At 44.8% G+C, this 70,082-nt stretch overlaps 5 protein-coding genes across 9 annotated transcripts; 2 read left to right on the top strand and 3 right to left on the bottom strand.

The window, feature by feature from the left end:
- Positions 1-4,165: 4,165 nt before the first annotated feature.
- On the bottom strand, positions 4,166-9,248 carry LOC121309934 (glycosylated lysosomal membrane protein). Its single transcript, XM_041243125.1, has 6 exons — positions 9,118-9,248; positions 8,004-8,264; positions 6,886-7,074; positions 6,244-6,462; positions 5,670-5,947; positions 4,166-5,338 (listed from the first exon to the last, which is right to left on the bottom strand). The coding sequence occupies exons 1-6, from the start codon at positions 9,226-9,228 to the stop codon at positions 5,167-5,169; spliced, it is 1,230 nt and encodes a 409-aa protein (XP_041099059.1). The 5' UTR covers positions 9,229-9,248; the 3' UTR covers positions 4,166-5,166.
- A 1,462-nt stretch (positions 9,249-10,710) lies between these two features.
- cct3 (chaperonin containing TCP1, subunit 3 (gamma)) lies at positions 10,711-20,302 on the bottom strand. Its single transcript, XM_041243115.1, has 14 exons — positions 20,201-20,302; positions 19,532-19,593; positions 19,365-19,415; positions 18,769-18,831; positions 18,096-18,192; positions 16,883-17,000; positions 16,138-16,324; positions 15,251-15,400; positions 14,522-14,654; positions 13,814-13,895; positions 13,277-13,457; positions 12,264-12,509; positions 11,742-11,873; positions 10,711-11,017 (listed from the first exon to the last, which is right to left on the bottom strand). The coding sequence occupies exons 1-14, from the start codon at positions 20,226-20,228 to the stop codon at positions 10,928-10,930; spliced, it is 1,620 nt and encodes a 539-aa protein (XP_041099049.1). The 5' UTR covers positions 20,229-20,302; the 3' UTR covers positions 10,711-10,927.
- A 3,058-nt stretch (positions 20,303-23,360) lies between these two features.
- Positions 23,361-32,273, bottom strand: pdia7 (protein disulfide isomerase family A, member 7). Its single transcript, XM_041243116.1, has 13 exons — positions 31,901-32,273; positions 30,732-30,810; positions 29,787-29,904; positions 28,857-28,964; positions 28,335-28,464; positions 28,079-28,192; positions 27,838-27,963; positions 25,927-26,109; positions 25,677-25,785; positions 25,212-25,340; positions 24,645-24,724; positions 23,931-23,988; positions 23,361-23,536 (listed from the first exon to the last, which is right to left on the bottom strand). The coding sequence occupies exons 1-13, from the start codon at positions 32,053-32,055 to the stop codon at positions 23,447-23,449; spliced, it is 1,479 nt and encodes a 492-aa protein (XP_041099050.1). The 5' UTR covers positions 32,056-32,273; the 3' UTR covers positions 23,361-23,446.
- A 3,967-nt stretch (positions 32,274-36,240) lies between these two features.
- Positions 36,241-47,411, top strand: hjv (hemojuvelin BMP co-receptor). 5 transcript variants are annotated; one of them, XM_041243135.1, is made up of 4 exons: positions 36,241-36,413; positions 43,180-43,345; positions 43,840-44,345; positions 45,172-47,411. In XM_041243135.1, the coding sequence occupies exons 2-4, from the start codon at positions 43,249-43,251 to the stop codon at positions 45,778-45,780; spliced, it is 1,212 nt and encodes a 403-aa protein (XP_041099069.1). In that variant the 5' UTR covers positions 36,241-36,413; positions 43,180-43,248; the 3' UTR covers positions 45,781-47,411. The 5 variants fall into 5 exon arrangements, with proteins under 5 accessions (XP_041099069.1, XP_041099068.1, XP_041099067.1 ...); XM_041243134.1 differs by having other exon boundaries at positions 36,330-36,413; positions 43,176-43,345; XM_041243133.1 differs by lacking the exon at positions 36,241-36,413 and adding an exon at positions 41,421-41,756 and having other exon boundaries at positions 43,176-43,345.
- Positions 47,412-52,664: 5,253 nt separating this feature from the next.
- LOC121309931 (thioredoxin-interacting protein-like) lies at positions 52,665-56,610 on the top strand. Its single transcript, XM_041243117.1, has 7 exons — positions 52,665-53,118; positions 53,630-53,705; positions 53,822-53,969; positions 54,348-54,450; positions 54,548-54,804; positions 55,002-55,307; positions 55,422-56,610. Exons 1-7 carry the CDS (start codon positions 52,866-52,868, stop codon positions 55,452-55,454), a joined length of 1,176 nt encoding a protein of 391 aa, XP_041099051.1. The 5' UTR covers positions 52,665-52,865; the 3' UTR covers positions 55,455-56,610.
- Positions 56,611-70,082: the final 13,472 nt, after the last annotated feature.

The raw sequence follows: 70,082 nt of genomic DNA on the forward strand, positions 1-70,082 counted from the left end.
ATACGCAGCGGTAATAATAGCGCACCTTTCATTTTATTTTTTAGTAAACACAGCGCTTATTCCTTGACTTGGTAATTTTAGTTTATTTTTTTTTTGCTGCTCTGCCTTTTTTGTTTACGGTGCACATGACTAAGGCACATAATTCAAAAATGATCAATAGTGAGGAAAATACAGAAGTGACGGTTTTCTTTCTTGAAGCGTTAACTGCGTGTGTTAGCCTGCCTTTCGCAGTTCAGGCGGTGAAGGTCGGAGGCAGTAGCCGCCGGCAGCCGCTAGAGGCTGCGAAACAAACAGCGTTTGGGGAACAAAGTGCATTCAAATCTGCTGTTCCCTGTCAGATGCTTTGTACTGTGCCTGATGGAGGTCTGTGTTTGGGATTCGACGTGTAATCTAGGAAATGCACGATATATACCCTCCAGAACTGTGCCTGGTCTGTGCTTGCAGGTCCTGCTTGCTCCCAATTATGAAGCGCATGTTGTAACAGACTCCCAGTTCAGTTGTGTTTGTGCACTCTGTTGTAGTCGTGTAATGTTATATTTTGAATGCCATTGCAAGACTGGTATTGGAAAAACAAACTGGTGTTTGTAGTAGCTTGATGTAACCGCATATATCAAATTTTTTTTTATTATGTCCCCCCCCTCCTCTCCCCCACCCCGTAGATATCCGGATCCCCCCCACGTCCAGCCCGGGGGGTCAGTGGTCTCCCTTCGAGCCCCCCCGCACTGTCAGCACCCCAGTGAGTGCGGGACCCTCCCCCTGCGTGACCTACAGCGTGCTGCACGGAGCCCAGCTCTCCGATCTGGATCCCGCCTCCTCGCCCGGGCTGGGCAGCGTGTTCCTGCACTCGGGTGAGGGGCTCAAGTGTTTGTCCATTTCCCACTCTGTATTTTTACGCCATTTCTTTTAAACAGTCAAACTGCCAGTTAAGTGTAGAAATGATTATTCGATTGTAATTCCCTTGTAGCGTTTTAACATCACCATTTCAGACCCTTATTAGGAATGAGTGCTTGGTAAATATGGCCTTGAGTTAGTGCGTGCGGGCGCCATCTAGTGCTTGTTCTCTGTAACACTGCCGTTTCAGGGTCTGCGATGGACACGGAGCCCCTCCCCTCTCTCCAGGTGGTGCCTGAGGGAGCCCCCCCCCTGGGTTCTGATCCGGACCCCCCCAGCAGAGATCTAGCAGACGGGGTCAATCAGAACTGGGTCCGGCCCGAGGACAGAGCTCCGAGCCTGCAGCCCGACTGGGACAGAATCCCGGAGCAGCGCGAGAGCAGCATGGGTGAGGCTTGCCTGCGCATCGTCTCAGCCGTTCGTTCTCCTTCAGTACTCAGCCTTTCGTTCTTCCATTCCTTCAGTACTCAGCCATTCGTTCTTCCATTCAGTTGCTGGTTGAATTAATTTAATTCCCCTGCTGCAGTTACACTTGACTTTAATCCAGAGAACAACGTCAAACGACTCCTCTAATTGTGGTGAAAGTTGCTACTGACTTTCTTCAGTGCATGCTGAGGGCATCTCAGTCTGGGAGTGCGCAGAGGCGCATGTGCGCAGGCAGGCCTGTGTGCAGGTATACAGCGGTCACAGAAAGAGTTAGCAGAAGACTCCTGGTTCGATCCCGGCTCAGCCGCTGACTCGCTGCGTGTGTGTGAGACCCTGAGCAAGTCACTGAACCTCCTTGCGCTCCGTCCTTCGGGCGAGACGCAAAACAAACGAGGTCCAAGGCCTCCGAGTGGCGCATCCGGTAAAGGCGCTCCGCGTGGAGCCCCCTATAGCCTGGAGGTCGCCGGTAAGCTGCCCAGAGCTGCGTTATCCTCCAACGCTGTAGCAGAGCTGCAGAGTGTAAAGAAGCGGCCGGCTGACGGCGCACGCTTCGGAGGACAGCGCTGTGCCCGTCTTCGTCTGTCCCGAGTCAGCGCCCGGGGGGGGGGGGGGGGGGTGGCAGCGGTGGGCCAGGTTGAATTGAAATAAATTAATACACAAATGGGGGGATGCGTTTTGTAGTTATGGATGACGTTTCTTGTGTTTTTGTTTAGAGACGGAGATGGACGTTGACCCAGAGACAGGGGAGAGGGCGCTGGGCTGAGCGCAGGAGGGGGGAGTCAGTGCTGTCGCTGTGAAACCAGGAGCCCCCAGGACCACACAGGAGGAGCCCTTGGGGGGGGGGGAGGGGGGGAGGGGGAAGGGGGAAGGGGGGGGGGGGGCAGGCTTCAAAATCTATTCACGGTGTTCCTCAATCTACGTTCATATAAAGGATATTGGTGCGTATTCGTTTGTGGACCGTCCGGGGTGGAATAATAATTGGACACAGTTGTGGAGAGCTTATCCGAATGATGTGCTTGTGCAGGTCATTGGGGTGTTTTAAAAGGTAGTTTATTTTACTGCAGGCAACAAAACCACAGTGCTTTAATTTTGTGTCTAGTGGGGTTATATATATTTCTGTTTTTTTTGATAAGTGAATTGATGCTTGGGGGGGTGCTAAGATTTAAAAGCAGTTAATAACGTGCAATTATTTTTTTTTTGTAGCAGGACAAAAGCCGTTGAAGTGAAGTTGTGGCAAAAAAAAAACTGAGACAGATAATTGCAATGACGTGCTGGTGAAAGTCGGGTGACTGTGTTAGGGCTGGGGTTTGATTTTGTGGCGCTGTTGGAAGCTTATTCATGTGTGGTGTGTTTCTACATGGTTTGAAGCGCCTTTTACCAAAACCTATGTTTATTATCTGTTTTCTACTTTTTCTGTATCCGTTTTCTGTTCTGCTTGCTACTGGAATAAACCGAGGGGTTACAGCAGGGACCAGGAACCGTGTTCGGATCCAATTCTGTTAGTAATACAAGGATAGAAACCAGACTGCCGTTGCATAGCGGTTTGAAACATTCCTCATTTAAACAAGACACCCCCGAGCTTGCTGCATGAACACCGTGGCTCATCAAACACACCACTACTGGGGCGTTTCATAACTCGGTGACAGCCCATTGCCCTTGTCCAGTGCAGCTTGGTGAAGGGCTGTCCCACCTCCTCGCATTGCATCGTATTGAACCCTGGTCCTCGTTGGATTGGAAAATACGTTCCTTCATCCAGGGGAGAGGTTTTGATGAAGCGTGTATTTTGTTGTCCGAAGGCAACAGCCCGCCGTCAGGACATCATACGTTGTGAATGAAAAGTTAGTTGTCATTTTCAGCCTTTGCTGTTCCGCAGCGTAAATGCTTATTCTTGGTAAAGGTACTGTTTGTACGGGTTCGATCGCTTTGTCGAAAGAAAATGTATTTCAATAAAAAAAAAATTTTTTCAACAGCGAGTCATCATTCTGTGACAACTGGGTGTGATAACGCTGACTGGCTGAATCAGGAGTGTAATCAATAACTCAATCTACTGTATCAGCACGTGTAGGGGTGTAATCAATAACTCAATCTACTGTATCAGCGCGTGCAGGGGTGTAATCAATAACTCAATCTACTGTATCAGCGCGTGCAGGAGTGTAATCAATAACTCAATCTACTGTATCAATGCGTGCAGGAGTGTAATCAATAACTCAATCTACTGTATCAGCGCGTGTAGGGGTGTAATCAATAACTCAATCTACTGCATCAGCGCGTGCAGGGGTGTAATCAATAACTCAATCTACTGCATCAGCGCGTGCAGGGGTGTAATCAATAACTCAATCTACTGTATCAGCGCGTGCAGGGGTGTAATCAATAACTCAATCTACTGTATCAGCGCGTGCAGGAGTGCAATCAATAACTCAGCATGAATTGAACCAGGACATGGGCAAAAACAGATATAGCATAAGATATGTCATTGTCAAAAGCTGACTTATTTTAATTAAAAGCTAACTGCACCTTCGTATTCCAGACATTGGACCCTGTCAAGAGATCTTTAAATGCCCCAGGAAGCACTTCAAAGAAAGTAACAAAACAAGAACACAGCGGCCAAAAATCAACAAACACAACCCTCAACAAACACCATGCTGGTCCGAATCCAGCTTGATTGCAATTAACCCTTCCCTGCCAACTCAAAGCAACAGCACAAATACACGTTATTTCCAGTTCATTAGCTACCCAGTTTAATTCACTGTTCCTGAATTATCAAAAAGAAAATCATTGTCAAGAGATATGAAAAATAAAGACATACGAATATCGTTTTTATTTTAATTTTTTTTTAATTGAAAATATTTCTGTGTTAAAACAATCATTTACATCTTGAAGTTAAACACGGGAGGGGAGAGGTGTGTTTCATTGAAGAGCTGGAGAATCAAAAATCCGTCGGTGCCAAGAAACCAGAGACTGGACTACAGTGAGTGCGAGTGTGTGTGTGGAACGCGGACGCAAATCTGTGTGCGTGCGTGGTTGTGTGTGTGTGCAGCGTGGGAGGCATGCACAGTATCCTTGCAGTGAGACACAGAGAAATCAACTGCACCAACGAAAATATATAAAGAACAAGTAGTTTGCTATGAAACGGGTTTTAACACCAATCGCAGCGCTGCCTCTGAATTACCATGTTGACAGTACCTTGGAAATGCCCTGCATTTCTCTGAAATAATGGCCCTTCGCAAATTCACTCTCTTCAACATTTCATGTTTTTCTGATCTGCTAAATAAAGAGGGAGAACTGCACATGAAAATAACAATGCCGTTTGCTGTTGAATTAGTTGTGACTTCAGCAGCTTTCCCTGGAAGAGTGAGGTCAGGTACAGAACCTGGGAGTAAACGTCAAACACCCTCAATGTGAAAGGCACTGGCTGAAACGCTCCAATTTCTAAGTTAAACCCCCTGTTTTTACCAACATGTTAACCTGCAGGTGACTCAGTACATCCTTTTTTTGTGAAAGGGTGCTCTGGCATGTAGGGATGAAAGACTCCCATTGTATGGCAGTGTGATCCATTCCAGGTTTTACAGAGTTTAATAGCACGCCCAAGCCTGTTACCTACAGACTAGGGCTAATCAAGCCTGTAGTAAGAGCTGGAATGGGTTGGGCTTTGTCAGCCACCCAGCGTGCTACAGAAAAACATCACAGCTCGGAGATTTCTTAAGAATAATAATTTACAGAAACACGTCTTCCCAGGTTTCTTCTGATTGGGTTAGACACTAGCAGCTCATTAATAATACAGTGGTTTGGGAGGGGAGTGGTCTGAGGAGGTTTGCAGGCATGGCATCAGTATTCCAGAGGGGTGTGGTCTCAGCTGATTGGTGCGTACCCGGGCTGCTGCCTCCTCAGTCTCTGCCCACACACGCAGGCCCCTCCCACCAGCAGCAGCAGCGCGGGCGTGCCGAGCCCCACCGCCATGATGCCGAGGACCAGCGGAGAGAAGGAGTCCTCTGGGGGGGAGCCCAGACCAAGCAGGCACGACCTGGGGAGTGGGAGAAAGAGGATTGCACCGCCATTCGAAGGATGTTACCGTTTGACATTTCTAAAGATCCCTCGCGCATTTCTAAAGCGCTCCACGGGTTTAAAACGCGCAGCTTTGAAAGCGTTTAAACCGCGCTTTTTAAGAAATATTTTAAAACGGCGCGCGTGACTAGCGCCGAATAAACGGACAGCAAAGGGTTAAAACTCCCGCAGCTTCACGTTACTGCAGGGAGCACATCAACGTATCTGACATCTCCTATTCAGGGCAAATGCGACTAGGTGGATAGTTCCCAATAAAATGGCCAGGCAGTATCGTGACGTGTGTCCCTCACCAGCTCAGGTAGCCTGTGGCGTTGTAGTAAGGCTCTCCCGGGACCCCGAAACTGATGTTGACAGCGCTGGCTCTGTACCCCTGATCCAGGGCGCCCCCGAAGAAGGCCAGAGCGAGCCCCAGGCGAGGGGGTTGCAGGAGGGGGGTGCAGGGGGAGTGCCGGCAGGGCGTGGAGTCCTCGAACACGGGTGAGGCGGTGCGGTACGCTACAGGCTTCCACTGAGCATAGCTGAGCACCGGGGCGCTGCTGTTAGCATGCACCGAGACCAGCCGAGACACCTGGGACACAGGAGGGACAGGAGAGAGTTTTCAAAATACACGGACACAGCCAGGCACGGAAATAAGACAGCAAAATAAAGGAGCGACAACTGCATGTGACAATGCGGTTTGCTATTGAAGCAGCTGTAACTAAATTAGGGCAAGACTCCTATTGCACAGCAGTTTCATCCACTCTAAGGTTTGCTACAAGCTTTGCGATCCCAGTGTCTATGTAAAAAGCTTGTGTCTGATCAAACTGCTATGCAAGGCTATTTCCATCCCCTGGTCGCAGCCAGACTCACACAGAGCCTCCTTACCTGGAATATGGAGGGAGTGTATTCATCGTCAATGGAGCGGCGGGTCTCCTCTCTCACCTCGTGATCGCGGCTGTCAATCGAGAGCAGCTCTAGAGCGAACCTGGAGCGGTTTGACCTGGGCGGGACCCCTTCAATCACGAAGCGCAGCTGGGAGGAGTTAGAACTGTGGAGGAGGCGGGGCCAGGCAGGGTCACGCCCCCAGGACTCAAAGGCAGAGATCTGAGAGTGGGGCAAGAAAAAACAAACAATCATAGCAGAATCCTGGAACAAAAGCCATTTGAAATGTACCCAGTGTCAAAAGTGAGCATGTTTGTTCTTATAACAGAAATTATAAAAGGACAGTTTTTGGGGGAGGGGGGGGGGTTTGACAGTATATACTAACATGAAAAACCCACACTTGTCCCAGGACTAGTCACAACCTGATCCTGCAGGGTCACACTTGAAAAACAACCATGCATCAGATTACAGAAGAAAAAAGAACCCAATAGCAGTCTAGAGGCTGGTGGATACAAGCTTGGAGAAGATCGGTGACTGTTGTGTAACTTTGTAAAGTGCAACATGAGGACAGACACACACACACAAGACTCCCTCCCCCTCCCCCCCCTCCCCCTCCTCCTCCTCTCCTCTCCTCTCCTCTCCCACCTGGAAGCAGACTCTCCCGCTGTGTTGTGACTGGTTCCTCCCACAGAGCTGCGCAGTCAGGGCCGAGCGGTTGAGGGTTCGATTCGAGTCCTCCCAGGTGAACTCCTCCAAGCTGTAAGGAGGGAAGTAGCTGTCCACTGCCGCCTGGGACTGATCAGCACTGTTCCTGCCATCGCTGTACTCCCAGATCTGCAGTGAGAACAGAAAACACAAAAGATGCAACAAGGAATCGATTGGTTCTTGCTATCCTCAACGAAACACTGACGGATGGATTAATCCCCCTGGTTCCCCTATTTGGAGCCTGATGTAGAGCTACCCAGAATCACGGCGGCTGCCTGCAAGTCGCTAATAAAGCTGTTCTGTTTGTATGTGTTTCGATATGATAAACTGCAGAACCATAATGAAGAATAAAAACAGGTGCAGGGATGGCAATAAGACCCCCATTTGCACAGAAGTCTGATCCATTCCTGGTTTTACTATGAGCTTAATAAGACACACCTGAACTTACCTAGACACACTGGGGCTTATCAAGCTCTTAGTAAAACCTGGACTGGGTGAAACTGCTATGCAACAGGAGTCTTCTTGCTTTTCAATAATGCAGTTCTCTCAATGCATCTATTATTTTGCTCTGTGTAATAATATAGAACTGTATCTGTGCACAGCATGTAACTGTATATGGAAAGGAGTGGGAAGAGATACTGAAAAAAGACTGGCCTGTATTGTACAGTTATTACAGTGTAAACACTGAAGCTAAACTCTTAATGTTAAAACTGGGCTAACGTTAAAACTCTAAACTAGTACCGCCCCTAGGATAATCTACTGCATTACGAGATCCGCAGGACACAAGAAACGTCTGCAATGCATCTCCAGCCTGACTCCAAAGACATTTCTTGTCGAAACATTGTAATCTCAGGGACTGAAACGCCTCCTACATTCCAGGTTTTACTAAGAGCTTGATCGGCCACAGTGTGTGTGGGTTACAAGCTCAGGTGTGTCTGATTAAACTCACAGTAAAACCAGGAATGGATCAAACTGCTGAGCAACGGGAGTCTTACAGAATCCCTGGACCTGTTTTTTGTGCTCTAGTGTGAGTGTTCGCAGCGTCGCTACGCCTATACCTTACTGAAGAGGAAAGCGGTGGAGTACTGCACAGCGCTCGCTGGCTCCACCGTCAGGCTGCCCGAGGCGTTGCCCGACAAAAGGCGCGCCCAGTCGATCTGCACCCGGGTCTCTGGGCTGTCCGTGTGCACCAGCAGCAGCGTGGGCACCCCCAGGCTGCTCCACAGGAAGTGCAGCGTGTCGTTGCCCCCGACGGCACGCACATGGAGCACGCTGACATTGGAGGAGCCGCTGGGATCCGGGTTCAACTCCAGGGACACCTGCATACAAACACACAAGGAAAGCAGGCTCCTATTGTACAGTTTCCCCCCAGTCCAGGTTTTACTATGAGCTTCATTAGCTACAGTGTATAGAAACAAGCTCAGGCATGTCCTATTAAACCCATAGCAAAACCAGGAATGGATCGAACTGCTAGGCAACGGGGGTCTTACTGCCATCCCTATAAAAGTAGACAAGACTGCAAATCATATTTATAGCTGAAGCATATTTCAGGGGTAATTAGGCTCTGGAGTAGAATATAGCTCCACGGTTGTTTATTTTTTGTAAACTCCGTTTCTTTGTGACATTGACCAGTGTGGGCAGGAGAATGCAGATCTGGAGCAAAGCGTCGTCATGCGCTCCATTCGAGGACTGCATTCTGAGAAACCGCAGCACTGCCCTGAGAGTGAATAGAAACCAGCAGGACCGCACCTGGGTACCACAGGCGAGAGCTTATATATAGATATTTATATGTATTATTTCGTTTCTCTTTATGAAAGTGTACGTTTTACAAAATCGCCAACGAGCAAGGTTAAGACTCCCGATGTCAGTGGATTAATCACACTTTGCAGATTAGCACCGGGCTTGAAAAAAAAGACATTCTTAGACTTTAGACCTTAAGTGAAGAGAAAGGGGAAAGTTTAAAACAAATCGGGGTCCGGTTCGGGATTCACAATCCATGTTATTACTTGGTCTCAACGACGGAGGCACTGTACTGTAGGGACTGACAATAAATCAGATGAGTGCGGTCACCGGAAACGTGCAATGCAATTCAATAACAGCGTACCGGGCTGACAGCTTTACTGACACAACTTCCTAACAGCAAGGTTACATTTCTCAAATCCGGCTGCTTACCTTTCTGCGGTAACTGTCCGTGCCGCCTCCAAAAAAAGGCTGGGCGGCTGTTATTAGATTTATAAAGTATAAAAATGCATCCAGCCGGAGCAACCCTGCCAACAGCTTCATGGTTAACCTGCAATGAGTCACGTGTGACTAGTCAGCTGATCTGCAGACCGCAGGCGCGCTCTTAAAGGAGAGGGAACACTTTTAAGGGACTGCGCGCTCAAGGGAGCTCTAGCAACCGTGCAGCCCCCGGGGCGCCGGCAACATCTTCGGTTTACCAGAAGCAAAACGGACAAATCGAGACTTTTACACATGCAAAGAGCTTTGCATGCCGTGACTGGTTCGGCGAATCTGTAGTGGAGATGTTAACAGCCTCACACGTTGCAAATGCGTTCAGCAGGAAAATGTAAAACTCGCACAGTGAAAGAGCGTTTCTATCACTATTTCAGCATCGACGCTGCTGTGGAGAGTCAGAGGGGTTCATACTGTGTGTTCATTTAAAATAGAAGATAGTTGATAATGAAATGTTACTGACAGCTCCTGTTTTCCTCCATCACGGTATATGAACTCTGCTTGTAGACAATCCATTAAGTATTAACTAAAGTGTGAAGCTTCCCCGAGTTTTGTTCGTTAAAGAAATAAACACAAAACTAAAAAGAAAAAATATGATTATTTACTTTTTTGCAACTTTAATTGCTTTCATTTTTGTAAAACAAAAACATTTTCCAAATCATCCATCTGAGAAAATGACGGTATTTGTAGCCTAATAAACTCGACTCATTTCAATAAAAAATAATACCCAAGAGTAACATTAATTACCTTCTCAGCACCAGGCAAAGAAAGATCTGCTTTTAGCAAAGTTTCATAGGAGATAGATACTTGTAATTTTTCAAATGTCAGCCTCAAAACTCAAATCAGAATAAAATATAACCCACACATTTCTCACTTCAGGTTTTGTGCGAGTCAGGTTGTATTTAACACTGCGTCAATGGAAAGAAGTTGGAGAGAAGGCGTCTCTTGGAGAGAGGTCTGGTGTCACAGAGCGTAATCAAGTGAAGAAATAGTTACAAGACAACGGTATCGCACGATTAATATATATAACCAGTTCATGAAACATAGGAACAGCACTTTACATGTTGCATTTATATTTTTGTTCAGTGTATTTTTGCGATATTGCTGTATGTAAACAACTGACAGCATTTCTCTAGACTAGCTGTGTAACTTCCCAACTGGACTGGGCAGTTCAGCATACACATTTTACTTACGCATCGCAAAGCAATAGCGACTGGGGAGAAATTGCTTGTGACAGGACATCATGCAGGCGGCTCACTGATAAGGTGGCCAGTGAAGAAGATTTCTTAAACCCAGCAATACTACACCAAAAAAAAGTCCATGCGTACAGATTACAGAAGAGCTTATAAAAGGGGCTTGCTAAATTCTCTGAAAACAAAATACTTTTCCAATGTAAGACAATCCAGTATTCTGCACACTTCAATAACCACCTGTGTGCTTCCATAGGAACTGAGGATGGGGACACCATTCAAGCAACTGAAAACATTTACTTAAAACAAAGTATTAAAGAAATGCAGAAACAAAACAAATAGCTTTATTATTTCAACCGACTTTTATTACTATAATTATAATGCAGTTACAACTGATGTAAACCATTCTGTGTCATCATTTCGAGAAGCTTGCGTGTCAGCAGAGGATTCTGGCTCTGAGCCCATCAGACATTGCAATAAATACTGAAATACGGGCGTGTGTGTGTGTGTGTGTGTGTGTACAGAGCAGATGGCTGTTCAGGAGATATCGCTGACCATTCCTACTGCTCAGCCGGCGAAGCTCCAGAGTCACCCCCCTTCTTCTTGTGACCGGAAACAATGTCGTCGATACGCAGGAGCAAGATGGCAGTCTGGAAGAAGAACATAACATAAGAAAGGTCACAAGCGAGAAGACGCCATTCAACCCATCTTGCTTGTTTGGTTGTTAGTAGCTTATTGATCCCAGAATCTCAACAAGCAGCTTCTTGAAGGATCCCAGGGTGTCGGCTTCAACAACATTACAGGGGAGCTGGTTCCAGACTCCCACAAAAAAAGTGCCTCCTATTTTCTGTTCTGAATGCCCCTTTATCCAATCTCTATTTGTGACCTCTGGTCCTTGTTTCTTTTTTCAGAGGGCGAGGGGAGGAGGACAAGATCAGAACCATCAACGCAACAGCTTGTAGCTCTAGCGGGCTTTTACCAGAGCGGATGCTTGTGCTACATCACAGCATAAAGCGAGTCGCATTCAAACTATCACTTAATTCGTTTGTCTTTGTCAGGTCAGTACCTTGCTTCAAAAAGGTAAAACCTTTTCACTGAACTCCACATCTGCTCCAAATCACTCATAACTACCCTGCAAAACCAATGTAATCTACCCATCTCTCGCATATTACCTTTCAAACATGTACAATGCTTTCTCAGACATTAAAAACATTTAAAAGGGGAACTGTAATGCAAATTAATATACTGCACTAACAAATATAAAATGAAAAGAAATGGCTCAGAATAAGCCGGGTGAAGAGAGGCAGCATATCTGTGTCAGCACAACACAGAAACAAATGGACCCAAACATGCAACAGAAGGAGGGCGCCCCACCTCCACTGCGGTTTTGTAGGTCTGAGCTTTGACAGCGAGCGGCTCCCAGATCCCCAGCTCCTTCATGTCCACCAGCGCCCCTGTCTCTCCGTTCACCCCCCACGATACGCTGCCCTCCTGCGTGTGCTTTGCCTGCAAGAGACAGCAAACAAACATATTCATTCAAAATACTCTAGTTCGGATTTTCTGAGTTGCAAGAAAAAAAAAAAAGGAAACATTTTTATATTTAATACTATGGAGTGTGTGTTTGGTCTGGATGAAACACTATGTATCACTGCAGGGCTGGAAATAAAACTGCCATTGCACAGCAGTTAGATCCCTTGCATCATGGATTGTGTTACAGTTGTGGATTAACCATTTCTAAGTGCACCGCTATGAAGTGTGTTAGCTGTGTATGAAGTGTGTTAGTTGTGTATGAAGTGTGTTGCAGTGGATTAATCGTTTCTAAGTGCACCGCTATGAAGTGTGTTCGCTGTGACTGAAGCGTTTCTATGCACCGTGTTACAGCGAGGAGTGCTTTACCCTGAGGGAGGTAAGGACCCGGATGGTACTGGCTCCGCAGTTCTGAATCAGGGTTCTGGGAATGACCTCCAGGGCCTGTGCCACGGCGCGGTAGGGCCACTGCTCCACGCCGGTCATGGTCTTGGAGCGCTCCGTGAGCAGGTGAGACACGGCCATCTCCGCAGCCCCGCCCCCCGGCACCAGGGAGGGGTCAATCAGCACATTGCGGCACACCTGCATGGCATCCTGCAGATTGCGCTCAACCTCCTGCGCAGGGAGCAGCAAACACAATGGAAAAAGCAAGGTGAAGACTGTGCCTTCATCAGCGTACACAAAAACACCTTGACATGTTAAAACCTGGTCTACTCACAAATATCTCCTGCCATTGTGGTGTAACTATATACAGCATGCATCACTATAGATGTGACTGTCCCGAATGGCTACTTGTATGATGCATTATAAAAATACAAAAATTAAAATGATAGGGAAAGAATCCATCTATACCAATGCTAAAACACACTTCATTCAAGAACCAGTTGGTAATCTGCAATGAGCCATGTTATGCTTTTGTTCTTGTATCACGATAAACTATACATACTTCAAAGTGCAATCCAATATATCCAACACACAGTGAATCGTTACACCCCTTATGGTACATGGTTGTGAGCAGAGTAAGCACTGCACGGGGCTGTGTGTGTGTCCCTCGCTCGATGCACTCCAAGCCAGAATCTTCCTGCAGTTAAAATGTGTAACACAGCATGGGATGCCATCTACACATATAAGATGTAAAGGGGACTCTATTTCTCACTCAGGTTATGTCCCTAGAGCTGTGTAAGAGAGCTACACCCAGTAGCTAGTATCTCCTTGCTAGCACAGGTGATGGTGTTACTAGTTTTAAGATAGTCTGCAGTATACATATCTGCCCAGATCTGAGTCTGAACTCACAGCCTGTATCGCCGTGCTAGATCTTGTACGGAGTAGATACTGTACCAAGTCTCAATAAGCTGGTAAACAGTATAGAGAGCTGCACTCACAGCCAGGATCTCCTTGCTGGCCCCTCTCAGGATGATGGTGCAGGCTTTGGGGTCCTTGCACTCTGTGATGAAGGTGAAGTACTCGTCCCCGATCTTCTTGATCTCGAACAGGCCGGCGCCGGTGCCCACGTCCTCCTCGCGCAGCTCGTCAGTACGACTGGCAATGTGCGCCCCACACGCCCTGGAGAGAGGGCAGGGTTAGGAGGGGGCAAGGCCACACAACTGGGAGGACGGCAAGAATGACGAAGCTTGGCTTTTTCTTGAAGGCACTAGCCAAAACATGTTTGTCTACATGGCTTTGTTTATTAGTGTTACCTTTTGTAAATTCTCTCTCTCCTCCCACATTAACATAAAAACTAAGTCGAGAAGACAGATGTGTTTCAGCTACTGCCTTTATCAGTGTACCTTTCTTTCAGCATCTAAACTAGGCATTACAAATGATAACATGCTGCCAGTATTACTAGTAGTAGCAGCAGCTAGAGAAAATAATAATTCTGAAGTCAGTTCAGAGTCACAACATCCCTCATGATCTCTCACCTGGCGATTCTGTTGTTATCTGTTTTCCTGACACGGCGGATAGCTGTGATGTTTGCTTTCATGAGGTAATGCTGAGCCAAGTCTGGAAGAAACAGCAGGCGACTGTTACATTGCAAGCCAAAAGCAGCAAGTCTCAATACTAGAGGGGAGGGTCGCTAGCTAGAGGCTTGGACTGGAGGTTAAACTGAATTACATTTAAACATTCATGGCTGGTTTCACAACCCCAGACTGGCATCAAATTACAGACTAGCTCAAAGTAACATGAGGTAGTCTAGTGCCCTTGAAACACCGGCAACTTTTGAGGAACTTATTGTAGGTGACAGGTTTACCATGCGAGATTAAACCCACTCTCAACAAGCAACACATTTCAAATGCACCCTGATTTGAGCTACTGAATGAAAATAGATCTCCCTGACAAGCTGCTTGAAAAGTCGCCTGGGCTCAAATGCTAAATGGGGGTCTGTTTACTACCTGCATGTTTTCAAGAACAAAATAAAGACTGCCAAGACTTTTTACATAAAAATCCATGCAGCACTGTAGTCAGTGGAAGTCTAAACTAATAAAATAGGTCTGCGACAAGTGTAAAGTCAGGGATGGAAATATCCAGAGTTTTACTAGGAGTTTGATTAGCCACAGTGTACAGGTAACAAGCTCAGGCGTGTCTTAACTCCTAGTATCCCTGGCGAGTTTTGTGGTTGCTTTCCCTACCCGAGATTCCCTTCTCTGTGAAGATGAGGTCTGGTTTCAGACGGATGATGTCTTCACAGATCTGCTGGATGTATTCCTCCTCCATCTGCAGAATTCTGGCAAAGTCTTCCTCCCGTGTGATCTCAATGTCCGTCTAGACAGAGACAGACACAGACGTGTTAGGACAGTCAGCCGAGAAAGTAAGTACTAGGCAAATGGTCTACAGCTATGGCCAAAAGTTTGGCATCACAATTACACACACATTATATATATATATATATATATATATATATATATATATATATATATATATATATATATATATATATATATATATATATATATATATATATTATATATATATATTATATATATTATACACGATGCACAAATTTTGGTCATAGCTGTACATCTAAGACTAACACCAAAGGTAATCCAACAAAGTAAACTACAAAAACCACCTTCAATGTTTATTTTATAGTATTTTCATAAACTGCCAAAATTTCAGGGATGAAATCAAGCAATGTCTGCTTCCCACCCCCAACCCATTACACAAATTACTTGCTTTTATTTATGAATCTGTAATTTCAAAAATCCACACAAAGAACAGTTGCAGGAATGGATATAATACCCCCTTTGAACACCTGTTTGATCCATTCCTTGTTTTACAATGAGGCTCTTTCAAATGAACTGGCACTTGCTTATTCAAGCAATGCTCGCTCCAGCAGTGGACGCTGCGGAGGGCAGTACCTGACTCTCTCCCTTCTTGTACTCCAGCGAGCAGTCGAGCAGCACGATGCGCGGGTTCTTGATCATCCTGCGCATGCGGGGGTGGGTCACGTCCTTGTTCACCATCACGCCGCGCAGGACACACGAGTCCTCGATGATACCGCCTGGGATCTGGAGACACAAACACACTGAGCAGAAAGAAAAAACCCAGCGAAAAACCTCTGGAATCCCATCAGGTTTGAATCTCAAAGATGATTTAATTTTTTTCTTATTGGTTGAACAGTGAAGGGAATTCAGTTTTGATTACAATATATAGTGGATTCTATGAAGCAGCGCTTCTATTAAGGGTTTGTCACTGTATATATTTTGATAGCTGGAGGGAGTCTATGAAGCAGCGCTTCTATTAAGGGTTTGTCACTGTATATATTTTGATAGCTGGAGGGATTCTATGAAACAGCACTTCTATTAAGGGTTTATCACTGTATATATATTTCGATAGCTGGAGGGATTCTAGGAAGCATTTCCAATATAAGCCCATATGCCTGTCTCCCTCGTGGATGAAGAGGAGTGTACATGCAAGCGAGGAAAGGTGTAGAGAAGTTTAGAGACATGCTTTACTACAGACCAGCATGGTAAGCTAGGACAATAACAAATGGCAACACAAAGACATTAAAGCCTTGTGATTAGCATGCTAATATATTTTAAACTTTCTGCTTTCTCTTCACCTCTTATTAAACAGACTCTGCATACTAGCCCACATGCTTATCTTGCCCATATTCTCACTTCCTTAGTGCACGTAATTATACTGGAGCACTGAAATCAGATGAGGTTGCGAGTGGGTCTGATCAGTCTGCCTGCTCCAGATTAAACCTTGTGCCAAGGAGCGTGTCGGGCAGCCTGGGTCGTACCTTCTCCACCTTGGCGTATTTCTTGATGTCGATCTCTTTGCGCCCGTTCTCCTCCAGCTCCACAGTCTTCACTGCATCCAGCGCAATGTTGCAGGCCAGGTCAGCCCAGCGGTTGATGGCCTTGGTGTTGATGGCAGAGTTTATGATCTTCAGCATCATCTCCCGGCTGTTCACGTCCACCGGGGTGCTGAACACAGACATGTTTTTACTTTTTATATACATAACGGAAGGTTGTAAATAAAGGTTTTGTGTTAAAACTGAAATTTAATAAATTCACAACTGACAAAAATGAGGATCTTGCACGGATTTCTTATTTAAACAAAATAAAAAAACATTTATGGTATCTTGATGCGCTGCGAAACACTAACTGAACACTTGAATTGGAAAATCTAGAAAAAGAAAAAACGGAAAAGTGAAATTCTATATGTACACTAACACAGAAGTGTCTACTTTTGAAAACTGACAGTTTTAAAATTGAAATTCACAGCTGACAAATGTTTACTTAACAAATGCAGATGTACAGCTTAGTTAAAAAAAAAAAAAAAAAAAAAAAATGAACTTGAATCCATCAGGGATCAGGTAAAGGAAGTTGCAGAGTCAAAAGATCTGTCACTGAACTTAAAATCCTTTTTAGCATTTCAAACAGTATAAACTTAGCAGGTCTAACACCCCCCACCCCCCAGAACAACGCTGAATCAATGGAAAGATCCCAGCAATGTTTCCGAGGGACAGCCCCGGTGCGTACCTGATGTCTTTCAGGATGCCGATCATGTCGTCCAGCGCCTGTCTGTAAGCGCAGATCACCACCGTCGGGTGCATCTGCTGCTCCAGGAACTGCTCTGCTACGGCCAGCATCTCCCCAGCTAGAGGCACACAGACAAGAGTCACACACTGCCGGCACTGTGGGCACAGCTCTAATGCAAGAGGAAGTGAAACGCTTCCCCTTTACTGGTGACCGCCTGCAGTGGACGACTGAGGGAATCCTAGAATACCCGAGTGCCGTGCTGCATGCTTTCTTTACAATGCCTTCAATGAAAAAGACACCCGCAACACCAAAGATCACAGATTTTTTTTTTACTAAAGATAGTCCTGTCCAAGTATTTTGTTTTATCATTTACCAATGGTGGAAATATAATGTCTTTAAAAAAAAGGTAGACAAACTAAATATTCTACAATTTATTATTTAGTTTTACAAGTAGGCATTTAATATTTAGGAACATTTGTTGTATAACTAGAGAATTTTGAATGTGACCGCTACTTTTTCTGTTTTAATAAATATTACGTTTAAATGGTGTAATAATTTTTAGACCGTGAAATAAGGCACAACTTTCTGCCTTTGGAGCCAGTGGCTCCTTGGCCAAAATAAATTAGTCGCCAAATCCAATTGCTGGTTGCCATCATATTCAACTGCTTAAAAATACAGCAACTTGCCAGTGATACTACAACAGAAACTTTATTTCTGTTCTCACTTGTTTGTTGCCTCACTCTGCTGAATGGTTAATCTACACAGCGGATGACTGCAATGAACTCAGCATGTTTTAATAAATTAGCAAGCGCTGTGTCTGGCATTGGAGAACGCACCTTTAACTGTGTACAGCTGTAATATTGAACTAGCATGTTAGTGAAGTCCTGATCTGACAGCATGCAACACAGATGGCTCTTACGACTATGTTACCGTTTATTTTTCAGTAAAAATAAGTTTAAAAATTGTAGCGAGTCTGTTCTGCTATTATACTACAATATTAAACACACCACAGCAAGCACACTGTCATATTTCACATACTTGCATTACCATACACTGAGCTAAATAGCGAATGGCATTGTTTTTGTTTTACTGCAAGTAAGCTGCAGTGCATTTCATTTTGAATTCCCTCAGCAGTACACTTCCTAATTACAGTCCCAAGTATTTCTATGCATTGTGCCTGTCCTCATTTCTCTCGTGCTGCTGCTGCACGTACCCAGAATGATGACTGACGTGGTCCCGTCTCCCACCTCCTCGTCCTGAGTGCGGCTGATCTCAATCATGGATTTGGCTGCAGGGTGCTGCACTTGGATCTGCAGGCAGAAAGAAACAGCCCTCTCATTACAATACGTTTTGATTGCTTTGTCTTGAGACACCAAAACACATCAACCAATCGCAATTAAGTGTTTCCCAAATTCCAGTACATCTTATCCTGTGTTCAGAGAACACCACACCTGACTCCAATGTTAAAAAAAGAAAAAAAAAGGTATACAAGGTAAAAGACATTTAATCTTTTGATGCTGCTGGTTCAAGTTTGCCCGGCCACACTTTCGTTTTTCATAAATACTCTCACCACGACACGGCACCTGTAGGGTTACACACATTATTTAGGGAATGTGGTGGTTGATTCTGGACTGAACCATTTCACGACCTGGTGACAGGGGGGGGGTGGATTTCTAATAAGTTAACACGTCACGTGTAGATCGACTGTTCATGAATAAGACATCACCCAGTCCGAGTTCAGTTTTACTCCAGTCCTCTGCACGAGAAGACATCTCTCATTCAGTAAGAGACACCCTACACGTGACACACTCACAAACCGAGGCTCCCATATGTGTCTCAACTCATACTGTGTTACTACAATGCGCTACAGCGGCCTGCGTCTTCACCTCTCTGAGGATAGCGTTGCCATCGTTGGTCATTACAATCCCACCCATGGGGTCGAGCAGCATCTACGAACAAGGAAGAGAGAACAGGCGGTGAGAATATGAACAGAACACAGTAACCCTGGTGAGAAGGCTCTCGCATTTACACCATGGAAAAACGAGAGAGTCTGTCTGACCCCACAGCGGCATTAAAATGAAAACCAAGCAAGGCAGACCGTGGTTTTGCTGTCTGTGAATGTCTCGAACTTCTCTTTTGACATACTGTGTATCTTAAGGCGTTACGGGCATAAAACACCCTATAAGCTACAATTATAGAAAAAAAGGGACTGCTTTATACACTAAATTCCATTTAAAAACAGATGTAAACTGAGGATAATATAAATGCTTTCTTGTTTATTAATATATCCACCCAGTTACCCAGATCAGTACCAGCTGCCACACCAAACCACACTGGTTAGAAGTCTACCTGGTCACTAGTAAGTGGTTTGGACAAATACGTTGCACCCTTCCATGAATATACAGGGCTGTGTTTAATCAGGAGAAGCCAAACAAGGCAACGAGAGCCTGCCTGCAGTAAACTAAGGGAGCTGGTCGCTTACCTTCATCATAGCTCTGGGACCCAAGCATGTTCTAATGACATCTGCTATGGTCTAGATTACAAAAGAAAAAAAAAAAAAAGGGGGGGGTCCGGCATCAATTACAGATCACTGCTGCAAAAATGCAGAAAAACCACGTTTTATTCTGATGCGTTTTAGCAGCTACCCACCTTCGCGGCGCTGATATTCCCGGTCTGGACTTTTCTTCCAGACTCCCTCTTGGTATTCTGACCTAAAAACGGCGAGAAAAAATAAATAAATAGCATTAATAATATGCAACTAGTGTACAGCAATCTGAAATATGAATCACTCGTTACCGAAATGAAGTATAATATATATATATATATCCACGCCGCTGGGACGAGCTGCACGCAGGCGAGTCTAATAAATACAAAATATAATATAAATACACAATATAATATAAATACACAGATACCAGCCGCCTCTCAAGTACGATATAAACACGACTGATATTTTTTTCAAACGGCTTTGATTATTTTATTGGTTATTTATTTTTTGTGACAGGACACGAGTTTCCCCACAAAAAAACAAAAACAAAAACCAAAAAAACAAAAACCCAGCGGTATTCCAAACTAACTAGCCGTCTCAGACCCTGCAAGCCGAGGGAGAAGCTCATTTTTCGACGGCTGACGAAAATTAAAATTAAAATCCTGAAGCTGGCAATTCGCTGAGTAATAGTGACACCCGGCGCCGGCCCTTTCACTGCGGCTCGACGGGAGCCAGAACCGGGTCAGCTACTCACAACAAAACCTCGGCTTTATAAAATAATAACAGCCATTAGATATATGTATTTATTAAGAGGGATAAACGCGACTTACTCAACACGATAACCGGGCGGCCCATCATTGCGGCTCTAGCTGCGCGAAACCAAAGCGACCAGAACCTTCTGCAGAGAGAGACTGAGCAGGGGGTGGGGCGGGGCTAGCGGCAAGTAGCCAATCCCGGACAGGACGCGATGCCTGACGCCGCGGAGAGCCAACGGGAACTCGAGTTCGCGTTGATGTGCGGGTCGCGCAGCCAGTCACGGCGAAGGCGGTCCGAGAGGGGCGGTTGCCAGGCAGAGGGCAGCCGCCTCGGTTTCTCCTCGTGGGGAGTGAAATAAAAGCCGAGATGTAAATATATTCCTGTTTTATGAAAACTGATAAAATTCACAGACACTCTCACACAGTCTGGTAAAGACAGCGTCTCTTACACACCGTTCTCAGTTTGTGTGGCTTTTTCCGTCCCAAACTATACCTTTGTTCAGAAAGAGAAGTAAGGGGGGAAAAAACCGTTAAATTAGTGCGCATGCGCTCCCAGAGGACGATGGGATTTGTAGTCTTTCTCTTAAGTTACCATGACTACTGAACTCGCACTCTTTACACTAAGACTGGACTTGCAAGAGGCAGCCTGGGCATTAAATCAAGAAAAAAGCAAAACAGAAAACAGAGACAAAATAGTTCAACACGATAGACATCAGCTGTAACGTAAAATTATCATGCACAGGGGGGAAATAATCTCAATATATAATTATACACAGACTTTATAGGTCTGAACGGCTTTTTTTGTTATTTATTTATTTATTTTTTTTATTATACCTGTTCCATTTCTTTAGTAAACATGAAGAAATTAGGTTTTTGGAGAGTGTATTTATATTTATGCATATGGAATTTGGCCAACGTGATCAAGAGATTCTACAGAAAGATTTCGTTTTGGTCTGTTTTCACATATTTCGTTATTCAGAATAAGATGTAGCCCAAATTTAATTTCATTTTTTTTTTAAATTATTTTATGTATTTAGTTGGTTAGGTCAGTCCGAAAAAAAAAAGAGAGTAACTACAGTCCCAAAATAAACGAGTCCTAGTTTCAGAGTAAATATTGCAGAAGGAGCAGTTAAGGTCAATGCAAGGTTTTGTTTTTGGATGTGCCTGTCTAGTAAGGCAGACCTCCTGAGGACTGGTTGTGGAGGGAGGCGGGTGTAGGGAACTGTGCTTAGCCAGGTAAGCTGAGCTAGCTGGGGAGACACACCTGAGGGGTCAGGACAGCCCGTTCACATTTCCTCCCCGTAGCGTACCTTTAAGTCTTGTGTTTTCAGCTGCTTATAGGGCCCTGGAATGGAAGCAGTCTTCCCCGCAGTGGCTAGGCTGTATTACTCTGTTGTTTGTCTTTGTATATATTAATGTTTCCCAGCGCTGCTCCAGGAGGCACGCCGTGTCTGCTGGGTTTCGGTCCAGCGCAGCGCTCAGTTGATCAATTGAACCATATCGTCAAACGAAGTGCTTTAAAATAATGCCCAGTGAATCACTTTATTAGTTCAAAGAAGGGTTCCTCTCATATATATATGTGTGGGTGTGGTATTCCTGACGTTTATTAGGAGGCTTTAGGACCCTGGGGGGTTAGGAATAATCTACTCTATTTTGGCAGAGGTGGCTGGGAGAGGCAGTCGTCTCTGGAAAGAAACTGAGTAATTATTAAATGAGCCAAGTGTTAATTAGTTAATTGAGATACCTGTCCACAATTAGCCCATGCATAAAGGGAAGGGAAACCCTGTGGAGAGAGAGAGAGAGAGAGAGAGAGAGAGAGAGAGAGATTGATTGATTGATTGTTGTTTGTTTTGTGTAAATAACAAGTGCACAGAAACAGCGTCTCTGGGCGAGTGCTCTTTCTGCCACTGGCCAGCTTCGACTGCCTGTAACGTCACAACAATACATAAGCAAAAAAAAAAGCAGGTTTTGTTGTTCAACCTCCCCACTTAGTCAGGAGCCTCTGCTGCTTTGTATATAATTCTGTAGTTAACCTTTAACCATTAAAACATCAACATGAAGTTTCAAAGCAGGAACTGTTCAATTAAACAGGAACCAGAACTAAACCAGAAATTAGCGCAGTTAACAGTAACAGAAAAATAACGTCACAGTTAAAATAAATAAATCCCAGGATACAATTAGGTTGATTATTTTTCCATTTTTAATAAATCAATCCAATCCACTTTACAAAACAAACATCGCTATCGTGAGCATCAGAGAATTTACTGTTTCCTTGAAACCCACTCGCTACAGGACAGAGACGCTCCACTGTGGGCATTGTATTCAAGCAGTCACACTGTTGCTTTAAACACCACTGCTAAACAAGAAAATAAAACTGTGAGACACTCTGGTAGTTTAAAGCAACCAGTGCTATTGTGCTTATAAAACACATCCCCATTTTAAATCCTTTAATCTTGTAAAATCAGTCCACAGTGGAGCTGAGCGGACGATTACTGGAACTGAGCTTTCCACAGAAAACAGGAGCTGACAGTCACGAGAGGGTCACTGGTGCTGACCTGGAGGACCTACCAATCGAAGTGAATCAAGTTGTGATGCTTACTGCCTTTCCCACTCTGGAGAACAGCGATCCACACAAACCCAAGCAGCTGTTTCTTTCTCCTGGGATGGTAAATTGGCCCCCTCGCCAGCGTGCAGCTCTAGTCCACAGTAAAAACGCGGAATGGCTCAAAAGATTCCAGAAAGAATTTCAAGATTTTATTTAGTCCCCCCCCCAACAGTTTCAATTCTACACTCAATTATAAATATAATAAATAACATTTACAAAGATGACAACCAGCCTTGCGCTCTCAATTTCTAAACAAAAATGCATTCAAGATATTGCACACTGATAATTGCTTGCTTAAAACAGTACTTTGAATACACAACAGCCTATGATATTCTCTAATAGTCTGAAAGAGGTTAGCTCTATATCTATCTATCTATCAAATAAAGAATGAACATGAAAACTCAAGTGTTTGAATTAGCTACCATTTCGGCATCTCCCTTGTTCAGATCTCGTGGTAGAAATAGCCGGGTATATTGATGCCTGTACCTGCCTGGCTCTTTCTGCCACGATATCTGAAGATGGTGGAAGCCGAAGTTGGGAGTTTTCAGTTTATCAGTCGTCTTTCTTCTTTATTAAGTATTTCCAGTGATTGATGAGTAACCTGTTGGATCCCAGTTCTCCTTGGATACAGAGTTCTCCATATCTGGGAAGTTTATTATAAAGGCGCCGCACAGCAGGGTAAGGTTTCACTGGCTGTCCTGTAGCCCGCGTTTCGTTTACAGATCTTCCTTTCCAAGGGTCAGCACAGGGGTGCTCGCTGCCTCCCTCTTCAGGTAGTTGATGAAATCGCTCACCTCACGACCGCCCTGGAACGGCAAGGTACAGAGTCAGCGATGCTGGAGACGAGGAGCGGAGCAGAGCAGGGCTGGACAACAGAGCTGCACAAAGAGGTTATTAAGAAGGAGCTCTCCACACGTTCACATGAGGGGTGTTGCTCGTGCTAATGAAGCGTTCCAAGCGAAGCAAGTGAACAGACACCCGCTTGGATTTCTGAGGATTGCCGAGCCCACTTTGAATGCTGAACTAGCCCTGTCAACACCAGTGACTTTCACCTGACTGTCAGCGCCCGATTTCTGTGGAAAGCACGGTCTGAATAATCAAGTATCTGTGCAGCACTGCTGTGACAGCAAACACAAGCTTTCGATGCCTAGTTTAATCACGGTTTCCCTTTTCACATCATGAAAACGTGACAAGACTTGCCTCGTATCTCTTTGGCGACTCCTTGCTCCCCCTGGGCACAAAGTAAAGCGCAGGGAAACTGCAAATGAACAAACAGAGACGTCATTATTAACATGCTTTTTTTTCTTTTTTTTTAATCATTGGAAAAAAAAAAACCCACAAAAGAATCAAAATGCGTTCAAAAATAAATACAAAAATATCTCTGATGTTGCAATAAGGAGATGGAAGAGGTAGGGTCTGCCCTGTCCTGTTGCTATTGAATGTGGTACTAAAGGTATTACAGCAGCAATCAGACTGCTGCTACTCTGAACTGGCTAATCTTAAGTTCCAGGTCAGCAAGCAACAGCGATGGAAAAAAATAAAATAAAAAATCAGACTCCTGTTGCATAGCGGTTTTACCCATTCCAGGTTTCACTACAAGCTTGATTAGCAGCAAAGGTAACAAGCTCCTGGCTGCCTTATTAAACTCTGAGTAAAACCGGGAATTTATGAAACTGCTGTGCAATGGGAGTCTTATTTCCACCCCTGGCCCTGTAGATGGCGTGATGCTGGTTGGATAACTCCAGTAACGAGTGGAGGCAGTGAAGAGGGTACGCCAGTGTTCACGCAGTGCTTCAGTTCTTGCACGGACGAGGGCTGAGTTACCCAGACGAGCCCCCACAGAAGGGACTGGGTTAAATAAACACAGCGGCGCTCTGGGGCCGTTTCAGAATGCGCCCGCAGGCCCGCCCTTACCCTTGCACGTCATAGTTAGGAGGCACGTCGTTGGCGGTGGCATCCATCTTGGCAATAACGATTTTAGGGTCATTTGCCATCTGAAAATGTAACATTTAAAACAAAAACAAAAAACCTGATTATAACAGGGCAATTGTTAATTTTTTTTTTTTTCAAATTTAGTAGTTGGCAATTATTTTTTGTATCTTTTTTTTCTCCCAATTTTGAAATTATTTTAAAGGCTCAGCTCATCACTAACACCCCCCCCCACCCCGCGCTGACTCGGGGGCGGCGAAGACAAACACAAGCTGTCCTCCGAAGCGTGTGCCGTCAGCCGGGCGCTTCTTTTACACACTGCACGCCCACCAGAGCCTCAGAGCTACAGCGTCAGAGGACAACGCAGCTCTGGGCAGCGTACAGGCAAGCCCGCAGGCGCCCCCGGCCAGACCACAGGGGTCGCTGGTGAGCCGAGGACACCCCCCTCCCCCCCTAATTGTGCTGCGCACCCTGGGAGCTCCCGTCCACAATGGGGAGTGTAACAGCCTGGACTCGAAGCCCACCCCCCCCCACCCCTCAGGACGGTCTGACCTTCTCTCCCAGCTCTTTGTATTTGGGTTCCAGGTTCTTGCAGTGCCCGCACCACGGTGCGTAGAACTCGATCAGAACATCCTTCGACTCGTCGTTCACGATCTCGTCAAAAGTCTCCGCTACCACCACCTGTGAACAGTACAGGAGCCAGGGTTACTACTGTAATTATTACTATGAACATCTCTGCTACTAGTACTACTACAGCAGAGACGGTCTAAATCGAGCACCTCTATAAACCAGCACTAGCTCGATCCGGTCCTGGTTTCACACAGTTTAATAAGACACACCCAAGCTTGCTACCTGTACACTGGGGCTAAGCAAGCTCCTAGTAAAACCTGGAATGGGGAAACTGCTCTGCAACAGGAGAATTATTTCTACAGCTGTATAAACTTGGAAATAATAAAAGTAATAAAACAGTTTAGCCTCGATAGGTCATACTTTTGTGACAATTTTTTCTATCAGCACCTTGACAGGCCCGTCGTTGTTCTCCGGGACAGGTTCCGATTTCACGTAGCGCTTCAGCTTCCTGGCGAAATAATCCTCCAGGAATCTCTCCAGAGCCTTCCCGTCTCGCCTGCGGACACAGGGGCACAGAATGAGGCTGCATGCGGCACACACAGACACACACACTCACACGCGCACAGAGACAAACACACGCACACGTTCACACAGACACAAAGCTGCAGCTAAACTGAAACACAGATCTGCTACTCACGTGAACTCCTCCTGCATGGCGTACTTCTCCCCGGCAGCAGTGCGCAGCGCGACGACGGGGAGCTCCCCCTCCCCAGCCCCCAGACCGAACTCAGACAGCTCGTACGAGAAGTCAGAGCGGTCCGCGATCGCGTAGCTCAGAGGCATCCCCTCCGACACGAACCTGGAGGCAACCTTCATCACCCTGAGAGAGGAGAGAGACGGAGGGAGGGAAAGGTTAGAGAGAAGGAGATGAAGACGGCAGGAAAGGGAGAGAAGCAAAACATGTTTCACCGAAAAGACAGGGATCGATCGATCTATCTGTATCTGCACTGCACGTCTACAAATACGAAATATTTCTGCATGCATTCCTGCATGAACTATGCTTGTATGACTTGCCATGCGGTTAAGGACCATTCGAGTTGGAGCGAGGGAGTGGGTGAGATGCAGGCAGGCACACACATTACAATGAGAGGGGGAGGGAAGAGTAATTCTTTGTTGAAACAGAATTGGATCGTTTTCAGTGCAACACTAGCACTCCTGCTTGTAATACCCTTCTCAGCCTGGAGAGGGTTAGGGTTAGTAACGGGAGTCTGTCTATGGAGAACAGGAAGGGTGCAGCACACCTTGGATTAATTACAATTAGAATTGTGCAATTCACTATTCATTGCAGCTGAACCTTGGCAAACCTGTGTAATTATAACTGATCAATTACAATTAAACGATGCATTTATTTGTCTTACTTGTCCTTATTTGTATACAGTATGTTCTGTATTTTATACCTGCGATAAGGCTTGGTTATTTTGAATAAATGGATTGAACATGTTAATGTGTGAACAGGGTGGTTCAAATCACCAAATGCGACCCTCAATTTTAACAAGGCCAGCAGATTTTACCATAAAGTCGCCACGTTGGCGACTAAGCATTTACAGGATATACAGGACTTCGGTTCTGTAGTAAAGGGTTTCTGCTTAACTGTCAGAATCTGCAGCGCCCTGCTGATCTCGCAGAGCCAACCCTTTCGTGGAACCAGCCCCCTTTTCTTGGTTTCCACGGCACCAGCCAATCAAGTCAGGGTAGAACAGCGGAAGTGAGCATTCCGAATTCGTTCTGCGTTGTCTGCAGTTCGGAAAAGACGGCTATTGCCAACTTAAGGAGAATTAAGAAACTACAAAACTTTAAAAGCAAGTAGATTCCCCTCACCCCAACAAGAAGGGGGGAAAGGAGTATCAGGGTGTCCGTGCTGCCTTACGCCACAGACAGGGGGGTAATAACCACACAGCTGCAGCTCTGCAGCCCACCGAGTTTCCCTGACTCGCTCGGCTGAGCAGATTAGACGGCACAGGAAATAAAAATACAAATTTGCAAAAACGTCAAAGAAACTAAAGCAACAGTCAAATTTATTTGCATTCGGATTTGGAAAATCCGCATCTGGCCAATGAGGAGAAGACGAGGAGGACGAGGAGCTAACGAGAGTATTTTAAGCCAGCTTGTCTGTGACAGTAACTGAAAAATAAAGAAAGGTGTTCACTTCCTCTGATTTTTTTTTTTTTTTTTTTTTCTCATAGACCTACCTTCCCTGGCATTCGATTAACAGAGTTCTATTTCCTGGCATGTTGTGCACCTACTTCACTCGCTGCCATTTTATGTACATAGAAAACAGCTCCCTGGCATTTTATGTAAAATTCTCTGCTCACTGTGTGACCCTGAGCGAGTCACTTCACCTCCTTGTGCTCCGTCCTGTGGGTGAGATGCTAAATCAATGTCCTATTGGAAGTGACTCTGCATATAATGCACAGCCCACAGCCTGCCTCTGTAAAGCGCTTTGTGATGGTGCTCCGCTATGAAAGGCGCTATATATGTATAATAATAATAATAATAATAATAATAATAATAATAATAATAATAATAATAATAATAATAATAATTTCACCTATTTCTCCAGTAATTGGATCCCTTGGGGTTGTGCAGGTAATCCACATCGAAGAACACAGTCAGCAAGTCCCGCCCCATCAGCTGCTCCTTGTTCTCATTGGTCAGGTGTGGGCACATACCAAATCTGCAAAAAACACAGGGGAGGAGCAGAGCAGCTTTATTAGAACGTGGGGCTTTTTCAATGACCTATAAACATATTTTATCTGGGAAGTCACCAGACAATGCGTCTGCAGACTCACATGTTCTCCTTGATGAATCTGCGCAGGCCGCTGGTGGAGACAGCGTCGGTGTATCGCACAGAGCTGTCCTCAAACTTGCTGTTGAGGTGAGGAGGTCTGAACAGCACCACGGCTCTGGGAAGGAGCGAAAGGAAGGGGCGCGTTTCCATAAGTTTTTTTAACCCCCCCCAACCTGCTTCTCTCGCTCTGCCCTCCCCTCCCCTCTAAACCCCCTCTCGCCACCCTCCCTCTCTTTTTCTCCTCGACCGATACTCACTCTCCTTGGATCTGGTTCCTCTCCAGCAGCTCTGGGATGCTGGTGTGGGCGAATCGGTAGCTGTCCCTCAGCACCCCAGCAGCCTTCAGGAACTCTGCCAGCTGGGCACTGCCAGCATCTGAGAAGAACCCTGGGAGAGAGGGAGAGGGGAGAGGAGAACGAGACAGAGAAAGGGAGACAATTGAGAAAACTCTAATTAGTGTGTCTGTAGCTAACAAAACAGAACCATAAAAATCCCCCGGTCCTGCATGTTTATTCGTTTTGTAGTTCTCAAATGCGCGGCTTTGGAAAGAAACCCGCTATAGCAAACGTACAGATTTAAATTCCCGCAAAAAACAACTTACACTTACAAGCATTTTTTTTATATATAGACCGATGTCATAGCGCGTTCACGCGCACGTTTTTAAAGAGCGAGGCAGCGTTTTTGTGTTACAGGTTCCTAACCTCGAGGAAACGGTTCTCGCGTTTGCAGCTGTTTCAGGTCTCAGTCTGCAGCCCTGTACCGTCCTCTCCTGTACTCACCGACCACGCTGGCATCGAAGCTGTGGAGGAGCCGGTCGAGATCATCAGCAGTCTTCAGCTCCACCGAGCTGGGGCTTGCCTGCTTCTTCATGTGGCTCACAATCCCATCTGCAAACAGACAACCGCAGTAATAAGACTCCCATTGCATAGCATTGCGATCCACTCCTGGTTTCACTATGAGTTTAATAAGACAGACCTGAGCTTGCTATTCGATACATACCATGGCTAACCCAGCTCATAGTAAAACCTGGCATGCAATAGGAGTCTTATTTCCCTAACAGATAGCATTGAACGCTAAAGAAAATTCAATAAAAATGTCGAGAAATATTTCTCTAACTCGTTACCTGGCTTGAAACAGGAAACCCTGTGTCGAGACTGACCAGCAGCCTTCCTCATTCCATTCAAATCATTTTGATAGTGCAGGGGTGGCAATAAGACTCCCACTGCACAGCACTTCGATCCACTCCTGGTTTAACTAGGAGTTCAATAAGACACACCCGAGCGTGTTACTGATACACTGTAGAAACCCTAGCTCCTATTAAAACCTGGAATGGGTGAAACTGCTATGGAACAGGAGTCTTATCTCCATCCCTGCAACTCTTCCAGCCCCGTCTAACTTTGTGTGTCTCTATCTATATATCTAGAGAGATCTATATATCTTTATATATATATATACACATATACACACACATATATATATATATATATATATATATAATATAATATATATCTATATATAATCTATATATATATATATATCTATATATATCTATATCTATATATATATATATATATATATATATATATATATATAGATAGATAGATAGAGAGAGAGACAGACACACGGTACACTACTGGAATGTAACCACTAAATCTGCCCCCCCGCGCAATACTGCCCCCTAGTGGATGGATCAGTGCCTACAGACTCACCTGCAGATCGGGGCCCGTCATACGCCGAAGAATCTTCTCCATTCCTGAAGATCTTCAGGGTGGGGTAGCCATTCACCCCAAACCTAGCGCAGGTCTCAGAGTTAGCTGTACAGTCAACCTGCACGCCAAAACACGAAACACAAAAATCATTAGCGACTGTGGAAATACCAGAACTCTGTATACTATTAGAACCGGTTTCACAGACCCCGACGAGCCCTCATCTAGGAAAAACGAATGCCATCCTCAGGTAAGGAAGTTCAAGGGCTAATCAGGGACTGAGAACACGGCCATCAATACTGTAACAAGCACTGAACAGCAGTGTGAATCATAACAAGTTTTACTACTGCAATCTCAGCTCTGTAATAAACCAATTTCGTTTATTCATTCATTTTTAATTTAGTGTGCCCAGTTATTTTGCTCCTGATTTTCTTTCAGGTGTCCAATCATTTTTTTTCCCCCCCTCACAGCTCAGGGGAGCTGAAGGGTCAGCGGGGGTCCTCCGATCCCACAACCGAGCCAGCTTCCTCTTCCACACCCAGGATCTCGAAAGTGGATGTTAGCGACCTCTGGAGGACAAAGGCCAGTCCTGCAGGTGTCTGCTTTTGAGCTAACTGGGCGCGCGGCCAGCAGGGGTTGCTGCAGCCAACAACGAGAAACAGTACCTGCCGGACTTGCCTCTCTAACCCACGGCAGCCCCACAGCCAATGCGACGCTCCCTTCGGAAAACCCAGCGAAGACCGGCCACTTCGCACAGCCAGGACCCGAACCTGTGCTGGGCGACTTACCCTGCGCACCACGCGGCCGCGCTTTTACCACCTGACCCCCCCAGCCAGCCAATTCTAATTCTCTATAAAGTCACAAACATTCTTATCCTGTTTCCACAGACAGAACTACTTTTTGAGACTAGCTTGTCTAAAACTAGACAAAATCAAGCACTGCCCTTACCTTTGCCAGGGTTACCAATCCCTTCAGCCTGGTGGCAGCTGCTTCGTACTCGGGGGCGAGCTTCTGACAGTGACCGCACCTAGACAGAGACAGGCACGGCACGCAAGACAAAACTTCAGGACAGCAGTAGAGCTGCACGATCACATTACTCGGATCATTCCAGGGGTGAGTCTTTCAGGACGGTTACACCAGATCAAGTTTTCAGAAAACCGACGTGCTTGGGGGGGGAACCGATTAGGAAAACTGGTTTCCTGAAAATGACACCTCTGCGTTTACACGACTTGGAATAGATAACCCAATTTCAATAGCGATAAATTAAACCCTATAAATTGACTTCATTTTCCGGAAAGCGTAACGCGAGCAAGAGGGGAACAGAGGGGGCTCTGCTCTGAGACAGGCATGAATTATCAGGTATTTTAGGATTCAGCAAAGCAAGCACATCCTGATGCTGTATTTAACAGATTACTATCCTATACATCTCTCCTGTTCCAGTTCCCCCAGCATGTGCTGTCAACTCCTTACATGGCGTGGAGATCTGTGAGCACCGCCCCTTTATATCCTCGGGGGAGGGGCCACAACTGCCCACTGAGCAGCTTTGGTATAGAATATTCAGGATTCTGGTCTTTAGGTATCCATCCGGTAAGGGTTACATTTAGTACTTGAAAGGCAACAGTGCAGTATCCCGCAAGCGAACACTGCTCTCCAACCGTGTAGTGTACTTAGTGCTCCCCCCACAGTTCCCGTGCTTCCTTCCACAGCAATATATAACATGCATTGTGAACAGAAACCAACTCGGTCCTGAAAAGGACCACAGTGAAACAGCATCCAGGCGAACTCGGTTCAGTGTCTCCCAAAGCGGACCCAGTGTGAATGCGGCCAGTCACCTCTCAGTCAGTTTACTCTCATCTTGCAAGTATCGCCATGCACTCATTTTTTTAAAACGCAAAGTAACATGCATTTTAAAAAATATAATTATTCTATTAAATGCACCGTCTACTCAGCACTTTGCGAGATAGACAGACAACCCACCAAACACATGCACTGTGCCGCAGTCCCTAGTATTCATCACCGACAATGCAAATAAACAAATAAATGCAATCCATGCAACTACTGCTGGCAGTGACTATTACTCCGCACAGAAACACTCAATAATAATTACAATTTATTACCATGGAGCGAAAAACTCCACCAGCATGGTGTCGTGCCGGCCGGCTGTGCTGTCGAAGTCCGAGTCCCCGAGCTCCAGTACATCACTGGCCGCTACCAGAGCCGCGCCGAGGGACAACAGCACGGCTACCGGGGAGAAGGACACACGCCGTGCCATTCCCAACCGAGGACTCAGAGAAACACGGGATAACGACGAGGAGGAGCTGGCTTTCTCAAAACGATCCCTCACGAAGACACCTGAACCCCGACGACAGGCTCCGGGAGGAGGAAAAGGGGGCGGTGCAAACCGGCGTGCCCGGCGCTGATTGGTTCCAATGGAGGGGTTGGGCAGGGCTGTGAGGAGCGTAGACCTCTGGGAAATGTAGTTTGTGTCTTTATATGTGATTTATTTTTGGAAAGTTTAACGCACTGTGTTTGTTTACTTCTCTTTCTCCGCAGCTTTTGTCCTGAAATATTTTATTTTGTAATCATATAAACCTTTTTTTCTTTCAAATGCTGGATAATTTTGCCTTACAAACAGCGAAATTCTCCTTCTCTTGACAGTGGATGTCAAAAGCCTATCTCTAACAGTGATGGTTTACAAGCACTAAGCACTCCGCTGATAAACGGACAGTAAGAAACTGCAACCGATGTGCTTCTGAAGCCTGCAGAACTTGTCCTTTCTCTGAATTGTTTTTTCCTTTAACGGAGATTGTTATAAACAAGTAAGAGGTGTTGTCATGGGAACTAGGAAGGGGCCCGCATGCCTTCTTTTTACAGGAAGGGTTGAATATAACGCTTTTCAATCAATCAATCAATCTTTATTTTATATAGCGCCTTTCATAGTGGATCACTATCGCAAAACGCTTTACAAGATGCAGTGACAAGAAGAAAATCCATAATACTTCAAATACAGAGAAATGCATCATACAGGATACAGTAAAAACAATGCATAATAGATTAAATACAGTGGAAAGAGCAGAATACATGATAGCAGCATAATACATGAAATAGTGCATTAAATACAGTGGAAAGAGCAGAATACATGATAGCAGCATAATACATGAAATAGTGCATTAAATACAGTGGAAAGTGCAGAATGCATGATAGCAGCATAATACATGAAATAGTGCATTAAATACAGTGGGAAGAGCAGAATACATGATAGCAGCATAATACATGAAATAGTGCATTAAATACAGTGGAAAGAGCAGAATACATGATAGCAGCATAATACATGAAATAGTGCATTAAATACAGTGGAAAGAGCAGAATACATGATAGCAGCATAATACATGAAATAGTGCATTAAATACAGTGGAAAGAGCAGAATACATGATAGCAGCATAATACATGACATAGTGCATTAAATACAGCGGAAAGAGCAGAATACATGATAGCAGCAGCAAATAGCAGATATCAGGCTTAAAGAGCACAGAGAGCAAGAGAGAACGGGTGGGTCTTGAGAGTTGATTTCAAGAGTACAGAGGAAATAGAAGATATCTGATATCTTAGATACATTAATGACAGCTTCAGCATCTCGAGTAACACTGATTAACAGTGACATGATTTCATTCATTTTATTGACCAGTTCCATCCAGCTCTGATGGGTACAAGACACATCTATCAAAAGAAGAACATTCCACCTATCAAAAGAAAACAGGGAACTGGTTAAACTGGGAAGAGCAGGGACCCCGTCGGAGCCGATCCAGGGAGTCGCAGAAAGCTGCAGAAATTACAACTGAAGGGGTTTTTTTTTCGGTAGCTAGCGGGCAAGCCTCAACAAAGATGAGTGTCATTTAAAAATAAGCAGGACAAGGAGAGGCATTTATAAACCGCGTAAAAGACTTCAAACACTCTTCAACGAAAGGAAAGCCTGAGTGTTTACGGCAGTGTGTGACTCTGTAAATCTGTATATGGCTGCACCCTAACGGGGCTGTGTTTGTTCATGGAAACATCACCGGGGAAGGGAAGTCCATGTATCACCTGTAGGGTCACGATCCAATTGGTCTGCAACAGCTCCAGGTGAATTTAATGAGATTTATGCTGACCAAGCAGCTACATTTGTCACCACACTTTGAGATCCAGCAGGGTGCCGTGGAGGCACATGGAGGTTATTTGTTCACCTGTCAACACCAGAGTCTTTATGTACTGACTGGCAGCTGAAACTGCATTCCAGACGTGACCCACCACCTCCCTCAGATAGCCTTCGGTGATTTATCCATGATGTGTGAATAAAAATAACAAAAGAGGCAGGAATATGATGAAAATACAAACCGCCTCAGCAAAGGCGACACGTTTCTTGCTGACACTGCAGGAGGTTCTGGAACACTTTGAGCGTACCGCACCGTGCCCGCAGCGACCCCAGTGAAGAGGACGCCCAGCTCAGGCTCAGGAATGCCTCGGAGCAGCTGTGTTTGCGCAGTGCCTTCCAACAGCACAGGCCTGCGCGGCCGCACAGAGTCAGGAGAGGAATTCCGAGCCGGCAAGAACCAAGCTGCAGTGCCTTTTAAATTCCTTATCCTCTCATGGGTGACCTGTTTCCCAGCTCGCGGCTATGGTAACAAGCTCCCTCTGGTGGATCGGAGGAGGCTCTTACAGTAGGGTTGCAGCGTTGTATGTGGTGTTGGTGAAATAATCAGTGATGTAATCAGGCAGACCAAGGCTTGGTGGAGAAGCTGGTTCTGCTGATCCTGGCAAAGCACCTCGCAGCTATGGCGCAAGGCTGCTTCCACTGCCTGTTTCATCTCGGGCAGGGCGGTTGATTGCTGTTTCGTGCTAGTCTTCTGGGACGTAGCTGGGGGAGGGGCGGTGCTCATGGTAACGGCCGCCCAGGAGGGCTGCGGAGTTGGGCGATGGGCTGGTCGCGGCTGTAATGGAGGCAGGCACAGAGGTGCCCTGAGAGATGGGGGGTAAAGCTTCAACAGCAGCTGCAGGGCTGTCTGCGTACAAGCAAGCCGATCCCATGGGTTTGGTCTGCTCCCCTGAGGGTGGCAGTGCCAGGCCGGGTTCGTATTTTGTTTTGTGTATCCTTCCAAAGGTAAAAAAAGGACAGGATTCATTATTCAACAGGTACATTATCAAATTATCCCAAAACTTCTGTATTTGATTTCTTTATCGCTGAGTGAATGATCAATCTTTTCTACATTACACAAAGATTGAATTCCCCCAGTGTGCCGTCTGGGGTATTTTCAATATAGCAAAGTAATATTTTTAACATTGATAATAAAACCAATTTATTTTTACTGTTCACATACATATCACCCAATACAACAGAGAGACTATGAGATTAATACTTTGGATACTGTTACAGCAACATGGTTGCTCTTAAAAGATTTTCCAGAACCGCTTTGAATGAGAGAGCCCTTCTTTTACGATACAAAAATGTGCCCAATTTTATACATCTGTGATTGTTGAGCTATAGGGTTATAGATCTGTAAGCACAAAAAACAAGAAATGATAACTCAAAAGTCATGGATAAAGTCTACCACAGCTGTTTTGCACTGTGTTCTTGCAGTTCCAAGATGAGGTCTATGATTTTCGGTACGTGGTGCATTTATAAATGACCCTGCTATGCCCTGTTTTGTAATAACCCCTCGCTGGTCTTCCAGGGCTTCCACAGCCCCTCCCCCCCCCCCCCCCCCCCACTAATAAAAGGGTCCTAGTGCTGATTATAGCTAATTAACCCTAAAATGCCTTAACAAACCATTTTCTAGACACGACAACAAAAATACTATATGCATCTCTTTTTAATCACTGTGCATCAAGTGAACCCCCCCCGCACCGCCCCCCCAGCACAGAAACAAGGTCCAGACGGCAACCCTAATGCTTTACCATGCTCTCACTGTGCTTTATTACACTTTGCTATGCTCTTACTGTAGACATTCATATTGCAAGTAAAAGGGGAGCAGTGCTGATGCTGCTAGCGGAGGGTGCATTGGTTCTCTGCTGATGGCAGTGGGCATGCAGTGTCTCGCTCGGGGCACAGCTGCGAGGGAAGCGCTTGTAGACTGCTCTGAAACCTGACCGGCGCCACTGTCCTCTTGAATTGCATTTATTTGTAAAAGTAGAAAAATAGACGAGCACCAGGTTCCAAACTGAACAGGTTCATCTTATGTCTTTTTATAGCTGCCTAGCGCCCACCCCGCAGCATGTGTGTGTGTGTGTGTGTGCACTCAGAAGCTTGGCAGGCTTGTGCAGTTGTGAGGTTTACAGCAGGTGTCTTTGCTGCACGATTTATCTCCACTGTGGTATCCGTGAAGGCCCTCTGTGAAAAATCACGCTCATCTGCCATTTGACAAGGTGGGGGGGGGGGGGGGGGGGGGGGAGACGACTCAGCAACTTGATCATTGCTCCTTCCCTCAGCAATTCACAGGGACAAACTCAAACACAGACACAGGGAGAGCTTGTCTCTGCGACAGCTCAAACCAACTTTCTGATAATCCTTTGGGTTACAGACTACATTGTTTAAAAGGTCAGAAAGCAAAGGCAATTGGATACACTGCACATTGTTTCCAGCAACAGCAGGGCTGTGAGGTAAGCGATATTAAGAACTTACATTATTTAAGGGTTAAGGAGAAGCGGTTTCCGTCTCTCACTGTGGGGCGTGATGCGTTATAGAGACTGCAGCAATAGTATATTGTATGCTTAAAAATTAAGTTAACATGACATTTTCATTAGTGTTGAAAGTGGCCAAAGATTTTGTTTAAATGCGTTACGCGGACAAATCTGTAACTTTTTTTTTTTTTTTTTTTTGGTTTTTGCCCTAAACAAACTTTGTTCACAGTACAGAAATTGAAGTAATAGCAAAAGAGATATAACTATCCTTCAACAAAGAAGAATTAGGGGAGACTTGATCGAAGAGTGGAAAACCATACCTAATTTAGGCACAGGACTAATATATCTTTTCTTACCTGTTTTCTGTCTTATTATATGAGTTCAGCATAGTTCAGTACATTGTTATCCAAAAGTTGCTTCTGAAAAGACCCTGGAGTGAGGCGGGGAAGCATATTCGCGTCGCTCAATGCGCTGAAGCCCACATCCTGCGCAACACTGATATGCTCCCCTGTCTCTTCATATGCTTTTTTTAACTTCATGTTATATTTTGGAGTAAATCGTTGATATTGGTTTTATTGTATTGGCTTATTTACACACTGCACAATAGCAAAATATTAGCTTGTGCTTTATGAGACATGCATGTACCGATGGATGAACGCTTGGAGGCCCGCTGATGGGTTAAAGAGCGCTACGTAAAGAGCAGGATTTCACCGTTTGCTGTCCATGCAGATGCAATTGCTCACTCTGTGCTAGGAACGGAAAAGATCTGGAGAGAAGGAACGCTTTGACCACCTGCTCTGAACTAAAAATAAACAACCCTGAGTGTTAAATGAAGGGCATCTTTCTGAGGCTGTTTCGCGCTTGTATTGAACGTCAGCTGGTTCAGGAGCGGGTTCTGGTTCTGGTTCAGGAGCTGGTTCAGGTTCTGGATCAGGAGGTGGTTCAGGTTCTGGTTCAGGAGCTGGTTCAGGTTCTGGATCAGGAGGTGGTTCAGGTTCTGGTTCAGGAGCTGGTTCTGGTTCTTTATCAGGAGCTGGTTCAGGTTCTGGATCAGGAGGTGGTTCAGGTTCTGGATCAGGAGGTGGTTCAGGTTCTGGTTTAGAAGCTGGTTCAGGTTCTGGTTTAGGAGCAGGTTCAGGTTCTGGTTTAGGAGCTGGTTTACTGGTTCACTGGTTCAGGAGCTGGTTCTGGTTCTGGATCAGGAGCTGGTTCAGGTTCTGGATCAGGAGGTGGTTCAGGTTCTGGATCAGGAGGTGGTTCAGGTTCTGGTTTAGGAGCAGGTTCAGGTTCTGGTTTAGGAGCTGGTTTACTGGTTCACTGGTTCAGGAGCTGGTTCAGGTTCTGGATCAGGAGCTGGTTCAGGTTCTGGATCAGGAGGTGGTTCAGGTTCTGGATCAGGAGGTGGTTCAGGTTCTGGTTTAGGAGCTGGTTCAGGTTCTGGTTTAGGAGCTGGTTTACTGGTTCACTGGTTCAGGAGCTGGTTCAGGAGATGGTTCTCGTTCAGGAGCTGGTTCCCTTGTTCACTGGTTCAGGAGCTGGTTCAGGAGCTGGTTCACTGGTTCAGGAGCTGGTTTGCTGGTTCAGGAGCTGGTCACTGGTTGAGGAGCTGGTTCAGGAGCTGGTTCACTGGTTGAGGAGCTGGTTCAGGAGCTGGTTCACTGGTTCAGGAGCTGGTCCACTGGTTGAGGAGCTTGTTTACTGGTTGAGGAGCTGGTTCAGGAGCTGGTCCACTGGTTGAGGAGCTGGTTCAGGAGCTGGTTCACTGGTTCAGGAGCTGGTTCAGGAGCTGGTTCACTGGTTCAGGAGCTGGTTCACTGGTTGAGGAGCTGGTTCAGGAGCTGGTTCACTGGTTCAGGAGCTGGTTCACTGGTTGAGGAGCTGGTTCAGGAGCTGGTTCACTGGTTGAGGAGCTGGTTCAGGAGCTGGTTCACTGGTGGTTCAGGAGCTTCAGGACTGGTTCAGGAGCTGGTTCAGGAGCTGGTTCACTGGTTCAGGAGCTGGTTCAGGAGCTGGTTCACTGGTTGAGGAGCTGGTTCAGGAGCTGGTTCACTGGTTCAGGAGCTGGTTCACTGGTTCAGGAGCTGGTTCACTGGTTGAGGAGCTGGTTCAGGAGCTGGTTCACTGGTTCAGGAGCTGTTATTTTTTCCTTTGACAAAAGAATAATAATAATTAAACTTGCTAGCTAAGAAACTTATCATCTGGTATTTTCCTCCAGTAGGTGAGATATAGACAAGATGAAACTAAAATTTATCTACAAACACCTGAAGTCTCTTCTCCAGGTTTGTAACCAGGAGGTCCCCGGTTCAAATCCCATCTCAGCCACTGACTCACAGTGTGACCCTGAGCAAGTCACTGAACCTCCTTGTGCTGCGTCTTTGGGGTGAGACGTTGTTGTAAGCGACTCTGCAGCTGATGCATCGTTCACACACCCTAGCCTCGTATCTTGTAAAGCGCTTTGTGATTGTCTACTATGAAAGGCGCTATATAAAAATAGATTATTATTTGAAGTGTCTCTGATCGTGTTGAAGGACAAGGGTCTAGAAAGACAGAAACGGACAAAAATAAAACCTTTACTATGGTGATGGTGGGCCACTATGAAAGGCGCTATATAAAGATTGTTATTTAAAATTTCAGTGAAGGCCCAGCCCAAACAGTTTTTGCCTAAACCTTTATTTTGGCCCTTGTGCCTTTGTGTTTGTACTTTTGTGTTGTTTGTGTTTATGAAAGTGTGCTTTAGCTCTTGCACTGCAGTTCCCTGTCTTCTGAGTCTCTGTCACACTGAACATCTCCCGCTAGCCTTTTCCCTGCATTAGCAGCTGCTATATCAGGCCCCCGGGCAACACATGCTGTCGGAAAGGCTTGGCTGGAGGTCTGACTAAATTTAGCTTGCTCTATTTCTGCCGCCCCATTGAAAGCCCAGGGTTCGAATCCTGGAAGAAAGGTCACATGGAGAAGGCAAAGACAGCTGATCAGACTCATAGGTGGCCTCAAGCATGATCTAGGGTTGCTATGGACTAGACCAGGTGAGCTAACTCAGTGTGACACGGCTCCTTGCAGCGTTTACAAGAAACGCATTGCTTTGCCTTCGCTGTGGCCCGTGTTGTCCATATCACAGCAATATTAGTTAGTTTTGATATTTGCTTATTCACACATCATAGGTAAATAAATTAGGGACTTATTTTTACGCGGGAATGTTCAACGGGAGAGAGAGATTTCTCTTTCCGCACATCTATCCAGTTCACGCTCCTTCCTGTAACAGAGCAGGGGACTGAAATGCATTGTGCAACATGAGGGAGCGTGGAATGTGTTGTAAACATCACCTTAGCAAAGCGCAATAAAGCAGAAAGCACGGTAAAGCACAGGGAAGCTTTGTATCGCTCAAGAGGAACGGTAAAGCATGGTAACTATGGTACATGTGCACTGAAGTATACTCATGGGAAAAGCATGCACAAACAAGAGAATATTTTTGCTTTTAAACATCACAGGTAAGGCTGCGTTTTCTGAAAATGTAGCGGCAACTTACCCAAGAGAACGAAGAATAAAAATAAACTCAAATATTGTTTTGGCAAAAACTGCTTCGGATCTTCCAAAAATGACCTTACTTTTTTTTTTTTTTTTTTTTTATTATTATTATTATTATTATTATTATTATTATTATTATTATTATTATTATTATCAATTGCATTGGAGGTTTGCTAAACTTAATTGAGGTTCATCTGCCTTTTCCTGTACTGTCCGCTGTTCCACATAGCGAGGAAAACATATTTTAAATAACAATGCGAAACAAGCAATTTACACTCAGGCCAGCCCCTGCGTTTTCATTTGGTCGAGTCAGGTGTGGACTCTGCAATTACTTAACAAGCACTTGAATACCTGTGCTGTCACACAGTCCTGCACAGAGGATTGATTCCCATTACACGAGAGCAGATGTTAAAACTTCATGCTGGTTTGAACTCGGCTCTCGTCAAGATAAGCACCAACTAAGATGTAGCTTTACAGTAAACTAGTGTGATCCATCTGCATCTCCATCCATTTGCGTTTCCTTCCATCTGTTGATGTAGATATCCTTCTGCCTGATGTTTGTGGCTGAAGTGTAATGCTGGCTCCAGGGATCAGCTCATTTTGCCTCCCCAGCGCATCAGCACACAACTGCGATGCTGGCTCCGGGGATCAACCACAGTGCGGTCTCCCCAGCGCATCAGCGTGACAACCGTCTAAGTAGGGTACATCTCTGGGGTCTTCGAGTGGGCGCCTTCTGTCCTCGGCATTTCGTCGACTAGCCCTCGACACCTCAAGAGAATTCCTCTACAGATGTCTTTGTGAGACAAGAACGTTGTTTAATAATGAACGTCAGCAAGCGATTGCAACATAGTTCACAAACACACCTGGGATAAAATGCTACAGATTTGTCTGCTGCCTAATGTTAGTTTATATTTTGTGGATTTTTCAAAATCACTAGTTAACTAAACTGAGGCATTCACACCTTTAAAGATGGCAGCCTTAATCACAGTGCAACCAGATCACGTTCCCTCCTGCAACAACGCAGATGGTTGAAATGAGTGGCGTTGCTGCAGGAGGGGGATTGATGTGGGTGCGCCGCGATCCTTAGAAGATATTTTTCTTCTGCTGGCGAACGTGTCGAAAAATGTATTGTCCAGTAACGCTTCTATACGGACAGTGCAGGAGCATGGTAATATAATACAATATAATATAACATTTAAAAACTATGCATCTTAGCAATCAAAACGCTTCATACATATATTAGGGAGTGGGACATTAACTTTTGTTTGGCAGACTGTGGAAATACAGGCCAAAGATTCAAAGATGTATTTGGCTTCTCTGGTCGGAGATGTGAGAGTGTTTTGGCAGATGGAAGGCTGCAAGGGTGGTGTCCTGCAATCCCATCTTTATAAGGGAGGCTGTACGTGTGAAATGTTTTTTTGTCTCTATTAATATAGCGTCATGACTGGGTTGCACGCTTCACTGCACAGCCTGGCCACCCTTTTGCACTGTCATTGTTTGCTCTTGCATGACCGTACAGCAAACACTGACCGTGCACACGATGCATTGCAACACTTTCACCTCACCCCCACAGAATGATTTTTGTTAAAAGATCAGTGTGTTGGAGATCTATGATCTAGAGCGAGGACAGGTCTAATCTGGGCTGACTGGGGTTCTTCTTCTGGATAATCTGATTACAGGAGAATTCTGGATTCCAGCTGCTTTAATATAAGCTGTCTGAAGTGTAAGGGACACTTTCACAGGCCAAAAAAACCCCACGGTGTGTTGTGACGTGTGATGTTGCAAGCGCTGGAGCAGCAGGTATGGAAATATTTCAGGTTTTTCTTTTAATAAGAAATCTTTTAAGAATGATGCTCTCAAAGTCCTGGATTATTACACAGGGTCATGCTTTCAATGCGATTACTCCAGTCTGCTTTACCCTTTTGCTCTTAGAAAGAAGACAAATGTATTGATTTTTTTTTTTGGGTGTTTGGACAAGTGCACAAAATGACTGTTTGTATTCGTTCATATTCTGGAATTTAGAAATGACTGCATCCAGCAATCGAACTGATACCATATAATGGAAAGTAAGAAATTCAAGAAATAAATTCACAATCTTTCTGCTGTGAAGATGTTTCTCTGCTTTGTGAAGAGGTAATATGGCCGTGGTTTGTTTTTACTGTATCACATTAGGAATTCTACTTTTTCCAAGCCAAAATTAAAAGAATATCTGAACATTTGTTTTAAATTTCGAAATAATATTCCAACGTGAAAAACCCACTATTTTGGTGAATGTAATAAATCGCCACCTGGTGGCCGATGAGGTAATAACGCTGACGTCAGTAGAAGAGAGAGGCGTGCCTCTGCACCACAGAGATTGTGGATTAACAGAATGGTAAGATGTTGCTCTTTGAGTTGTATGGTTAGTGGTTCGTTTCCAGCCCTCTCCTCTCGATAAACCATCATCAAGGGCCTTTTAAATTTTTTCAATTTTCTTTCCTTTTTATTACTGCCACCGTGAGCAGTTTGCAGTTGCATTGTTATCCTTGGATGGGATAAGGCAGTCAATGAGGGAAGCCACTGGTAGCCACGGAATCAAATGTCAAAGAGCCAGACGAACGAGAGGCTCCTGGAGCTTCAGTAAGAGGGTCGCTTTCCTGGGGACATAGGAACAAATAAATCAAGACAAATTCAATCTGAAGCTGCTTTTAAATAATGACAATAGTGCTGAGAACTGAGCTCAGGAGAGGCTTTCCAGGTTGTCAGAGTCTCTGTCATCTCAGACATGCGTGACGCAGGCTGGATTAGCGAGTCAGATTCTCCTAACTCCCCCCACCTCTGGGCTGTAAGCGCGGTCGCTAAATGTCTCGATACACAAGCACCACTCATGTCCTCATTAACATGATTGCAGCTCATTATTATGGGCGTGTTGAGTAGCGTTGGTCTCAAGTTTACATCAGCCGCAGTGCAAAATAACTGCCTGGCCGCTAGCCGCGATTGTTTGTATGATACCTATTCTTACATTAGCCCCTTCGAGTTTAAATTAGAGAGTAAATCACTCAACCAAAACCTGTAGCGCTGGCTGTAGCAAATATATTTCAGTTATGCATTATCTAGCCACTAAATTAATGTATGGCCTGCATCAGGTTTTAAGTGTGTTGTGTGACCCTCTGCTACCTCAAAGTTACCCGTCCCTGCTGTGTATGGATGAATGAATCCTGTGTCCGTTGTGTTTTTGAGGCAGTGCGAGCTGAGCAGCGCTGGCAGGGCAGAGGCAGGAGACGCGGAGCTACTGTTCCCTGCATGGACTGGAATGGGGACGGCACCTGCCTCCAGTAACAACACACTGCAAACCAAGAGAAGAGCCGTCGCCTGGAGACTGCTGCTCACCCTCCTCTTCGTCAAGCAAGGCACGTGGCTGCAAACCGATACATTTAGAGCAGGGGGCTCCGACCCTGCTCCTGGGGAGCCCCAAATCCTCAGGTGTCTACGAGTGGCTAACGATCTGGAACGCCTGTTAATCTTGGCTAATTAAGCCAATAATTGGTTTAAATAAGTAACTGAGAGCTGGGTTCCAGAACCAGAAGACCCATTGGCTCTCCAGGATCGGCCTCTGCATTAGAACAATTCTAGTAAATAGGGCTTGACTTTTCTATTAAAAATGACAATGGTATAACCCATTGAAGGGTGACCTTTTCATAATGTAAAGTTGCCGTATGTTGCTGAGATATGAGGTTTTATTAATGTCCACTGGGGATGCGTTGATACACTCAGTCATCTATTCTGTTAATATCGCAATGTTGTCAGATTGAAATTCACACTGTTAGCGTCACTGTGCCAGTCAAGTGATTTGGAGGCACTCTCCGATCCCTAAACAAAGCCCCCTCTCTCTTGTGCTCCGCAGCGTCAGCGCAGTGCAGGATCCTGCGATGTAACTCAGAGTTTGTTGCCGCCACGCTCAACCTGGAGGGCGGGGCGGGGGGCGAGGCCCGCTACTGCAGCTCCCTGCGCTCGTACGCCCTCTGCACCCGCCGGACTTCCCGTGCCTGCCGGGGAGACCTAGCCTACCACTCTGCGGCTCAGGGCATCGAGGACCTCATGATCCAGCACCGCTGCCCCAAGACCGGGCCCACCTCCCGACCAAGGCCCCAGGCTCCGCTTTCCAGCCACGACGGGCCCCCAGCAGGGGACAGCTGCAATTACAACAGGAGCTTCTACTTCCGCGAGGGCCGGCTGCCTTCCTATTTCCACTGTGGGGTCTTTGGGGACCCCCATATCAGGACCTTCCAGGATGACTTCCAGACCTGCAGAGTCAAAGGCGCCTGGCCCCTCATAGATAACAACTATCTGTACGTGCAGGTCACCAGTGCCCACGTGGCGAAGGGGTCCAATGCCACGGCACTCACTGAGGTAAGAGCGTGTGTAATGGGATGCCATTAGAAGCCATTCAGAAGGCCAGTTTAGGGACTCTAGCCAGCTTTTTGTGTTCGGAAACCTGGCACTAGCTTCAGCGACACCGGCTACAGGCACTGTGAAAGCTTTCTATCATATCTCAACTCAATCCTAAACACCCTGCCATGCAGTCCTGGGCCTCTCTCAATCTAAAGACAACCTTTTCACAGCTTCTCAAAACTTAGCTCATGCGTACAACACAAATCTTCTCTCTTGTGGACTAACATCTCGTAGATACACTTCCTGCTTCAACACCTCTTCTAAGTGAAAGATGAAAGGCTAACCTTTGCTAGTTACCTGCAAGCCAGCGAAGTGAGGACCTCACAAACTCAAGTGTTAACTGGTTCCGGGAAGCGACACAGGTAGGGAAAGCAACTCGCAGAATGTGTAAAAACCTCCAGGTTAATCCTTCTGTTTTCAGTGGTCTCATGAGTGTGGCTGAATTGATCCAGTAAGAATGAACGTTTGTATAAATGCACAAGATAGGTATTTATCTTGCTAGCTCTTCCATGCGTGTGTTTTTTTTTAAAGTGCAGATGACAATATGATGCAATTCTGCAATTCCTGCATTTTCCAGAATGCATAGTTTCTGTTTAGTTTGAAACCATTTAAAATGTATTTTATTTGTATTGCATTTTTATTTGTTTTACCTGGAAGCGAATGGGGTCCATCAAGTATATAGCGTTATGTGCATGGGCTTCACCTGAGTAAAAAGTCTGGAAACAAGCATGCTAAAGAGTCCACAGCAGCACTGCTGAACTTCCTCTGCCTTTGTGGGTTTCAGATCACCATCATCTTCAAGAACTTCAAGGAGTGCATCGACCAGCGGATCTACCAGGCGGAGATCAACAATGTCCCTGCGGCCTTTAACGATGGGTCGACCAACGGGGGCAATCGGAGGGGCGGAAACAGCCTGACCATCGGGGGTCAGCCTTACGGACAGCACATCGAGATCCGGGCGGTCTACATCGGGACTACCATCATAGTGCGGCAGAGTGGGGGCTTCCTCGCCTTCTCCATCCGCACGCCCCAGGAGGTGGCCCACTCCTTCCCCGAGGAACAGGACCTCCAGCTCTGCTTGAGCGGCTGTCCCTCTTCCCACAGGCTTCCCCGCTACCCACCGCTATCTTCTGCGTCAAGCCTGCAGGCGGCCAAGCTGAAGTGTGGCAGCGAGCTGCCCAAAGAGGACATTTATTTCCAGGCGTGCGTTTTCGACGTGGTGACCACCGGGGACACAAATGTCACGAGGACCTTTGCCGAAGCTTTGGAGGATGCAAGGACATTGATCCCCGACGTGGAGCGATTGCACCTTTATGCAAGTTCCACGAGCAAGTTCTCCATCGCTCTCCCCACGCTTTGGTTAATCTTCTTCTTAGTCACAGCACATCTTTAACTGGGATTATTTAACAACACACTGTTCCTCTGGGATGTAGCGCAGAGACAGTGCTTCAGTGTGTGACTCATCATGTCCCCTCAGGATAATGTGCATGGGGGTCTCCGAGTGGCTCACCTGGTAAATGCACCTCGTGTGCGGGGGACAGTCCTACAGTCAGGGGAGTTCGGGGTCACGTCTTGCCGATCGTCACTGGGGATTCGGGAGGGAGCGTCGCATTGGCTCGGGCGTGCCCGCGGGTAAGGGAGGCAAAACCGGAAGGCAATGGCTCTACAGCGGACCCAACTGGCCAGGTGTCTAGTAAGCCCAACCAGAAACCTGCAGGGCTGGCCTTTGTCCTCCAGAGGGCGGTAGCTCGCTGACAATCGCTCAAGTTCCTGGGTGTGGAAGAGGAAGCTGGGATCAGAGGACCCCCGCTGAACCTTCAGTTCTCCTGAGCAGCCTTTGTGCGGGGAATCGCTGTGATGAGAACACAATAATTGGACATTCAAAACTGGGGAGGACATGGGGGGGTGAAGTAACTGGGTAAAAAAAGAAATCAATAAATACAAAATCAGCATGTGTAAAGCGAGTGCTGGCGGGACTGAAGGAAGACACTGATTCGAACACTCACACTGCCAGCACATGTGCCAACATCCACCAGGTCCAATGAGAGTTTCAGAGGAAGGAGGCCCCCCCCTCACCCCAATTCCAATGGGGTTTTGGGACTGGCCTGTCTTATAAGTTAGTCTGCACAGCTAAACCTCTTGTACTAATCCTCAGCTCACCTCCAGCTAAAGGGACAGCTCTGCACTCAGATTCAAACACCTTTCTCCGGCACTGTACTGTGGAGCATTCAAACGCTGGACTCGAGAGAATGGGAAAGTAGCATTTCTAAAAGCTATTCAGACTGGTACCACTGTACTGTAAACACTGCCAGTAACAGTATTATAACCCTCTGAGTTTGTAGGAGGCTATTTCAGACCCCCATCACCAGCTGTACTGGTCTGCCAGCACCACGATTAACAAACTCTGTGCTGATATGAGTATGAATCTGGACCTGGGTTGGGCTGTACGTGTGATGAAGCATACAGCACTGGATCTCCGGGGCTGGGTTCAGATTCCAGAGCCCACATAAAATGTGTATCCTGTAGTCCAGTCCTTATTGGGTGAATATTGAACCTCTGGGTGACATACTGTGTTATATAAACACGCCATTCAAATTGAAGGTGAATGGACACATTTTTTTTACTTGTTTCCTCAGGCCTGGTTTGTAAATAAGAATTGTAAGTATTTTATTTTAAATAATTGAATATAGGCAAGCCGAGCAGTAAACACCCCAGTACTGGAAAAAGACACATGGGATAAATTCATATTGTTAATGTAGACCCATTGCAAGGGCTTATAGATAGATTCCCATAGAGAAATATTTTCATCCTGCCAGATATCATATAAAATGAAGGGGGGGGAAAAAAAAGCCCATAGAAAATAAAAGTACGTGACAAGTAAACTCTACGTAATTATTTCATTACCCCATTAAATAAACAATGAAATGCACACAGAAGCAATGGGAAATGCACGCACACCTGCTTAGCTGTCAAGCATGCAATGGTATGACCGGCCACTAGAGGGAGTGCTACAGTACCACGTATGTTGGTTAGCCCTGGTGTCATGAAAATGAAACGTGTTTCAGTTCCACAGATATAACATTTACTGCGTTCAATTCTAAATGCTATGCCACATTACACCACAAGAGGGTAGCAAATGCAAGTGAAAGGCTGTTTTGCACTGCGAGTCTGGTACAGTCTGGTGATCCCCGCTGTATAAAAGTACCTTGCACTGAGCGATTTCTTGTAAACGCTATGCTTATGATAGCGATGCGTCTGACTAAGCAAACCCAGCTGTGATGAGATTTGAGAAAGGGCATTCTTTAGACTGTGGGTGGGCGTGGCACTGCAAGAAATGCGTGAGAAATGTAAGAGGCAGTAATAATTAATACCATAGGCTGTGAGACAAAACCGGTTCCACTGGACTGTAAAATTGCAACGTAGAAATAACTCGAGTGCTTCTGTCCGTCTAGAAAAGCAGTGCCAGCTATGATTTTAAAACCAAACTTCGTACAAATTGGCAGCCATCCAATACCCTACTTTAGTTAAAGACCTTTGGGTCCTTTGTTTGGATCTTATATTCTAATTATGAGACAACAGACTTTTGCAGGTTGCAGCTGGACCCTGGTACCTGGTCACTATGGAATCCCAGCCACTGACTCGCTGTGTGTGTGTGTGTGTGTGTGTCTGTGTGTGTGGGACCCTGAGCGAGTCGCTTCACCTTACCTTGTGCTCCATACAATACAGTGATTAAGAATGGCTCGGGCCAGCGGGCAGGGCTAGAGGCACTGGGGCCACCCTCCCCCTAGATGAGGCACGCTGCAGGGTGGAGGCAGGGAGGAGAAACGACAGGGGTCTGTGGGCAGAGAGACCTATTCAACTGGTCAAACTGGTAACCTATGAGATTGGTGGGTGGTCTCTCCTTTCGGAAAGACAACAAGTTTCCACTGTACAACAAAACGCACCTGACCATGCTATGATACGCTGTTCCAGTTTTAACCTCTGCGTGTGTTTCTGTTGTCTGGAATGAGCAGGAGACTCGCGTGCTTCTCAGATTCGATCACTGTGGATGCCTGCCAGGTTCAGGGCTGTGTGTGTGCTGGTAGCTGAACTGAGCTCTGCATACATATTTTTTGACCTCTGTTATGTCATGGAAAGAATCCAAGGCAGTTTCCCATGTGTTCACTTGTACTGTACTGCCTCCACAAACACACACACACACACACACACACACACACACACACACACACACACACACACACACACACACACACACACACACACACACACACACACACACACACACACACACACACACACACACACACACACACACACACACACCATGCTGTGAAATTACCAGGGCATCGCACTGTCAACAATAGCACACACAGGGGCACCAACAAATCATGACAATTATCCAAAGGGTTACTAATATCGACAAATGTAAACAGAACAGTCGATTATTCAATTCATACACTAGCGATTCCTCAGAAGACTCTAGCGTTTTTAGCTCAATAACATTTTAGTTTCTGTCTTCAAATGACAGTGGAGTTGATATAACTGTCATTACATAGGGAGCTGTTTATCCCACATTATAACCAGACACTGTTTTCTATGGAGCTCAGGCTGCTGTCCTGGTATAGCTCAATGACAGGTGTGAAGACACCTGCTCTGAAACCACCCGAGCCTTGCTCTAAGCAGCAAACTCCTCCACTGGACCGCAAAGTCTTTATAACAGCTGGAGTATAACAGTGTTCCTCAGTAATGATAAAACCTCTCATTCAAGTAATGGCTTTGTTGCCTTAGTTACATTATAACTACATTATCACCATATTTACAATTTAACTGCAGCTTTTACTTCAAAAGCATTCGTGTCACTTTACTTATACGAAAAAAATATCTGCATCAGAAAACAGACCAGGCTGGCTTTTGCAAAACACCCACAAGCTTCTTGAAGACTTTTTCCTCTTATAACTGCAGCAACAGAACATGGCCAGACTGTCTTTCTGGAAACTGGTTTCGGTTTCCCAGATAGCGTTTCCCAGAAAACACGTACGTTCCCTAGAGCTTTCCCTTTTGTTTGTTAGATTTCAGTCAAATTCAGGCTTGTGCAAGCCTACGCGTTTTCAAATCCTCGTAGCGAACACCCTGCCCCACTGCAAACAAAACAACAGAAACAAATAAAGACAGGCGATGGCTTCAAACAAGGTCACTGGTGTTTATTTAGATAGGTATCTCTTCCAGGAAAGCTAGCTGGGGAAACAACCCTATTAAACACCCTTTACTGGACTGCTGTTTGTTGTCTGCACTCCTTAATCTTGTTTGCTGGCGATCTTGTCTGTATTGCTACATACCTGCTGGCTTGGACAGATAGATCAGTTCCTAGCAGCTGCTAGTATTTTCGACAGGGGATAGCATTACGAGTTGTGCTTTACATAATTTAATAATGAACAAAAACATTCAGAAAAGCAAACGTCATACTATTATATTGTCCAGTATAAACACCTGGGAACAAATTACTGACAGGAATGTATACAAGAAAATAAATATATATATAAGTACATTATTTAGGCCTGATTAAGGACAACGCGATTGTTTAAATTCGTTTTTTTTAACATTTTTGTGGCATCAAATATGTGCACCTTCTTTTTTTAATCAATGAATAATTAATTCATTGCTAGCAGTGCCTGGGAATGAACTCTGATCCGAAGTCTTGCTGGATATTTTTTGACCTCTGTGCAGTGGAAAGCCATGAGGTTTTTATAATCTGCATAGTGCGAATCCCTGCCATGCATTTGAGACTTGCTTTCCAGGAATTAACAGTACGATAACCAAGGGCTAAAATGACACAACAAACTGTACATATCATACCGTACGGAAAATACCAGGGCATCGTATTGCCAATAAGAAAAGCAACAGATATTCATCAGTTTATTAGATCGAGGCCTGTATTTTCTGGTAGACTGTAATCATAGAATGCTGTTCATCGCACCACTGTTACATTGACAAGTAATTCCTTGACCGATACACACATTCATGTCAGGCATTTATTTAATAACGAGGACAGTTAAATGGAAAGAAAGTAATGGTCTAACCGCACATAGCAGACCGGCCCTGCCTGGCGCCGAGCTCCGGCGTGCACAGAACGGGGAAGCAGGGCGAGGGGGGATGCCCTCTGATCACTCCCGGGTAGCGTGAGGGAGTTTGAGCTTGCAAGAGACTGCGGCAAGGGGATTCAGGAGGATCATGGGGATTCAGGAACATAGGGGTGCACCTGGACAGAGACACGGGACGGGGAGCTGCGATTGGTTGTGGTTATTGTAATGTTGTAGATAAAAGAATCTGGACAGAATCTCCCTTCCCCTTCCCTCCTCTATTCCTTCTTCTCTCCAAATGGCTGTACACTACAATACATTAAAAACTGTTAACACTCACTTTAACAGTCAAGTTGTAATATAAACACGCGACAAAAAATATGTATTCAAACTATTCGTAAGCGTATGTCTGCCCATGATAATAATATGAGTAATTCGTTAAAAACACGTGTTCCTTTTATGAGACCAAATAGGATCAGCGCATTAACCTTGAACAACAGCTGGACGTGTGGTGTCTATCCTGTAGGGGCCGCCAAACACTTGAAAAGGCGTCACTTTCCAGGAGGACATTAAGTGTTATTTTGTCTGTAGTGTGGAATGTGTGCTTAACTCATAGGGTTATCAAAAGAGGTACATAATGATGGGGTCTGGTCAATTAACATGCAAAATTCAGTATTAATAAACGCCCACTGTTTAAATTGTAAGCATTGCTTGATCTAATTGTCAGAAGGACAGAAAACACCAATAAGACCAGCATCTGCATGTGAAATGTCTTGGTATCAAATAGTTTAATGTAAATTTTATATATATATATATCTATCTATCTATCTATCTATATATATATATATATATATATATATATATATATATATATATAAATATATATATATATATATATATATATATATATATATATATATATATAAATAGTAAAACAAAACAAAACAAAACAAGGCTGATCTTCATTCTATGGAAGGTGACAGCAGCCAGATATGCAGTTATGCTGGAAGTTAACATATAAACAATCATAAAATAGCCCCGTTGATCCTTAACGAGGAAAACATAACCAGGGACAAAGGAGGCACAACTCAGGTGTTTCATAACTCTGCAGTGTTCACCTTTCAAAATAAATAAACCCAGTACTGTCACATTGTCGTGCTTCTGAGGTATCATATAGTGCTATACACAGATAGCAAAATACCAACGAAAACCTCACATTTACTTCACAAACTGGTAGAACGGTGCGGGCAGTATCTCCGCGTTTTTTTTATATATTTAAGTGAATGACCTACAATTGAATCTAAATAACAATTCAGTTAAATATGTCTAGGCAACAATAACATAGTATTTATTTGGTTATATGTCTCATTATCTATATATATATATAGATATATATATATATATATATATTATATATATATATATATGATATATATTTTTAAATTCATATTTACAAATGTTAAAATAGTTTGTGAGAACTCTATGGAATTCGTGGAGTTTAAAAAAAAAACAAAAAACAAAAACAAAAACTGAAATGCATTATAAAATAGATCCATAGCTTTGAAACTTGACCCGGTACCCGCAGTGACTGAAGGGGACGTGCAATGCAAAATATAATTCTCTGTAGAGCTGCGTCTTTGTGTCGCTCAAATGAGGATTGCAAAGAAGCACAGAGATGTATGTTTAACACGTACATCGGCTGCAATCATTCACAGCTTCTCCTGACGCCTAGAAACATATCGTACTCGTACAGAACATGGTTTAACACTGCGGTAGAATTAATTTAGAGGTTTGCAAACGTGCAGAATGTGCCTTTCCCAATCTGCAACAATATAGAAACTGGAACTGCACGTACAGACTTCAATGCAAATCTTCACATTGGACATGAACTTCGGGATAGAGAACAACAAATCATTGGCCGCCTGGGTTTTCAATCAACCTCTAAAGCCACAGCCGCCCGCCCCTCGGTGAGGCAGCGAGCACTCGCTTCTCTGGCAGCACACATGAGCTGTTCACGCGTCGGCTCTGGCAGCTGATTGGCTGAAGGCGTCGCAAACAAGCCGGTTCAGCCAATGGGCGGCCTGGACACGCGTTGAGCCGTGCTGAGCACTCTGGTAGCACATGGACAGGAGAAGCTGATCAACAAGCGCCGTGAGTCATGAAGGCACGGTGCAGGGATATAAAAAGAGAGGCTTCCTGCATTTGTTTATAGCGCTTAGGTTACAACAGCAGAGAGAAAAGAGGCAGCAGGCAATCGAAATAAGCACTCGATGAGCAAGCTGCATGGTCGAAACTATTTCAATAAAGTAAACCTTTTCTTCAACGCAGCGTAGAACTACTAAAACCATTCGCATTGATAAACTCGAGGGGTGTATAATAATACAAAAAAAAAAGAGCCAAAATGGTTGTGATGACAAAGAAGATGAAGAACTTCGAGGTGGTTTTCAGCGACCCCAGCAAGACTTACTCGAGCGGAGATAAAGTGGCCGGGCGGGTTTTGGTGGAGGTCGCCGAGGTGACCAAGGTGACAGCGGTGCGAGTGATCGGCATAGGCTGCGCCAAAGTGGAGTACGCCAAGGGCAAGCAGCGCTGCCGTGAAGACGTGGACTACCTCCGCTACGAGGACACGGTCACCCTGGATGACCAGCCAGCAGGTAAGAAGCTAAAATCAAACAGGTGCACAGAGTGATATAACACAATGCAGCGCTTTCTCAGCTACAGAGCGCAGGTAGACTGTGCAGACGGATTCTATACAGTACTGCAATCCTCCAACAACCTTTAAAACCGCCCCCGGCGATTTATTACCTCGCTGGTGCCACGATTTCAGCCTTGGATAATGTGGTCGTTTTTTCGCGACGTGAGATGCATTTGATCCCACCCGTTGGTCAGTTAGCCGAGCGGTTTGCTGTCTCTGCTGCTGTAGCGGATTGTTGCGTTGTCGGTAATTCCCTCAGCAGGCAGAGGGGGCGCTGTTGAGGATGCGCTAGTTGGGGATTCCCATGCTCTGGAGCGGAATGGCAGGGAGGGGTTTCCCTGCAGAGCCTGGAAGCCTAGATTACGTCGAATCAATAGCGAGCAGCGATAGGTCTATAGGAACATAACAGGAGTCGCTGTACAGCGCTAGATATTACAGCTGAAGCTAAACCTGCCATGTTTTCTTTTTAGATGCCGATGGTTCAGTGATACTGAGACCCGGGAAGAAATACGAGTACAAATTTGGATTTGAGCTTCCACAGCAAGGGTATGTGTCTGAGGCACTGTGCTTTTCAGCCAGTGTGACCCGTTCAAAATGAAACTGAACCAGTGCGCCCTTTATAAAGCGCTAAGGGAAAAAAAATGTCAATTTGTGTTTTGCAGGCAGCTGGTCTCCTCCTATAAGGGGAAGTTTGGCAGCGTACAATACTACGTCAAAGCCTTTCTGGAGCGTCCCAGTCAACCGTTACTGGAAACCAGGACCAACTTCGAAGTTGTGGAGCCCATTGACGTCAACACACCAGACTTGATGGTAAGAGAATTCATAAATAACGCAAACATATGCCAATCATATATATATATATATTTCAGTCAGTCAATCTTAATTTTAATTTTCCCTCTTGAGAGATGCATTACCTGGGTTTTTGTTTGGCCCTGGTCTCATAAGTAATTTTTATGGATGGGGGTTGTGGATTCTGTCTACAGTGAGCACACAGTAGCAGCACTGAAGCTGATCTCATTAAGAAACAGTGATGCCTTTATGAGGAGGTTTATTACAACGATGGGCAATTAGTGGTTAATGATTAACTCACCTGGTACAGTAGTTCACTCAGTAACTCAAGTGCAGGGCACATTGAAAATAACTAACCTAGCTTCGATCGATCAGCGTTTCCTTTCTGTCTGTTTGCAGTCACCCGCCACTGGGACTAAAGGAAAGAAGGTGACTTGCATGTTCATTTCAGACGGACAGGTGTCACTCAATGCCAAAATCGACAGGCGAGGCTTTTGTCAAGGTAAGCTGTCTGATAGATGCGCTGATGTAGCGACGGCTCTTGGTTGTCACCTGGAGGTTGACGGTCACTGACGTTGCTTTGTCCTTGTGTCCGCCAGGAGAGGACATCACGATCGATGCGGACTTTGAAAACTCCTGCTCTCGCATTGTGGTGCCCAAAGCGGCCATCATTGCCAAGCACACCTACCAGGCCAACGGGCGCACCAAAGTCTTCCAGCAGAAGCTGTCCTCCGTCCGGGGGAACCACATCATCTCGGGCATGTGCGAAACCTGGAGGGGCAAGACCATTCGCGTGCCCAAGATCAAGCCCTCTATCCTGGCGTGCAACATTATCCGGGTGGAATACTTCCTCATGGTAAGTTCAGCGACAGCCATTAGTTTGGTACTAAAAAGTAGATAACCACACCCCCCTCCTGTTTTCAGGGGGAGCCCATCTCCATATGGCGAGTAGGGCTTAGAGATCTTGGACAAGGCCTGCAGTGGGATTCAGTCCTTTAAACCAGATTGTTGGTTTGTAGCGTGTTCTCAATTTTTAACGCTCCTTCTTTTCAGATCTACATCCACATCCCTGGCTCAGACAAGCTGGTCCTGGAGCTGCCTCTGGTCATCGGCACGATCCCATACAGTGGCTGCAGCAGCCGCACCAACAGCATGAGCAGCCAGGAGGGCAGCAGCGCCAACAACAGCTGGGTGTCCCTTCGCCTCCCTGAAGCGCCTCCAAGTTACTGTGACATCGCCAAAGACTGCCGCATGGAGAGCCCTACCACGCCACTGCTGGACGACTACGATGGCAGCGACAGCCCTCTCTTCATGTCAGCACCGCAGTTCCAGTTCTGTCCACCCCCAGCCTACTCTGAGGTGACTGATCCCTTCTATTCCTCTTAAACTTGATCTCATTCAGCCACCTGGATTGTTTTAAACCATGTGTCAGTTCCTAAACCTGATAAGCTTTTCTTTTTTCATTTTGTTCAGGCTGACGAAGACTGCAATGACAACGCTCTGTAGATTTGCTAATCAAGGGGTCGCTTAGCAACTTTCTGCCGTGGGGTTTGCACAACCTTTCTCGGCACATTTCGGGGGAATTCCGACATGTCCTGTGACCGAAGGCCAGCCCGCGCCTTGGTCTTGAGAGGCAGGCTGGCTTTTTTTGAGAAGAGAAGGAGGCCTGCTTGACGTCACCCTGTGTGCCGACACAAGTCCAGAAACTTTCTCAGCCAGGGTCTATTTGATGCTCTGAAAAAAAAAAAAAATAGAAAAGAAAGGCCTATAGCTGACCGTTTTCTTTTTATTTCAACATTTAGTTTCACATCTGTTTAATTTCTAAAGAAATCTAGAAACTAGAATTGTGAACCAAAGTAGTACTGAAGGCTGAGGCATCAGGCCCGAAGCCCCAGTCTGGATTTAGCGGCTCTGCCCTCTCTTTGCTGCTTCCTTGGGGTTAGCCGTCCATGCGAATCATTGAAGTCATTCCAGTAATCCTGTTTTTACAGAGGACATGCATTAATGGCTGTGAGGGGGTTGAAAGGAGAACTACAGAACCGAAGGGATTTGAGTATTTCCTAGTCAAGAAAGCAGCAACGGTCATGTACAGCAAAAGATATTTGAATTTGTATTCAGTAAGACTACCAGCAACAGGGTTTCCTCTTTCGTCAATCAGAGGGAGGGAGATCTATTACTTGGTCTTCCAAAGTTATTGTAAATCAGTGTTTTCTTAATTTGTTTTGATTGTATTACAGCACTTTCTAACGATGCAAATTGATCTAAAACTGCCTGTCAGGAAAGTGACAAATTCCACTATTTATCTTCTGGATTTTGTTACTGTTTTAAAAATATTATATAAACAGAGTCTTGTATGTCTGAAGATGTTTTTTTTTTTTGATGGTCAGAGCAATGTGAGTTAAAATACTTTTTAAAATCTAAGGGAAACCATTTAGGAAAAAGGTAGTAAATACCCAAACTGAAGACGCCTCCAGTGCCAAATTTGAAACTCTGCTTAAAACAGCATTCATTTGCTCTGACAAATCAACAGAAATAAAATATGTACCTTGCTGTGTCTGTATTGTTTGAGGACTGCTCTCAGCACTGCTTTTGTCATTGGGTGAATCCGAACACACGTTTAGATGTTCTCGTTTTGAATCTGTGAAAAAAGAGATTTTAAAATGTTTTTGTATCTTTGTTTTATTTTATTTTTTTGTAATATTTTGGATATTTCGTTTGAGATAAAAGAAGTTTTATATTTTGTATTGTTTTATAAACCCAATGGGTTAGTTTTGATAAATAAAAAAAGTTTGAAAATAATAAAACTCTTCTGTCTTGCTTTCAAAACCCTCTAGTTACACAGCGTGTCGTTTGTAAAGGTTTTGTAGTTGATAGATTTGAAATCCCGCCAAGAATAACTAGCCAACACATTGCAATATAAAACGACCAAACTAATGGTCACTCACATGCCCTTGTTCTGCATGACAACTTTAAAGTCCCTCATCAGCCCCTCAAAACATGCAGATCATTGTACTAGCTATTACAGGAAACATGGTAAAGGTATTTGAATGAGTCACAAACTAAGCTCAGCCACTCACTGCAGTGGATTAAATTAAAATGCACTGTGTTTTGCAATTTTATTGCGTCTCCTTCAATGCAATGCTGTTATTCTCAGCATTCACATCCTTTTTTCTTTAGATTCCTGTGTTAGAATTACCTTGTCAAAGTGATCAGCTACCAAAAGAAACTGCCTCAATCTTACCTGCTGTGCCACTTCAGTGTGCCATATGGATCTCAGATGAGAAGCACGTGTTATATATTTACTGTAAAACATGATACCTAGCTCTACAGAGACATAGACAAATCCTTATGGCAAGCTTTGATACAACTGTAGTACACAATTTAAACAGTTAAGAGAATCACTTGAGTTATTTACCGCTCAAAAAAATCTGTAGGAATCGCACATAGGCCAAATCTGCCGTCATGCAGGATAAATGCAGTTATCATTTGAAGCAAAGGGCAATAGCAAAAGCTACCTGTGTTACAGTAACTACAATAATGATAAAAACGCTCTCCTGACAAGTGCTTGCGTTGCACATAACCTCACTGAGAACTGCACAGAGCGTCACAACAAGAACCAGAACATTACACAGCGCATGCATTTTAACAGCTTCATCTGCAGGAGGTCATTGTTGTTAATCTTGTGCTTTTTCCCCGTGCTCAGCGGGTGACTCAGTGGGTAAAAGCTCCAGTCTTTGGCTCAGGGGCTGTTTTATAAAAAAGCTGCTGTAAGTGTAGAACAAACTTCTGAAGATAATACAAGACAACAGTTTGAAATCCAGCAAGTGCATGACGTTGAGGTAGTTGCTTCTCATTGGCCAGTTTGCCTTGCTGTGGTGCGTACAGCCCTACTGTTGGATGACAATGAGCCTGATCCAATCTATACAGCCGAACTGCGTGATCCGGCTCCAGAATGTTAACACAATGTTAAGAAAGATTGTCCTGTTCTTACGGCCTGAAGAGCTCAGACCGAGAATTTTTTTAAAGTCAGTTTGCATAAAAAATGATGCAGCATGCATGTATTATTTGAAATGTGTTTAAAATTTCCCGAAGAAATCATCGCAAATTCAAAATCTTTTACCGGGATGGCAACTGAAAGTGGAGAGCCAGGGAAATTCTTCCCATCCACCCCCCATCCAATCGCACCCGGATCAGCTACGGGAAAACACGCTTGTTATCTCCAGGGGAAGCTTCTGAACAAGGTCAGTCACCTGTTAATGATGGAACATTCCTGCCCGGGAGCCATGAATGAGACAGTGATTAGTTTAAGTGCATACAATTAAAATGCATATATAATGCTGAGCCAAGTCACTGTTTCAGCTCAGTAGACTAGACTGGGAGAACCTTTTGGTCAAAAGCAAGCTTCACAAGAAAGATGTCTTAATAATAGGGGAGCAGATATTCTGGCTTGGAGCACAGAAAGAACCCTCAGTAAGACCAGAAAGGATTTACACTAGGCAGGGGGGGGGGGGGTAAGTCACACAGAACCCACATGCCTGAGTCTAAATTCCAGGAGCACCAGAAATCAGAAATACATTGTTGGAACTAGAAGGGTGCATGTCAACTGGAAAGCATGCCATTGGAATCACAGAAACCTGGCTTAGTCCTGAAAGTGGAGAAGAATTCCACACCCCGGGGCTGCAGAGAGCAGAGCCACTGTGAGAGGCGTAGAATCAGATTGCAGGAGGCACTTAGCGGGGCACCGCAAGGGTCGGTATTTGGACTCTCACTGTTCCCCATTTCTATAATTGACTTGAACCAAAGACACACATGGCAAGATGTCAGATTTGCAGGTGACACCAAACTTGATGGAGTCCTGGACTAGCTAACCCAAAGGGATTTGGACCTGCTCTGCAACTGGGCAAACTTGTGGCAAATGCATTTTAATGTTAAAAAAAGTATTGCATATTGTACTTAGTAAGGGGACCCCTACTGGCCCTGTGAGCTCAGGCAGGTGGAGAGGGCACACCTTTGTACACCAGGAGCCTTTAGCTCAGCAACATCTGCTGTTGAGCTCCTGAGAGGAAAGAGGAGAAAGGCTTGGAGGTAAGATCAGAGCTGTTTTTGGGAGCTGGCGAGATAAGGGAGCTGGACATTCTAACTTGGGAGAGTAAAACAGGGTTCAAATGAACGTCCATTCCAAATCCAAATCAAAAAAAAAAACACGAGCACGACACGTTGGTGTTCAATATTCAAGGCTCCTGTTGACGGCTGTGAAGATTTTCACATGTGCGAATGTTTAAAATGAAAACGGAGCTTTGCAAACTGCTGCACAACCCTGTCCCATCAGTCAGAGGTATATCTTCCAGCACCATGCAAGCTCTGGCGACACAGCCAGCTGCAAATGCAGAGCAAACCCATACAGTCTGAACACAGAAAAACAAGAGCTGATCATATAGCCACGGGCTGACATAAGCACATCAACACATTTGCAAACACCGCTGTGTTATTGAGGAAGATTTCACTTTCCTAAATATAGCCTCTGCCCCAGTAAACACCTTGTAAGGTCTGTGTGATACTCTATAGTCGCCTGGCTTGGGCTGTGATGCCAAGGCTGGACGCCTTTAATAACTGTACTGAGCTGTGATTCCTTATACAAGTCCGGGCTCAAAGACTGCCTGCTTGTGATCTGGGATAAAGGACGGCAAAGGTCTCTGTATGAGAGAATATAAATATGAGCCAAAGTGAATACATGCAAACGCTTGCAATGCAAACACTGTTTTCTGATAACATATATGTTACAAAATTCAATTTCAAATTGGGCTAATAATAATAATAATAATAATAATAATAATAATAGGCATTTATTGAGTCCACTGGCACAGTGTTGGAAGGGAGTTCTGTAAAGTAGATTTCGTGCTGTAGGTGACTGGTTGTGTTGTCACTGTTTTAAGTTGACTGCATTTGAATAAAATTCAAAAAGGTGCCTCAGCTATGATTCCTCAAGCCAGTGACACACGAACTGCAGCTGTAGCGAGGACAAAGTTCAATGCGGCTTGCTTGATGAAGTGAATGGGGTTTGTTTGTAATATGTTACGGCACACAAAACTCAATTGGCTGACAGCTCCTCAGCAGTCTATAATATCTATTAGCAGGACCAATAAATGTCCAGTTTGTAGCAAGATATAACATAATGTTAAAATGATTTGGTAGCCCATTCTGTTATTCATTACTGGAGCAAATGTGGAAATCAAAATCCATTCTAGTGCGTTCCTCAGGGCCTGATGCAGATTGCATTAACACCTTTCCTTCTTAGAAGACGGTTCTATTATTTAACTAGTGGGCTAAAGACTGTTCCATCCTTCCATTGCAGTGTGAGCCCCTCTCTGCACAGTGTATCTCAATAATACTGAAGCAAACCCATTGCTCTAGAACCTGTTTTCATGCTGTGCGATTGCTAACGTGTGCAAAAGGACATCCTGTATAGCAAAGTTAGAAATATAAGCAATGATCTTTTGCTTTGAAGAGGAGACATCTGAAATCCCTGTATTTAAAATATGCCAGTACTTTTGTGCCAAGTTGGACTCCCAGGTGTTTTTCAGGAGTGTTTTACACAGTGGAGATCACACAGGTACTGCACCTACCCAGCGAAGACTCACATTTATAAACAAGCGGTCTACGAATCCTAGCGCAGCGGCTGTCCCGCGGAATCCAAAGCACGGAGATGAACTCCCATTCCTATCAGCCTGCTGTACAACTTCATAACCCTTCCAGGAACCCGTTTAGTGGAGCTCTGCCAGCGATGAGATAACCAGCCTTCATCGAAGGACTAAACCACGAAGTACGGTTCACGCATGAAGCTGCGGGGCAGCTTACAAGAGGAAAACAGCTCTTTGCACAACTCCCTGTGATTCATAGGGATGAAGGCATCAGTCAGTCTCATTGTCAGCCCAATCTTACCTCAGTAAATTGGCACGGTTATCCTTTTACTACACATTCGCTATGTCTTACCATTCCTCTATGGGATATGCAATGCTTACCTATGATTTACTGTGCTTTTTTACATTTTGCTATGCTTTTAGAATGGGCAACCTTCGTGTCTTTGGGAATTACGATGGACAGCCAATAAATATAATTGTGATCCGTGACTGTAGCCTGGTCTCTTATCCAGACAGAGTGGAATCAGCATTAACTAGGTGAGGGGTGCGTTGCCCTGGTGCACTCTTTATAAAAGTTTACCAAAGCGAAGGCATAGCAAAGTGCAATGCAACATAGGGAAAGCATAGTAAAGCACACAGAAATATGTAAAGCCTATTAAAACAACATGGCACAGTTTGTATTTGCCATGGTAAACGTGTATAACGCCAGTGTATTGTATAGAATAAATGCCTCTGAATCTTGCTCGGCTGGGAATAACTCATGATTTCATCAGAAGAATATTTGGTGCCACACCAGAAAGTCCTTGCGTAGCTGTGGCATGTCTCAGGGCTATGTGCTTAAACCCTCATTGCTAATTTAATGACAAACCTCCTTTGCTGCAAAGCACTATCTGGAACAAAGGTGAGGGAATATTTCAGCTATCCAGTGACCGTCACCCAGCTTCAAGGACACTGTTGAAGCCTGCCAAGGGCTCTGGCTGCTAGCATTTCAAATAGCTCTCCTTGTTTACAGCCTCGCTTATGCCAGCTAATGATTTCTGCATGTTTGATACCAACTGCCTCTTATGCTGGCACGGACAAACGAAAAACAAACAAGGTTGAACAGGCTGATTTTTCCACCCACCTTGTTCTAACCTCTGTAGCTTTGTTTCCAGTTCCTCCAACCTTATGTGGGCAAAGCAAGCTTATTGAAGTAAGTGCATTGCAAAGCAGAGGTTGTTATGAAAGTCCAGTTCATCGTGTGAAGCCTTCAATAAGGAAAGATAGCAATAATGTGCTGTACCCCTCTCTCTCTCGTAACACAGAGAGACTCAAACGGTCAAACACAAATTATTTTTGTGTGCAGCTGCAGAATACAGCTTTCAATGCCTACAGCTGGATAGCCTACTTATTCTGTTCTTAGTGTTATACATTTTGTCATGGTATTGCTATAAGTTTTTGGGCCCCGGTGCAAAATGAATGCATTTGATACAGATGGCAGATTTGCATGAGGAACCACGTTCAGTCTCATATTAAGACAATTCATAGAAAATACTCATTTGATCCTTGTCACCTGAATATCCAGCTGTAAGCGCTTTGCAAAACTCACCTGACGAGCAAGCTCATGAGAAAGGAACTGCGAGCTCAGTTATAAATAAATCCAACTGCATCGAGTCTCACACCTCGTAAATAAAAAACTACAAAACTCTCCAACACATATGAAACATTTCATGAATATCCTGTTGGTAACGTAGCCAGGAAATGTAGTTCGGAAGGATGATCCCTTTTTATGCCCACTGATTCAATGATGGCAGTATTTACAAATCCTCCCTCTTGCAGTTCAGCAGCGGAAAATGTTTTTATATTGAGATATTTCTCATACCTGGATCGGCCTGATTCTGCTTTGTTCCAGGCTAAAGAGATTCACTTAGTTCTTTCAGCCTGTGTTTCAAAAAGTGAGCTACACTTATGCCTTTGAAAACACGACAGCCAAAGCACACTGTACTGCTGGTGTTGAGTTGAATATATATAACGGATATTTTGTGTCTGTAGACACCTTTGACAAGCTCCCCAATTGCTTATCACTACAGATCACAATTCCCAATTCCCAAACTCATGAGAGGCTATCTATGTTTGAGTTGTTTATTCATGGATTGGTAATTTTACTGGATGGGGTTTGACAATGTAGAGTAACTTATTAACACACGCATCTTGTCTCTCCCAAGCTATAAACGACAATGCAGAACCGACACTGCAATGACAAAGCAAATACTCTTTACCAAGGGGAACTAGTTACACAACGGCAATAGAACGATAAAGCACAGTGATCGGATTTGGACAAAAGGAATCTCTACGCTCTTCGTCAGGGATCGAATCCTGTCTTTGTAGGTTCTAACCCTGACCCCGTCCTTTGAAAAATCCAATCCTTGTTTTTCTCAAACTAGAGCCCACTTCATGGTGTAGCGGGGGGCAGGGGGGGTGTTGTGTGTTCAATGCTCTCTGACCCTAAACGCAGACAAACCTGTCTCTTGTGCACAGTGGTTAGGGCGCTCACTCGCGGTGTGTAGGGTCCAGTTCACGCACAGGCTCAGTGTTTCCTGAGCATCCCTGCTTATTTCCTCTTTAAAACAATAATATCCAGATCATAATAAATAAATCATACATTTTTAATACCACTAAATAGATCAGCTGTTCTTGCATCACTAGGCTCTTAATGTTGTAAGCAATAAATATTACAGCACGGTACTTCAAAGGGTTACCCAAACATATTATCTTGGTACTTTTAGCACGCCAAAGCATTAAAACTGTAGAAACTTTGTACTAACGGCTTGCGCCACTGTAGTTGCCCCTGTGCTGCCGCCGACCCTCAGAATAGAAAAACTAAAACAAAAGGGAACGGTCTGTATCTCCTCCGCCATCTTGCTTTGTTTCTTTTGCTCAAATCCTTTCTAGGGCAGAGCTGTCTAGTCCGTTTGGGTTTCAATACAAACCCAAGGCCAATGTATTTATAGAAAACAGACTGACTTAAACAGCTGTACAAAATAGAATAAGCTTTCTTAAAGAGTAATAAAAAAATGAGGCACTGATTTAATCTGTTGTGTTGCATATTTATCAAAAGACTAGAGATGCTCCCATATGAATCTGTTGTCACCAAACAAGACCCTTCCCCTTGTTATGAAACAGCACTTAAAGCAGTGTGGTCATGGATCACCTTTGCCCTATATTCCATTTCACTAACATGGGCATCCTCATTACAAGGTTAACACAATTAGCCTCTTAACTGCGTTACTAAGGGCAAGTGCACGTTTTTCAGCCAGGTAAAGCCCAGGGCGGTCTTTGTGGTTCTGAGTGTCTTAAACCTTTGTTTAAATCTCACACATCTGCAAGCAAGACAAGACGCAGCTTCTGATATCATCCTCTGCCGAATAAGAATGCTCTTTCTTGTGATTGGCCTGCAGGGCCGATCACTCGCTCTCTGATTGGAGAACGCTCTTGTTCACATGAACAGGCATTCTCAGACCACATGCTCCGAGGCTCTTGTTGTGTTTCCTTGTCCTTTTGGCTAAGTCCTGCGGCTTCCTTCCTGTGTGTGTGTGTGTGTGTATGATCTTATGAAAATAACAAACGTGGGTGTTACATTTCATGAGAGAAACTCCTGCCTTTGGGGAATGGCATTTTTTCGCTGTAAAAGGTACCTGATAAATGTGTTCTGTAACAGAGTTAGTCAACTGAGAGACTTTAAGTCTTGGAGTAAAAACATATAGTGTGTTTTTTTTATTTTTATTAGCAGAAAATTTGTTAATCTTCAGTAATAAGAAAAAAAGAAAGATTCTGTGGGTTCCCTTGTACCCCTTTACAATTTTACAATTAAAGGCAGAGTAATCTGATTAACAACTATATCCCCACTCATTTATATAATCTATCATTTACATCACAACAGCGTGGGACTGACAAACTGCTGGTTTAGGACAGAATACCAAACAGTCATTCTTAAAACTTTTAATTACGAGTCTTTGGCTGCACAGAATCGAACAGTTTGGGAATCTCTCCCCGGAAACACGCACATTCTCTTTCCATCTGGCAAAGTTGTTATCAATAATCCAAAACAGTCTGCATTGTAACCTTTGAGCCGCTAAACACAAATTGAATATTTGTGCCCAGTGGTTTAGAGATAATATTAAAAAATAAATAAAAAAAAAAAAAAAAACAATTTAAAGATTATTATTTTCTTTTAATTTTTATTTTTGCGTTTCGGAGTCATCCTGTGTACCCCTATGACCATATGAATCCCCCTGGTTGAAAATCCCACGTCAGGACCCATTTCAGCTTGCAGCTTCATATATTCAGTGCTACAGAAACCAAACAGCATCCTTCAGTGACTTGTATATTGGGATATTTTGGTCTCAGGGTGATAAATACTAAAAGCAACACAAATGCAATGAGAAATGTTTCAATTAGTAATCTAATTCAAAGTCTTCTAGTCAGATTGTTTGTCGTTTAATTTTTATTTTATTATTTGTAGCGCTTTGAGATGCTGCCTTCATATTCAGTATGCAGCTGTATTGTGTGATAGGAGGCTGTGCAGTCCAGTGGTTAAAGAAACGGGCTTGTAACCAGGAGGTTCAAATCCCAGCTCAGCCACTGACTCACTGTGTGACCCTGAGCAAGTCACTGAACCTCCTTGTGCTGCGTCTTTGGGGTGAGACGTTGTTGTAAGTGACTCTGCAGCTGATGCATGGTTCACACAAGTGCTTTGTGATGGTGGCCCACTATGAAAAGTGCTATATAAAGATTATTATATTAACCATGCAATGCTAAATGCTTTTGTGACCTGACCTAATAGATCTGCCACATTAGGGGCTGTGCCTGCTTTTCGTTAACAAAAATATATACCGTATTTATACAGCTTGAAATATTCCCATGCCTTCCTGCAAAAGTACTGTAGCCACCAGAGATGTCCCAGTCCATGATATTTTATATTTGGCTGAAAGGATTCTCACAGGGGAGAGTACAGAAGTCCTTTTCTCATTGTATTTGTGTAACTAAAGGAACGATTTATTGAATTGACAGATAAACATGGCTGTAAATGATTACGTTATTATTTGAATTTGGCCCAAATTTGGCCCAGCTTGTTAGCCGCCCCCTGCGCTAACAAAACTATAACAAGTGAAATATATGAGTTTGATTAAAACTAATGCCAGCAGGCAGGACAAGTGGCACCCGAGGCCTCCCCCCTAGACGAGGTGGAGGCAGGGGAGGAGGGGACCAAACAAACACCGAACGATAAGGGCCGTAGATGAAAGAGGGTATTATATGGTGAGTTTCCAAAGATCCTTTCTGATGCGATGTGGTTAGCAGTACCAGTGCCAGATCATTTGAATGGCAAACGGTACAGAGGGACAGCGCTTTCATGATTACATTTCAATACAATTCATTGTTCAATGGCAGACAAAACATATATGTTTTAAGTGTTATACTGCGCACCCCCAGTTTGCAAATACCCACACGATTCATTCAGATACATACAATAATGACTAAAATTGATTTCTCATATGGTACACTGTGCTACACATAAAAGCTTTTTTTAAACTATGCTGACTCATAAATATGGCATATGACATTTTTGACAATCTTGCCCCCCCCCCCAAACATTTTATTTTTTAAATTTTTGGCACATGATGTAACTGCCTGAAGACATCTTCTAAAACGATACGCCTGCCTTTTCTTGATGCAGCTGCAGTCACCCCGCCGTTTCGGAAATCCTACTACCCCGTTTCAGTTCCCTGGTTACAGTCTTGCGTGGATTTGCTACCTATTGCACAGTAATAAAACTAGACAAACACCTTATCCAACTAACTCAGAATAGCTCACACAAAAGAGGCAGTGGATGAAGCAATATTTGTAATCACGATGCTTTCGGTCTACAGCAGTCTGTTTCACTTCCAGTATTACAGGCGCCGTTGTTTCACGTGCACTCCCAGGGGTGAATCAAATGTTTTTCAGAACCCGATTGGCCAGCCTTGGCAGCATGTGCTGCGTGATTGGTGGAAGGCGTTTGTTCACGTGAGCGGTCGCTCAGGGAGCTCATGCACGGCTTTATCTCGGATCGTGGGCCTGTCTGTGGCTTGGAGCTAGGTGAGGGGATTACCGTGGTTACAGTGTGAGGAAACACAATCCTAGTTCTAGTATAGCTGCCCTTGTGCAGTGTGCAAATGAGCCCTACCCATCGATTCCTGGCAGCATCAACTTTCCGAACAAAAGGCAATGAAATGTGTCACTGAGGCAGGGCATATCAATTGCAATATAAATCTGGATTAAAGCCTGTACAAGCAGTATAATTATTATTTATTTTCTTAGCAGATGCTGTTATCCAGGGCTACTTACAGTTGTTACAAAATATCACGTTATGAAATATCACATATAGTATAAATCAATCATCTCTGAACAGTAATCTTTATATAGCGCCTTTCATAGTGGAGCACCATCACAAAGCGCTTTGCGAGATAAAATAAACTTCAATTCTTGAGGGGGGGGGAGGATGACGCAATTAAAAGTCGCAGATGTTTCTTTCTCGCTATTAAATAAAGGAGTTTTGCTTTTGTTGAATAGAAAAAATATTTTTCCACGGGTCAGAAAACAAGTTATTGGATACATTTCCATATATGAAGAGTTGTCAGACTGTGATGTGTAAATGCAGACAGTACCGTTGTTTCTTTACACGTGCGAGTTTGATGCTCTGCTCCATTGCTGGTGGCACAGTCTTAATTAGCAGGGAAGAGACCACCTTGGAGTGGAAACACACACGTGACCCAAATGTTGCTTGTTGATTTAAGGCTCCCGTCTCTGTGTTTTAAGGGAGGAATGGCTTCACGCTTGGGGATTGGAGCCTTACGTGTATACGGGTGTCTCAATGATAAGAATCTGATCGACTCGGAGCCAGCCAAGGTCTGAGTTGTCAATGTAAACACACCTACAGAAGAACAACAAACAGACCAAAGCCGTGACAGAGCCCCCTGGGGAGGCAGGCCACCTTTAGGGGGGCTGGAGCTGGGGGGTGCAACGTTTACACTACAAGAGGCAAGTGTAAATGGGGTACAAGTAGTTTAGCGACCCACATCAGGTGTGAACTATGAACCTGTTTGCAATCTGGACCTTCTGCCTGTGTGCAATTAGTTCTGTGAATTCGGAAACGATCTGTGGAGGTTCAATATTCAAGTCTGTGCTGCAGGGCAATGTTTATGGGCTGATCTTGAACAGACAAATTCTTCCCCGGTAACGCATTCTAGACGGCTTTTCAACGACCAAAAAAGGTCAATGTGCTTTTGCTTAGAAGACCTGATGCTTATACCATCTTGGCATGTAAAACAAACAAAGTGAGGCTCTAGGGTGGAATTTAAAAAAGGAACAGTGAGAATACGTGCTCCTTTTAGATCAATGTATTATTATTATTATTATTATTATTATTATTTTATTTAGTAGTTGCCAATAAGTTTTAGTAGTGTCCAATATATTTTTTTTAGCTCAGCTCACCGCTGTCACCTCTTCGCTGACTCGGGAGGGGTGAAGACGAACACAGTCTGTCCTCCGAAGCGTGTGCTGCGGCCAGGCCACAGGGGTCGCTGGACACCCTGGCTGAACTAAACCCCCCCCTCCCCCCAATTGTGAGTCACCCCCCTGGGAGATCCCGTCCTCGGTCGGCAAAGGAATAACCTGGACTTGAACTTGTGACTTCCAGACTATACAGCGCATCAGATCAATGCATTCATTTTGAGCCAAATTGCATTCTTTATTGAAGCAGCATTAAAACCTGTTAATTGTGCAAACGCAAACCGCAAACCATACTGTTCAAAGGGGAACGTCTTGCCATTCAAATAAAGAGCAAGCTATCTGTAGCTGAGCTCTGATGTCAGTATTATTAACTCATCGGACCTACAGAGAATCAGAAAGATACTTAGAGAGCCTCCTAGGACCTTATTCGTAAATAGCACCAACACCTTTATGTATAGAGCACCTTTCAAACACAATGGTTCAAAGCACTTTACAGTCAGTTAAAAACAGAGCAGTATAATTTTCAAAATACAATAAAAATGAGTACAAATACAAATAAGCTTAAAACGTTTTAAAAGGCTAAGTTATAAAGAGGTGTCTTGAGCCTGGATTTAAAAATGTCCAGGGAGGGAACACTTTGAACTGAATCAGGCAGGGAGTTCCAGAGTCGAGGGGCTTAAAGACAAAAGCCTGCTCCTCCCTTTCTCTTTAGCCTCACCCTTGGAGCACAGAGACGGGCAGAGCTAGCAGACCTCAATACCTGTTGATGCCCACAGGGAGTCAACATCTCTGTCAAACAATCCCGTTTAGAGCTTTATATGTTAACATTAAAATGTTAAAATCGATGCTGTATTTTACTGGGAGTCATTCAAATCTTGTGTTTTTGTATTAGCCCAAAAGTTTGTCTATTTGTTTACTAGTTTGATCTCAGAATGTAGGAGGAGAGTTTGGTTGGAGAGGAGACGAGCGCCCCAGCTTTGCAAGACGCGCACGGGAAAAAAAAAACCCCCACCCCTACTGATCTTGCTTCAAGCCAGTCATCAAAAAGACTACGACCAAAATAACTCCTTGTTACCAGCTGCGACCAAAAACTTCTGATTTCTACACATCCTGAATGAGTAAGTCTGCTCTGATTGGTGGACTCCAGTGATCATGCACAATCTGATTGGACTGGTCTATTTTAAGCCACTTGGACAGTGCATGTCAGCTCTGATTGTTTGCGGCTCTGTACTTTTGGCACCTTTCCACCGCCTCTGCATGTCTGAGCTGGAAAGAAAAGTCTTGGTATCAGCCTTGAGAGAAGTACAGGTTTCCAGTGGAACAAACCCCTCCACACACTGAGAAACTGCTCTGCAGATCAGCAGTGCAGGTCAGTGAAGACCCAAGGGGACTTTTTCGAACTGAAAAAAGACCACAGGTCACAAATGGAGATTAGATAAAGGGGGCATTCAAAACAGAAAATAGCAGAGAGAAGTGTTGAGAGTCTGGAACCAACTCCCCAGTAATGTTATTGAAGCCGACACCATCCCGCCGCTTGAAGAAGCTGCTTGATGAGAGTCTGGGATCAATCAGCTGCTGATGACCGAACAAGCAAGATGGGCCGAATGGCTTCCTCTCGTTTGTAAAATTTCTTCTGTTCTTATGTCAGTGGTGACACACAGCACTGAGAACCCCCTGGGGTAGCGGCGCCCAACCACAGCCCTAGAGGGGAGAGGCAGATCGAACCCGGCTGGTTTAATTGTGAATTGCAGTGTGATGTTCAAGGAAGCACCACGCACCCTAGCCTTGCAGTACCGCATTGCACTCTGTCATAACCCCACACATACATGGCAGTACCACACTGTATCCTTTAGAAAGCCGCTGCACTGTATTTCTGTCCCTTAGTAGCCTGTAGCACGTCAAACAGCTTTTATAACAAATGTTTCTGTGTTCAAGTGCTTTTTAATATAATTCATGGAGCGTTTTGTAT

Source organism: Polyodon spathula, unplaced genomic scaffold, assembly GCF_017654505.1.
Source record: "Polyodon spathula isolate WHYD16114869_AA unplaced genomic scaffold, ASM1765450v1 scaffolds_1585, whole genome shotgun sequence".
NCBI classification, from domain to species: Eukaryota; Metazoa; Chordata; class Actinopteri; order Acipenseriformes; family Polyodontidae; genus Polyodon; species Polyodon spathula.

Excerpts from the sequence above, each read along its gene's own strand:
- LOC121309934 (XM_041243125.1), bottom strand. The coding sequence starts at position 9,228 with ATGAAGCTGTTGGCAGGGTTGCTCCGGCTGGATGCATTTTTATACTTT. Across the intron at positions 7,075-8,003 it reads CCGCTTTCCTCTTCAGTAAG|ATCTGGGAGTACAGCGATGG; the intron begins GTATAGGCGTAG and ends TTCTCACTGCAG. Across the intron at positions 5,948-6,243 it reads ACACTCCCTCCATATTCCAG|GTGTCTCGGCTGGTCTCGGT; the intron begins GTAAGGAGGCTC and ends CCTGTGTCCCAG.
- cct3 (XM_041243115.1), bottom strand. The coding sequence starts at position 20,228 with ATGATGGGCCGCCCGGTTATCGTGTTGA. Across the intron at positions 18,193-18,768 it reads GCAACGCTATCCTCAGAGAG|ATCCAAGTGCAGCACCCTGC; the intron begins GTGAAGACGCAG and ends TTCTGCCTGCAG. Across the intron at positions 11,874-12,263 it reads GGGTCCTTACCTCCCTCAGG|GCAAAGCACACGCAGGAGGG; the intron begins GTAAAGCACTCC and ends TGTCTCTTGCAG.
- pdia7 (XM_041243116.1), bottom strand. The coding sequence starts at position 32,055 with ATGGCACGGCGTGTGTCCTTCTCCCCGGTAGCCGTGCTGTTGTCCCTC. Across the intron at positions 30,811-31,900 it reads GTGGAGTTTTTCGCTCCATG|GTGCGGTCACTGTCAGAAGC; the intron begins GTAATAAATTGT and ends GTCTCTGTCTAG. Across the intron at positions 24,725-25,211 it reads ACAAAGAGCTGGGAGAGAAG|ATGGCAAATGACCCTAAAAT; the intron begins GTCAGACCGTCC and ends TTACATTTTCAG.
- hjv (XM_041243132.1), top strand. The coding sequence starts at position 41,733 with ATGTTGCAAGCGCTGGAGCAGCAG. Across the intron at positions 43,346-43,839 it reads CCTCCTCTTCGTCAAGCAAG|CGTCAGCGCAGTGCAGGATC; the intron begins GCACGTGGCTGC and ends TGTGCTCCGCAG. Across the intron at positions 44,346-45,171 it reads ATGCCACGGCACTCACTGAG|ATCACCATCATCTTCAAGAA; the intron begins GTAAGAGCGTGT and ends TGTGGGTTTCAG.
- LOC121309931 (XM_041243117.1), top strand. The coding sequence starts at position 52,866 with ATGGTTGTGATGACAAAGAAGATGAAGAACTTCGAGGTGGTTTTCAGC. Across the intron at positions 53,119-53,629 it reads CCTGGATGACCAGCCAGCAG|ATGCCGATGGTTCAGTGATA; the intron begins GTAAGAAGCTAA and ends TTTTCTTTTTAG. Across the intron at positions 55,308-55,421 it reads CACCCCCAGCCTACTCTGAG|GCTGACGAAGACTGCAATGA; the intron begins GTGACTGATCCC and ends CATTTTGTTCAG.